Below are 72089 nucleotides of genomic sequence, written 5' to 3'. Positions count from 1 at the left end.
ATGTGACAAATACGTACAGATATGTGCATCCACTATGGAGTGAATCCGTCATTCAGCCTAAGATATGGGTCAGATTTTCTGACTCCACGTGCAACTCAACTAAAGACCACTCAAAAAAACAGAGAGACAAGGGGGTGGGGGTGTGGGGGGCTGTTCCACGTTTTTGCTTTCTATCCTTTCCAAGTATCACACATTTAACTCATCTTACTTTCAAAAAGTCCTTTCCCTGTTGCCCAGCCCCAAAAGACTGCACATTCAGGAAGGGAACTGAAAACCACTCTCCAAGGGCATGGATCTTTTGTCCCAGTTTCAGGTTTAAGTCCATTTGACATATTGACTTCTAATGTTAAAGCCATAGCTCCCTCCAAAAAATCAGGTTAGAAGAAACAACTTTTTTTAAACAACATTAAAACCTTACAACATACCGCAAGAAGAACCATCGTTCCAAGTGCCCTGCAGTATTTGGCTATTGCGAGGTATGATGGGGATGTGGGTACAACTTTAGCTTTGAATGTCTTACCACTATCAGTTCAAGGTAAAACGCAATGTTATTTTTATCCACTGTACAGACCAGGTGCTACAGAAGTACTTGGTGTAACCTGCCACACTGCAAAACAAGTGTCATATTGAATTAGTGATTCTCTGCTACACTTCTGTCCTGTTCCTCCACAAACAGGCGTGTAGTAGAAGTGTAATCCGAGAAAACATATCACTTTCTCACTCCTATTTTATAAGCCAACTACTACCTCTGCTTACATAGCATTATTGTCATGGACAGTCAAGAGAAGCACTAATTAGACTGGCACATTAGACACTTGTTAATTACATTCTCAGTTCTCAATGTCAGGAGAGTCTCTCATTTGTAACTTTAGAAGCTGCAAAAGGAGGAAGGCTCTGCCTTTGGGGGGAAAACAGAAACAACTCTTCTCTGATGTGTACTTCTTGAGCTGGCTAACCAGCTACTGCAGTGTAGCTGCCTTATTTTTGTCACAGACTAATGTATGCATCTGGATAAGCAGATGGACTGATTTTATCCACAAGAATATAAAAAATAAGCATCTCTCTGCTGAAGTCAATGAAATTATATCGGTATGTTAACCAGCAAAAATAAAACCAAAATACAACACATCACTCCTCGCATTTTGATCTTGGTCTGAGACCTGCATTCACAGATGACATTTCAAAGTATTCCTACATGTCCAGAACTGAGCATTCCGTTTGGTCCAGTTCAGCTGATAAGAACTCAGTTCAAGAGACAAAAACACTATCTAGGTTTGAGGGAATGAGAGCTAATATTTTTGATTCAGGCTCGACTCTGACTTGAACTGATTTTTCCCTTACCCATGGATATGGTACATCTTTTAATATCTTCCTCTCCAACAAAATTACTGCACTTGTCTCATGCCTCTCCATCTCATATGCTTAACACTGCATTTTCACAGCTCTTTCACAGGTGGCCTCTGAGCCAAATGTCCCTTCTGAAGCACAGAAAGGGGAAGGATGGCTGCCCAGGAAAGTGTAAAAGATGTGTTGAATGTACCAAAGGACTCAAGAACTGACCTGTAAGTTGCTCTCAAACAAGGGAGCACTGAAAGGAGAAAAAATCTACGACTAGAGTCAACATCCCTCTTGCACAAAACTGAACAAAGCAAAGGTTGTATCAGCAACGGCAGACAAGCTCAAGTGCTGAGCAGCACTGAAACCCACAGTTAAATTCCAGCTCAGGGCTCTGCTCACACAATTGACCTGTCCCTGGGGGTAGAGGGAGAACTCACAGGAAAACTAAAAGGTAGAACCCAGAAGTCCTAATTGCAAATATCACCAATTAACTACCAGCTCATAAAAGCTGGCAGCTAGCATGTACTGTCTTCAATCTGCTTTCGTATGCTTTGGTTTGCCAGGCAGAGAGCAACGCTGGCTCTGATGACACGTTCCTGCACTGCCTCCTCCATCAGCCAAGCTGCAGCAGACAGCAAAGAGCACAGGACCAACCTTTGGCACTGAAGTACTTTTGACTGGAGCCCTCTTGCAAGGTCCCACAGAATTAAACATAAATAGATTATTTGTTGTTTGTTTGTTAGTTTTAGAAATGTTCTTTTTAAAAGAACATTTACATTTAAAAAAGCAATCAAGGGAGTGCAGGCCTAATTGAAAGGGAGTATGTTTGGTCCCTTTGGAGCGAGGATCACACGCAGCTGCATGAGACAGCAAACCCCTACACACTGGGCTACAGCAGTCACCAGGGAGCAGCCGCACAGTGAAATGCCCTGAGCAGAAAGCAGCATGGGCTTTCTGTACCTTACTTTTTAACTGCTGTGTCTCTCCTGAGAGAAAAAGGCCACATACCTGTTGGCTTCTGCTAACACAGCAATCCGCTTAAGATGCTTTACAAAGGATTGGTGAACCTACCTTGAACAAAAGTGAGACACTTTTTCTTTATCCATTGATAACGTGGGGGAAAAGTTGCCCTTTCCCCAAGTTCAAGAGTTTGCATTAGCCTCAGCCAATCCATGCCAGTGAAGGGGGCTGGGGGATATTGCTCTATCTTACACAAGAGATCTGAGGCAAAAGAAACCACTTAACACCTCCCATCCTTCTTCCATGTTCTAGCACGCAATCAAAAGTTTGTGCAGAGTCATGGATTTCTAACCTCAGAAGCAACAATTGGATCACTTGTTCTGACTTCTCCCACACCCCTTAGCTCCTTTGGCTAATCATGAATTTCCCAGAAAGCTATCCACAGCACTGATGTGAAGGCTTCAGGACATGGGAAAATCCATCCATTTCCTCAGCATTTTGATCTAAACTGTCAGAGCAGGGAACTGGGTGTCTCCAGGTCTGCTACCACTGCTGCTTTTAATTATGGGACCTGGAGCACATTACTTAACTACACATTACAAACCTCAAAACCAGGGCAAAAAGGTTGCTACCAGTCCACCAAAGTGCAGTGAGATCATCACAAGAAACATGGTGCCAATTAAAAGCAGATTGTCTAGAGTTCAAGCACTGTCTGTAAAGTGAATCAAAACTTAAAGGTGTTACTACAGACAAACACATGTGCTTAAAATCAAAATTTCTCTGGCTGTGTCAACTGTCTCTCAGTTACAGCCTATATTTAACAAGGGAGGCAGCAAGACATGCTTACTTTCAAAGTGTATTTCATGAAAATTTGCTATGCCATCCCCACTATAGGTGCTCAGACAGTAGCAACACGATGAGTTGGTAGAAAAGTTTGGCTTATATTAGGCTCAATGAGATTAGACTGGAGAGTTATTGAAGCCTGGATTTTGACACGAGATGACAGGACAATGCTAGTCTCAATGCAGGCACATTTTGAACCCAGAGAGACACATTCTGCTACCAGGAACAGCAGGGGTATTTTTGGAGTCATTCAGAATCTGCCTTGTAGCATGTCTTGTCACACTCATCATCAGCCTCCCACATTTTCTCCAACCCTGCAGTGCAGGGAAAGTTTGGATTTTGGCATCATTTGCATCCCCGAGGGCAGAAGGCTTTCCACGGAGAAACCAGCACTGAAAAGCGTTTGCTGGTAGAGCAAAGCCCACTGCTAAACACCACAACCCCAGAGAAAGGGTTCCAGAGATGGACCAGTTGCTTGTCTTTTACAGTCCAAATGGATCTTAAAAAGCCCCTTGGGGCTTCTGTTGCCACATTTGATGTTGGGCCAGGTATGACTCTGCACCAATGGCACATAGGAAGACACGTCACCAATGTCACTTCCCCACTGGCTTTGACTTGCCCAGCTCAAGTGCGCAGAGCCAGTCCACAAAGGTCTGTGGCAGGGACATGACTTCTGTTTGCCAGCCTAGAGCCCTACCTGAAGGCTGCACCCTCCTTCCTCTAATAGGCACAGCTGGCATAACAGTTGCACAGGATGACAGTGCTGAAGTTGCGTCTGGACCTGGATTTTACAGATCCCCAGTCATTGCTTGTACCACTGAGTTGTGCACAAGCCAACTTGGTGCCAACAAAAAAGGAGAGTCCTAAATAAAGTTTTTTTTAGACCAGACCACCACTTTGCTCATTGCTTGGTCGACCAAGTGCAGGTGCTCTCTTAGCTGCACTACACAAATTCAGACACTGCTCCTTCCAGGCAACACAAAGCCCCAGTGGCATAGGCTCAGCTCAGTGCCATCTCTTTTGCAGAGTAGGTGGAGCCAGCATCAGATGAACTGGCTGGAGCTTTTGCTTGAGGATCAAGATCCTAAGCTGGCTTCAGCCTGCACTCGCTTTTGGTCTCAAAAGCTTACATGGGTGATGCTCTTTCCTTCCTCCTGCTGATCTACAGATCAATATGAACCTCGTCATTCATCTAATTATAGCTGCAGGGGGCTCTTCACTGCTCAAGTGCATCTGTCTCCCTGTGATGTTAATACAATCAGGCACAAAGATCACTTCATTAAAAGATCATCTATGCTTGATCTTATTTGAGCTATAAAAATCACTCCTTTGTCATACAAACTGTATGGCGAAAAGTGCAAAGCTGGATGACTCGCTTTAGCCCAGGGAGCAGAGTTCAGCTCCAAAGAGCAGCTGGAAGAGGAGCTGTCACCACGTAAATGCAGCACTTCCACCATGATTCAGATGGAGCTACAGGCACCATGCTCCAAGCCCCAGTTAGCTTTCTACTTAAGGCCCCAACTCAGCCAGTATCTGATGGCATTATTTAAGCACTAGTTTAAGACACTGCTTCTTGCCTTTTGCTTGAGTTGGTGGGACAGGAATGTAAGCATCCCTCTAAGCCAGCCAGCTTGGTTCAAGTCACCAGCAGAGGTGACTGAACCAGCCTGGCTGGCTTTGCAAAGCAACGAGCTATGAGCACCTCCCGTATCCTTTCTACGACAGAGCTGCTGGTGGGAACGAAAAAAATCCAGCAAAAAAATCAGTCCTGCAACAAAGCAGCAGCAGCAGTCTTCAGGCACCTCTGCTGTCTCCAGGAAGGACACCCATCTCTGCCCAACAGGGCTCATCCACTGCACAGATAAATGGGCACTCTGCAATCAGGTATGGGGGGAAAATGAGGAGTACATTGAATGTAAGGTGGAGAGTATCTGTGGCAGAACCCAGAACAGAGTCTAGCTCTCCTGTACTGTAAAATGATGTCCTCTTTTTTTCAGTCCACCTCCTCCACCTTCCTACTACATATCTCTCCTGAAACACAAAAGGCAGAATTTGTTTATTTATGGTGCGGTCAGACAGACACTGTCCTCAGAGCAAAGGGACTCTTTTCTAGGTAGCTGGTGACCTAGGGACTCTTTTCTAGGTAGCTGGTGGCCTAGAGGGGATGTTGTCTGCAAAGGAGGCTGAGAATGTCCCAGCAAATGCAGCTCTAGGTTGGTACTTAATAGGTTGGTACTTAATAGTCGCCTGACAGATGTAGCTGCCAGCTGGTCACCCAGTAGATATTACACTTGTACAAAAGAGCACATCTTCAGCAGTAAAGACTAAGATTCAAGATTAACAACAAAGAGGAATCAAGTAGAGGAAGGATTTGAATTTAAGAGTCCATTATTGCTAGAAAAAGCTTTAACCTCTTGACTAGGACAGACAACAAGGGGGTAAGGGAACAGCACAACCAGCCTGCCTCCACTAGATTTTTTTCAGATCTAACCTATTTTCGCAGACATCAACTAAGGACACCTACCCTCAGGCCTCTGGGTGAAGAACACTTTCTTTGTTAATTCTGCAAGGAAAGCAACACAGCCTTGGGACATTGGCACATGCACACAGAATATGCAGGCAGAGCACAGCCTTTGTTGCTGACTGTGTCCCAGTCCAAAAGGGACATCAAAATCCTCCACAGAAATGATCTTGCCCTGCCAACATCTATATTTCTACCAATACTGACCCATCTGTGTGTATATTGCCTCTTTACATTATAAATCACTCAGCTGAAAAATAGGAGCAACACTTAATGTTCTTTTGAAAACCTCAGGATGAAAGTAAGCTATTACAGCACTCTCTGTACCACTAAGTTACTAATAAACACACAAAGTCCTGAAACCTTTTGAGCAGATTCTCACTGGGAAAAAAAACCCAATGACCTGTACATGCTAGAAATTCAGCAGCACAGGAAAACCTGAATCCTTGGTTCATCATTCACAGAAATTTCTGGACATGAATTCAATACAAATTCTTAACACCAGAAGTGCTCATATAGCATCACCATAATGCAAGTTCTTCTCAGCCAGAAAGATTTTCAGGAACTAGTGATCACAAGAAAATTCACGGAGAGATAATTTTAGGTCACCAGGTTGACACTGGCCCCAGAAAGCAGAGATTAGTTGTACAGCAGGAACAAGATGAAAAACTGTAATGGAGCATCCTAGCACTAAATACGACAAATTGGCAAGAGGTCTACCATACAGCACTGGAGAAATAGGTATGGCCCCAAAGAATGGTGGTATGAAGCCTCCTTGGTACCTTTCTGGAGATGTGAATTTTGAAAAGCCATTAAGTCAGAAGGGTTCGAGGGGTCTCATTCCAGACCCCAGGACTCAGAATCAGATGGCAATTTCCTGAAGCCAGTGGTTTTGCCTTCCAAATCTGGAAGTGCAGCAGATAGTGCTGATTTCAGCTGAAGGCAAGAGCTGAGAATGAAGCACAGGAGCAAAACAGGCTGGAGGGAGCAGTCATATGGTTGGAGCTGAAAACTGCCAAAAAGGCAAAAGTAAAGGTAAGTGAGCAAAGCTGGATGGACACCCAAAAACCTGTAGCCAAGTTCAGAAGTGCTTTGTACGCAGTGTACATGGCACATGAAGGAGGCAGGGGAACGCACCGAGAAGGTGCAGTGCACGGAAGGAGGTAGAAAAATAAAAGTTACAGTACTTCCATGTGAGGTCATCTCCCCAGAAACCATTGTGTCTTTGCTTCCTGCTGACCAGCAAGGCAGTGATGGTTACAGCGTGAGTCCCCATGTACCCAACCTATGGCAGTTTGTAAACCACTCATTGCTTCTTATCCCAAATTACAGTTAATGAATGTCTGCGTTCTCACACATGTATGCAATAGTGTGACAGCAGTTGCACAAGGGGCCTAATGTGCTGACCATACAAGATACATGGCAAACCCATGGTAAGGGAGGAAAGAGAAGACATAGGAGAATCAGCAGACAGAGCCAGGGCAGCTCACTCCCTCCTCTGCTGGTTTGGAGTGATGGCATTTCCCTGTCTCTTCACATTAAAGCATTAAAGTCTGGATCTGTTCAAACACCAACTAGCAAAGCCACTGTCACTCAACACATTGCCTTTCCTTTAAAATGTCACAGAGAAGCATCACCCAGTTGAAGGGGTTGCTTTGTTGTCTGTTCTGTGCGCAAGAGGCAAAGTACGCGAGCACATTTTGTGCCCAAAGGCCTGCTGAGCTTGAGATAAGTGAGACTGTATCTCCAAGTTCTGTTAGTAAATATAAAATATGCATTTCCTCCCAGGGTGTTAACAGTCAGCTGGTCAGCAAATGAGCCTGTTAATGATCTCAGGGCACCAGTAAAAAAAAAAAATCATACACTCAGCCTATGGCACCTCATAAAGCACTCATTGCTTCTTATCCGTAAGTTACAGCAGCATGCAAAGACAGGGGAAGGGTATAACCCATCTATTTCACATTTTTAAAATTAATCTTGGGGATTTCAGTGTTTCTGTTCTGTGCTGCTATGGAGCTGTGTGCTTCTATGGGAACACCTGTCATGTGCATGTGCATTCACATGCCCACAGACACCATGACCATAGAGCCAGCCTTTCCCAAAGGAAATGAAGAAACCAAGAACCTAATCCTGGCTCGCCAAAAAGTTCCCACCCTATTGAACTCAGAAAAAACAACTGCACAGGGAGCAAAGGCTGTTTACATCATTATTTTGATAAACCTTCTTCTGTATGTTAGTCCTGTTTGCTGTAGGTGCAACTTCCCAGGGATGGCTGCGCAGGCAGGCAGGAAGGACAACCACGCTAGTGACACCAGGCCATCAGCACCGTGACACAAAGCTACAGGATTCCTCAGCGCTGATACCCCACCCTGGATCCCCATACCTGCACCCTTGATACAGACAGGCCACATGCACCTTTTAAGTCTTCTACAGCAACGCTAGCAGAAGTGACAAACTTGCCTTGAGTTAGCCAACTGAATAAATGCAAGAGAATGGAGCTGTCTGGTCCAGAAAGCACAACTGCTTTTGAAAAGTCTGAGGTATTAGAGAAATTGTGTAGCTCTGTGTTGTGACTTTTTTTTGCAAAATGCCCTCAGTAAGCAATGCAAGCCTGGGTAATTGTTAGAAGCATCCCACTAGAGGACTGCCGCTCTAGAACACATGGGTGTTATCTACAAACAGCTCATGTGCACTAATACAGGCTGGTTTATACATTAAAAATATTAACAAGCTCCACGTGTAGCAGCTACAAGAACTCTCTGTCACCAAGTAGCATTTTGAGTTGATGACACACAGCTAAATCCTGAAAGCCATGCAAAGTCCAAGAAAAAGCATACTGCTCCTCCTTGGGGCCTCTGTGTGTCCATTTAAATGAATCCTGAAGCAACGTGCTTGTTGATATGATTGCCCACTTCTCATAGTAAATATTATGCCTTAATCTACTCAATTTCCTCCCTCCTTGTCTTGAGGCACTATTTTCAGCTAATCTCTGATCCCAAACTGTGTATATGTGTTTTGAGTTACTTTTTCCTTCTCCTTCTCTCTCAGTTCTCTTGCTGCCTTGAATTCACGCAGGGAGCAATTTGTGCTCCACAGACATGGCTGTCTTGTTGGGCACCCAACAAATCCCCACATGAGTGCAGAGGAACAGCATTCACAGCAGTCTCACAAGCTTCCCTGCACCCTGCTGCCAGAGCATTTTGAACCTGAGCAACTGGGCTGCCAATTCTAGGCCTACCTGGTGATTTTCTCTTAGTATCCTCTGTGCAGACATTGCTATCCGGAGGAAAACTGATGATGCCCAAGATAACAGTGGTGCAATAAAGTCATCAACATCTGCTCCATTGGCTGGTTTCATGCCGGCTCTGAGGGCACACAGGTAATCTTCAGAGACTTCAGGAAATCTTTGTACAATGAAAACTACAGACATAGGTGAATTATCTTCAGATGCATTTGCTCTTCTAGGATTTGGAAAGTGGGGTTGATTGCTTCTTTAAAGCCAAACAAAACACAGAATTGCACCCCAACAATTTTTGTCATGCTGCAGCTACCAAGAGAATCACAACAGCTTATTTTCTTCTGTTCCACTCATCCCGTGGTTTTTGTACCAGTCTCGAGCCATTTGCTGTCTGGCCTAGTCATTTTCAAGAACAGATACTGGTAACCTACAGGCCAGATCCCATCACACGGAAACTCCCGCACAAAAACTTCAGCAGTTAAACTTAAGAGAAGGAAACAATCTGCTTTGCATACCTAACATATACTTCTCCATGCAGCTGGGATCTGCCTTTCAATTTTCTTTACCCCACAGTCAATCTCCGAAACTGCCTATAGCTCTTCCATGAAGAACTAGATTCTGCAGAATAATCTTCCCTTGAAGAATATACAGCTGTCCGGAAGGTGAAGCTGGTCCTCCCTTCCAGCACACACTCACTCAGTAACATATATGCAAAGATTTTGGGTCCCTTGATTTCCAGTGCCCCCCTTGGGTATGCATTGCTCTTGTTGGGTTTCAAGTTACAGTGACGCGTTGTACGAAAAGGTCATTCCTGCATGTTTTTGTCTCTTCATGTTTGTTCTTTTTCACATGTCCTCTGTCTCACTGCAGTTCTTACATCTGAGTCATTATCAGCTTTGGGTCAATGGGTATTATACACAATCTCATGTGTAAACCTTGAGCTGTGAGTCATTCAAATGCTAAAGCCTTTATTGCTCCCATCTCCTGAGGACTGCAGAGGAATCTCTGCCGGACAAGCTACAACCCAATTACATATTGTCTTGCTGGACTAACCCTACTCCTTCTACACCGATTTTGTCACTGCTGCCTGAAGGGAACTTTGTGACCATTTGCATTTTTAAATAGGTCAGTGTGCATGTGTCTGGGAGAACAGTAAGTAAATGTTCATTATGTAAAACAGCTCATTCTTTCTGATTGTGAAAGAGATATAGAAAGGCTGTTCTTTCCAATAATAAGTTTTGAAATCTCATCTGTTTCCTCTCCTTGCTTTTCAAAGTCATTAAGTGGAATAACTGATTGTCCATTTCTCCAGAATACCTAGGTCTTTGTCTGTTTAATGTCTGCCTCTTACATATTCCTACTGCCTGTGAGACACTTAATGGAATTCCCACTGCTCCACTTCTCCTCAAGACTAATGATCACGTTCTCTTCATGTCCCAAGGAGCATCACAGTAACTTGCTTTTTGTCTTCATTTACTCCCCCCCCCCCCCCAAATCTTTTGCCATAAAACTTTTGCACATAGCCTCTCTATATGAAGTCTCATCCAACCAAAGTCCCTCAAAAGTCTTCCAACTGCCTTCTCTGTGAGACACCATGAGTAAACAACTTTCCCAAATTGCAAAGGGAGGATAACCAAGAGGCAGAGCGGTTGAGTAAGTGGCCCCAAATGAGTCTTCATCAGAACTAGGAATAAAACCCTACTGTTGCTGTCCTAGCTGAACCAGCAAACCAGAAGATGAGCTCTCTTATGAAATAAGACAATGAAAAATTTTTAATGAAGTTACAGGGGGGACAGACTGTTTCTGACTCTTACAGCTTGATTTAGTATTAGTACATCACTGAAAGATTCCACCTGTTATAGAACATACCTCATCTAGAGTACCTTCTTTACCTCCCAAGAAGCCTGACCACCAGATCTCACAAAGTTTTCAATCATCCCTTTTGATAGAGCCACAGATTCCTTACAAACAATGCGCAACAAATCCAACCAGCCAGTGATATGTATGGTCCTTGTAAGCACAGATCTCAAATTTTGCTTGTTTGCTAGCAAATACTAAAGGCTTAAGACAGAAACCTTCCCAGCTCTGTCCCTTCAAGACCCTTCTCCAGTAAGTGTGTATCTCTAAAGGTAATGTCACTGTCTGCAAAGCACAACCCATACCAGAGAAACAATGGCTTAACAAGCTACAGAACACACTGGTAAGTTCTGGTACTTCAAATGGTAGAACGTAAGCCAGAAGTAAGTTCATTAATCATATGCGGTTTCTATCTCACCAGAAATGCTTTCCTTCCCAAAACCCATTGCCTCCTTTACTTCTTTTCCTCAGGGAGAATAATATACCTGCTGGCTGATGTTATCTTTGATAAATTCCCCCACAAGAAAATGAAGTGAATCAGCAAGTTTAGCTTCTAGAAGATGATCAGAATGTTAGCTGAAGGTGGGATTCAGATGATATATAAATTTGTACACTACCCAACATGGTTTTGTGAAAGGTGGATTAATATTGCTTATACTAAGTTCTTCCTGGAAAGCATACAGCCTTCTAAATCTTTGGGCCAAACTGAAACATGGAGATACTATAGTTGGTAACTGCTGAAAGTTCACAAGGAGTACTAGAAGACTCCAGTGTGAAAAACCTACATCCCAAGTCACTAAACAAAGGACGTCATGTTATTTCTCATCTCGCCTTTGCTGAACCATTTTTTATCCTTTGTAGACAGACAAGTGACACTCCTTGAACATTCAGGAAGGCTGAGGGCTAGAAGATGAAATTCACATGGGATTCATGCACAGTGTTAAGGGACCACAGGGAGAAGCTGATTACTAACTCTCTTACCCACTCAGATCAGGGTTTTCCATGCTGGCCTGCTTGGGACCAAATAAAAAAATTCTTTCCCCCCCCCTTGTTTTTAGTAAGTAAAGGGTCCCTAAGCATTCTGATATAGCTGCTACAACTCTTGTCAAAAGCCAACATGGCACAGGGGGCTATATACCATTTCTTCACATTGTGGATGTACCTCACTCCCTGGGGAGAGAATATTTGTCATCTGACTACTCGCATTAGCAGGCCAGAGAAGGAATTCTTATACATCCAAGCCATACAGAACTCCAACGATCAAGTATTACAGCTATTTTACCTTACTTTATCTAGCATTATGTCTGATCCACACGCTTCAGGCAAAAATATCTGCACCACAGTTGGTCTCCTCAGGGACTTGTGCTCCCTTTATGCATTGTCTCAGACAGCAGATAGAAAATGTTTCTAGTTATACCCCTACATTGGAAGTATTTCTGTTTTCTGTTAATATCTTAAAAGCTGCAAGATTCACTCCCTTGTGGAGGAAAAGGAAATAACAGTTATTACTGCCTATTATTGTGCATCAAAATAGGAAGAAAGGATGAGACAGGGTTGGAACTCAGTAAAAATAAGGAACAAAACCAATCCTTTGGTTTGCCGCATTGAAAGCAACGTCAAATACACTTCTACAGTCAACCTACCAATTCCATCATAGACTTCCCAAACTCTCATAGGAGTCCGTACAGCTGACTTTGTGCATACAGAAGGGTCCTAAGAATTACTACACCAGTAAATGTATGTATGACCAAATTTAAGTACTTTTTAGTGCTGTGAAATAATTCATGATTTTGTAACAGCAAAAAGTACTACGAGTACTTTAGGCTGCTGGCAAAAGAGGTGCTTTTGATGGTCAATAGCTGAGAACTGCACTGGTGAGGCATCAGAAAGAACAGGATTCATTTCACTGTGTCTTAGTCATGCTGGCTTCATAAAGTTACTGGGAAGAGGCAGCAGATTAATTTCTCTCCAACTTAAATTACTGGAGTAAGTATGTGTATAGAGAAAGCCAGATGAGTGAAGGGCCTATTTTAAGGCACTCAGCTCACAGATGCACTAAAATTACATCTGGTCTGTAAAAGCTAGAGGAAGGGACAGGTTTTCTAGTTCTTGTTCAGTTCTTTTATTTTCATAAATGCAAGTACTATTGCAAAACAGTAAAGGGGAGGGGCAGATAGAGGGGGACACTAATCTTTCCACTTATCAAAACTTGCTGCATGGAAAAATATGGTCAAACTTTAAGCTAAGATGTGTTCAAATATTTTCCAAGTAATTTTCCTGTAAAGAGTATCTCTGCCTCTATGCCAAATTTTTATGCAGAGTTCAATGTGGTTTTTCAAGGTAAGAGAGGATAAAAATCACAGCCTTAACTTTTTTAATATATCTATTTTAGTTCTTCGTATCAGCTTATGACAGTATTACAAAGGAAAACTTCACTTATTCTGGTTTCATTTATTTTCCTTAGTATGTGGTAATCTATTCCTCTCAAATTTTCAGGTTCAATAATTACAAGAAAAGAAGAGCCCAAACTGGTACAGAGCTTCTCCCAAAGCTGCCTTCAAAACAGTGCACAGAAATGCTATAAACATAAACTCCATAAACTCCACCACCTAGAAAGACAAGCAGCCTCTTGCAGAAGTCAATGCTGTCTTCGTTTACCAGCACTTTTCCAGTGGTGGTGCTTACAAAGAAAGCTATTCTTTTCTGTACAGTAGTTCTTCAAAGAATTTACAAACACGGGCCTGGGTGGGCCTCCAGTGCCCTGCTAGTGCTGGGAACATTTTTAAAATTTTTTTTTAAATTTTTTTAAAAATAATCTTTGTAACCTGCATCTCAAAAGAGGGATGAGAAAACTTGGGGCTTTTCTACATCTGACACTTATTCCTGTTAATGCTGCCACACACTGCGCTCCATTACACATCTAATGCTGTACTAGTACCAAGAGAAAAAGAATGAAGGCAGAAGGGAAGCAAAGCTAAAAGTCTGGTGGAAATGAGTTTTCCTCTGTCACAAACCAACAGCTAAAGTTAACTGCTTATTTCACGGGGGGGTGGGGGTGGGTTACACATGGACACTACATAACACAGACAAAACCAAAACAACCCTATTGCTTATAAGCACAACAGGGATATCTACCAGTGTATTTGCCAGCTTAACAAAATACAAGCCAAAACTCTTCCTCTTTCCAGATTACCCCCAACCCAACTGAGATCACAAGAGAACTCCTCCCTTAACCTTGTATCATCTGACTTGTGGTAGAGGCCAGTAACCTCATCCTAAGAGCAGGATCTGCTACGCTAACAATGTGCAAATGCAGAATATAAAGACAGGCCCTGTCTGCAGAATTCACAGCCTAAAAAACTTCTCCAGTCTTCCACAGATGACTGTGAATTTCCTTCTTCATTTTCCAATTCCAAAGACCCTGCCCCAACACCACAAAGACAATTCTGCCAAAACCAAAATATCAGGAAAGTTAGCAAGAAAAACTACCCTGACAACTAAGACACCACAGTGCAGCAGAATAGATCTCCTCACATTAGAAGTGTTTTGATGGTATGTGTCATGCTTTTATGCCACATTGCAAGGGCAGAGATGGAGCCTTGCTTCCAGAACTCTCCAGACATGTTGACAACGTACTGTTGACCTGACTTCATTTCAAGCCAATCTAGTATCATGCAAATCACAAGTCTTCAACCATGTAACATTTTGGAATTCATCTTCCACTACTTCTGTGACGTCTTCACAACTGCCTGAGAGCACAAATTGGGGTTTTGAGTACAAAAATGAATGAGACAAGACTTGAGAAGTGCATTACAGGGTCAGCAGACCCCACTACTCAGTGACAGAGCAATCCACTTCATTAGCAGAATTGATATGTCCTGGTTGCTACACAGAATCCTGGTACATTGTTACTGGAAGAGCCTCATTGTTCCTCTATGTCTCCCAAAAGCAGTATTTTGTCCTTTCTGTGGAGTATTCAGAGTTTCATGCTATGGCCCCAGCTCCCATAGTAATTATGTTTCCTGGTATAATACCTCAGGATACTTTCCACCTCCCAAAGCCATGCTGCAAAATATCTTTTCTAGTCCACATTCCTCTTCTGAGGAAAAGAAGAAGGAAGAGGATCTGCAGACTAGGCAACACATGATATTGTTGATGTGACATGATGATTAGCCTGCTGGCTGGTAGTCTCAGCTGATAGGCCAGCCAAAGAGGGAAAAAAGGCTGAACTCTTCATTCCTTTCCCTTTCACCTCTTTCCAGCATCAACTTTAATAAAAATCTTTTAAAACATAATGCTGAAATCACTGCCCCTCCCATCAAAGCTGACTGACACTGCCCAGTGAGTTAAAGAGATATCAGAGCAGGAGATTAATAGAAAGACACAGACAACAATCTTAAGATTTGACCTCTCAGCAAACAAGACTAACCAAGGTTACCGCCCCATATTATTAGCACCCAAAGAGCTTTCCAGAGAGGCATTCCTTCCAGGGAAAAAAAGAAAATAAATCAGTAACATATAACAAAATAACAGCCACTATCTTTTCTTTTTTCGGATAATTTGATAATTTCTCTGGCTATGAAGTACAGGACAGGGGATGTTCTGCTGCTTGCAAGACGACAAATTTTCACGGTGTTTCCTGCATGTCTGTTTTTGAAGTGGAAGACTAACTGCTCTATTGCTTCTGAAGAGTGGCCAGTGCTGCAATTCAGAACGAGTATCCTCAATGCAATTAGTAACTAGGTCAGACTTTATAACTGAAAATGTGAGCTTAGACTAAGTGAAAGATTTCTTCCAGTCATTTAATAAGAACCTGAAAGCTGGCCCTTTGCCAAAGAACAAGTGTAAAATCAGGCTGCTATCTGACAGACTCTCAGTAAGATGTATCACAAGCTTCTGATGACTGATACCCAGAAGGCTAGGCAGAATGAAAGATACTTTGCTTGCCTTCTAAGAATTTGCCTTCACTTGTTTTAACTATGAGTCATAAATTCTCATTCCCCTCTTCCGTACTAGCAACTCAGTTACCATACTGAGCCTAAATGTGCTGTACAGGAAACAAGAAGGTCTATGAAATAATACTCCATGAATTAAATGTTTATTGCTTGACAGAAACAATACTCCCTAAAAATGTGGTCAACTGGTTCAAAAGAAACAGAAAGCCCTAATCCTTATTTTGACTTGCAAAGTAATTCTATATCCTGTCTGGTCTTGACCAAGGCTTCTCATCATCTCTGCAAAATGGTAAAAATTATTTTATTGGGGCGTTGTGAAGTTTAGAGTTTGTAAAGAATAGAACAAGTAATTACACCCAGCTTCTGTAGAGAGCTTTTGATATTCAGTGTTTGCATTGTATGCCCAGAAAAGAGGCTTTTGATAGTCTCTCTTAGATAGTGCATAGGTACTTACTCATCTGATTTTAGCAAACATGGTTCTGAAGAAGACAAAAGCAAATTTTTAAATATTTTATTAATCAAATTAATAAAATGTAAAAAAACCCCCAGCCAGTGTTATACTCTATAAGTTGGCCTTAAAAGACATTCAAAACAAGGGAGTGACCAAATATTTCTTATTTACAGTTCAGAAAAATATCTTCTGGTGACACAAATGCTCTAAAGGTCTGGAAAGATCACTTACTCCCTGCCATCTGCGTTTGAGAAACCATTTCAAAGTCTGTATGAACTCAGTCACAATAGGATGTAAGAGAGGAGAGAGCAGGTCGCTGTGTAGGGAGGTAGGGGCAAAAAGCAGTTGCTGTTTGCCACACAGGAGCTCTTGTTCAGTATTAAGTGCAGATATTCCAAAACATTTTTTAACTGCAGCTCTTTCTTTTCTCCTTTTCTTTTTTCTTTTCTTTTTTCTTTTTTATGATCTTAATACTACTTTGCACAGTATGTTTATACATTTGCAATAATAAAAGAACATCTTTTAAAGGAATTAATCTGTTTGTAACAAACAAGCATTTGTGAAGGTGTCATTAGTGCCTCTCCAGATCTGTAATCAAATTTGAGCATCTCTTTCTAACAGTATTTGACTAGTTTGTATTGCTCTGTGTAGAGGGTACTCCATTTTGGTTACTGATGTTAACTATTATCAGTTATCTATCACAGGTGTCAGTGCACAGCTTTCATGGATTCTTCTGCTCTGTGTTAGCAGTCATCTGCAGTGTATGAAACTGGAATATAACTGATTCATTTCATCCTTTTAGCATCAGGAGTATCTACAGTAATCATACTAGTTAAAAGTCTGAAAAAATTAAACAGGAAAATCTGTAACAGAAAGAGACAGAGACTGTTGAGCTGCTGCTGAGCTGACAGGATAGAGAACCTGCAGTACAGAGATGACCATAATTACTGATTTGGGTACGGTGTGGCAAAATCAGCACACTTGGCTTTGCCGTGTGCTTTAGATTCTGTTGTGTATTTCAAACTATTACTTTGTGACTCCCTGGCCTAGAATTTTTTCCCATAAGCCTCTGTGGGGGGTTTTGCTGGTTTTTTAATAGGAAAAAAGCATGAAAATAGAGACTTTTTCCTTTCTGTAACAATAATGCTATGGAGTTACCTCCACTAAAGACTCAACATCACCCGATAACCTCACTGTGACATTTCTATCTTCCTTCCCAGGCAATGTAACAAGAATTTCAGGCGCCAGCGCAGATTCTCATTAAATTTAGTAGAGTTCAGCTGAAAGCAATACCAAGAATAAGCTAGATTCAGTGTGCTAAAGGAAAAAAAAAAAAGGCACCTTGAAGGTATCATTACTCCACAAATACTTCAGATTATTTTCAGATTATTTCAATCTTCTGTTCTGAAAATTCAGATTACATTTATACCAACTGCAAATGTCTCTAGGACTTCTGCTCTCATTCAAGAAAATAAAGATGGATATACTGTCTTCTCATTAGCATCCTGTTTTGTGCCCCATCTCACAGGGAGACCTCTTCCAAAACTTTGCTTGTGTAGTCACCATATATCACCCGGTCACATCATGTCCAGCTGCAAATAGAAGACAGAGATTTGGAAGAAGCAGCACTGAATTAAAGTTATTTATTACATGTGTTTAGCACTTAGAAAACAAAGCAAATTGGGAAATCCTTATCGTGTAACATAAATGGATTGCACAGAACTCAATAATAAGCTGCTATAAAGTACAAAAGCAAACCTAAAAATCTCATCTTCACCTAATCATATATGCAATTTATAGAATTAAAAAAGCACAGTCCAAAAGTAGAAATCTGCCTGTTATTGAAGCTTCTTTAAAACTGTCTACACTATCAGCTTAAGCCTTGGAGACAGATTTGTAATGACTTAGCCTGTAAAAAATGGATAAAATATTTATTAAAAAACCTCTTGAAATCCTTGAATTTCAGCAAGCCTGTATAGAGAAGGTTAATTGAGCAGATTAAAACATCTTTTTTAAAATTATTTTCAGTTTTCAACCCACATAAATAGCTGTTCTAGATCTACAAGCTTTGTTAAATGTTATTATAGTAAATTATAACAATCTGCTATCAAATGAGCAGCCTCACTGGCTCTTTTGAAACGCTACAGGACACATTTAACCTATGTAAATACCCATGCTACTACATAACATAGTATTTGCCATCATGAAATTACACACCTGGTTATGTTTTACAATAGCAAATAAGTAATTTCATGTGGCTCTCTTCTGACTCAGTTTCTTAGGTGTTTTCTAAGCCAAGCACTCTAATCTACTGCTTTAAGAAGCATTCACTCTCACTGCACCTTTTAGTTACAGTTTAATTCTAAAGCCACATCATCTCTTTATGGTACTCACCAAATCATCAACATCACCACCTTCATCTGTGGGAGGCAGAGTTTCATTTTTCTTTTCTCTCAGAGCCAAGAACTGAAAACACACATGTATTTATATGATACTGTCAGAACTCAGACCCTTAACATTAAATTAACAGAATGACTCCTTTGTCTATGAAAACAAATCCACCAGTAATTAAAAATTATAAATGAAGTTTGTTCTGGTTTCCACCCTCCAAAACCATTATAAAGTACAGGAAATTTCCTAAGACTTGCTTTTAAAAGATTTTATGGTGAAGCGTGTTGAATAACAGACAAAAGGATATGGTTCTTCAGACAACATACGGTTAAGCTGTAGAACACCCTGTAATAAGGATGCTGCAGATACTAGTTCCTAGTCTCATGAGGAAGTGGGGAAAGTTCTACTAAGTCCACAGAAACAACCTCAAGCACAGGAAGTACTTGAGACATCAGTGGCTGGAGCCTGGGACTGTACACTTTTCCCTACCCATCTGTTATTGTCCACTGTCAATCATGGGATTCTGGGCTAGATGGAAATTTTGTCCATTACAGTATGGCCATGTTTATGTTCTTAAAAAAGACAATTTTAAAAGTAATATTGTGCGTAGCTACAAAATGCTAGAGGACAGCAAACTGCCCCCCCATCAACATGAATACATACATAAGCTGACCAATGGCTTGTTTAACAAATTTAAGTACAACATTCTAGTTTTGTGTGGAACTTTGAAGTTTCCCATTTAATTCAATTAACATTTAACAAATGAACAAAGACATGAATTTTAAAAAAAACCTTGAACACACAAGATGGTTAGAATGCCAGTCTTTAAAAATAGAAAATTCATTATGTAAAATTCTATTGCCATATAGCTGCTGATACAACTCACCATATGCCCTTCAATTAAAGCATGGCATCCATAAACAGAAGATAAAGGTAAGTTGCTCAGATACTATAACAACTGAGATTAAACATACAGACAATATCTGGAGTACAACTGCTTCTGAATTATTTTTCTCTTAGCCTAACATAGTGAAAAAAATAATAATTTAGCTAGACTGGCAGAAAAAAATACAAATACTTGAAAAGTATCCAGTTGTCTACAAGTTTTAGTTATGGTCTCTTTACTATAAAATCATAAATTTTCATTTTCTTATTAAAATGCACCAGAACAAGTATACAGAGCTGGGAATAGCCCTGCCCCAGATAAAAAGATGTCTGCAAAAGCAGACATGGAAAGTCATTCCATGACTTTCAGTTCCATCATCCTTAATTCAGAAACAACTTTGCTATAACTCTAGATGATGAAAGAGAACAGCTAGTTAGAAAACAACCATATTAAACAGGCTATAATAAATACCTGTTTGGAGTTTAGGTAACTCTTTTGTGCACCCAGCTGGCTCCTGAAAGCAAGCTATTGTTTACCTGAGGACTTCAACTATAACAGCCATGGAGGTTGTGTAAAAAGGTCATGGGATCCCTACCAGAGCACTACCAGTCTCTGAGACAATATACTTGTACTGGAAAAAGCTTAAATATTATTTTACATAAATAAAATGTTCTGATCTTTCTCTAGAGCAATAGTGACAGCTTTAGACAAGGGGTAAAACACTGACAAGTTACCTGCTGCACCCCACTTGTGGGGAAGTAGCAGCTATCATATCCCCTAGGATGAAAAGCAAATACATTGCTTTTGGTTAACACCAAAGACAGAGGAAGTAGACAACCTCTGCCTAATTGTCTCACTACCCAAAGGTCAGACCTTTCCTACATCCTAAACAGCAACATTCAAGAGGAATGTAGAAAGCTTACTCCACAGACAACACTCATGTTTTAACATGCTGACTTCAACTTATCATATAGACTTTGTAGCTGTAAAAAAAAAAGAAGGTGACAGCGCCCGAAGGAATTGGAATTTCAAGATGCCATATGTCTGTGTATCTTTTTTGCTGGAAAAGTTCTCAATCTAGTAGTAATATAAAGCACATACTATGAAACTGAAAGCTAATGTCAGGTCTGAAAGGCTTTTTGTGCCAGATCAAATTTCATTTTACACAATTAAGAATGAAATGGTATTTCTGAAAGTAGCACATTTTTCAAAGTTTTCAAAATTAGCTTTCCCACACTAAATTAGGTAAAGAAAGCTAAAAGCTAAAGAAATGTATGATGAAGACTTGCAATAAATTGAAACCTGAAGTTTCCATCAAATGCTGAATATCCAAAGTTGGGTTTTTTTCCAAAACCTGTTTTACATTTATGCAAAAGCAAATTACATATAATAGTTGTGCTGAAATCCATTATCTTCCCCCAAAGCAACCAGAAAAAGCACTTGACATTTCTGCTCTTTTAACCTATCATCCTAACACTCTAAAAAGAGTACCTCCACTATTACAGAACCCCCTCCCTTACCTAAAATAATTTTTCTCAGTGATAGGGAAATACGCATGGATAAGCTAGCTCAACCAAAAAGAAAAAGAAATTTTTTACATGTTACCTCTCTAATAAGCGTCCTTGTAAGTCTTCGTTTCTCCTTCAAACAGTAACCCTATAAACCTGAAATCTTATATCCAAAACAGTCCTGAAACTGCTACCAGCTAGCGATCTGCACATAAGAGAAAAGGCTTCTGTGTCACACAGGATCACACTGACAGCCAGTGCCTTGACCCACATGCTTGCATGTGACCTATTACAGAGGTGAAGAACACTTGCGATCTTTCTCCATTGTGTGATATTTTAAAAGATCCAATATAACCCTTTAGTGAAGGGTATCACCTTCAGTATAGAAAACAAATCAACTATTTTTGCAATCTACTATAGACCTAGGAAAATGCTGGCTTTGTATCACACGGGAAACCTGTGGCCGGGTTTAACTGGACCAACAAGGACTAGATTTTATATCAGCCCCATAACCTCAAGATAAAATTTTCTATCCCTGCAGATCTTGCACCAAGAATACGCAGTCTTCCAGTTTCTTAATTAAAAAGTCATATAAACTCTTCACAGACGATGGCAAATCACGGTTCTGGTTTTGGATCTGGAGAGTGTGTGGGGAGGTGGTTATCTAGTGACTAACTGGGATTGCCAACTGCCTGGTTAGCAGAGAGATGCAACCCATTTATTCTTAAAGTCAAGATAACTGCCATGTTAGAGAACTCTGTTGCAGAGCTGATTTCATGCAATCTCTCTTATTCCCCTATTTTAAAGGGAAGTTTTGGCTGTTGTAGGATGTCCTGGTTTCGGCTGGGATAGAGTTAATTTTCTTCCTAGTAGCAGGCATAGTGCTGTGTTTTGGAGTTAGTAGGAGAAGAATGCTGATAACACACTGATGGTTTAGTTGTTGCTATGTACTGCTTATGCTAGTCAAGGACTTTTCAGCTTCCCATGCTCTGCCAGGTGCATAAGAAACTAGGAGGGGGCACAGCCAGAATAGTTGATCCAAACTGACCAAAGGGCTATTCCATACCATGTGACATCATGCTCAGTATAGAAACTGGGGGCTGGGGCTAAACCACTACATAGGACCTTCAATCAATCACAAAAGAATTTCCTGTATTGCAACACCTGGCTGACGGTAGGATGATGTTAAACAGAAAAGTAATTTTGAAGTCAGTCTACAAATGCTTTGCTCTAGCTTTGCCTGGCAGCTGTAAATCTAGTCCTTGCTACTCTATAATTTGTACTGCATTCCTATGCAGGCACAGTATTTTTTAGCCACCACAATCTCACAGTTAAGACAACAGTATGCTGTAAGGTCTTCATGGCTAGTAGAGATTTCCATAAGGAATAGCAGCTATTTCACACAGCATTAGCACATTTTGAGCATCAATGGTAATTTCAGACTAGAAAGTGAAGAAACATATTGTCTTAGGAAGTTTCCAAATAAATTCATAGCATTTGGAATATGTAACAAAAACTGATACTCTTTAAAACCACCACTGGGGAAAGAAGTTGCTCTATACAATTATGTGTGATAAGAAACAGCCAGTAGGTCCTTCACGTCTAGAAAAACATCATATTCTGTCATTTGTACTCTGCACATATGTTTAGTTTTCTGAACTCTTAGTTTGTTAGCTTTTCATTTTCATGACATTTCTGTGCCTCCTTCACCTTAAGGTAAATTGTTACAGATGAAAAAAGCAGTTTCTAAAATACAGCCTTTTACCCACTCATTAATTCACTCACAGAGAACCTACTTCCACCCCCTTCTGGTTATTGCTAATGTAAGGCCTGCAAGTTGAAAAAAATCAATATGGCATCTTTTAGAAAAGCTGCTTCTCTGCAAAGTACTTAGTGATTTTAGCCACAGGTTTACCTTCAGGGGGCTGTAATACAAGGACCTTCTTTCTTCTAAACTATTTAAAATCATGGCTAGCAGCCTGATACAAGAATGCCTGTCTTATCCTCTCCACACAAATACAATTTTTGACAGGAACTCTGAATTCTGCTTTCTTTCAAACAGAAGGCACCATTCTGCCTGTTAGAATTCACTTCTTTGTGACTTCCTTCATTCATCACTGCAGCTACTGACGTGGTGTATTTCTGTAGAAAGAATACCTGCAAATACTCCAAAACTTTTGTTTCCAAAAGGACCTAATATGATCACCAATAATAATACCAGCATCATCTACGATGGCCATCAATCCACAAGAGATGCATAAAGTGGAAAATACTGATATCGTTGCATATATGGTGAAAACTAGCCATAACAACTTTATATTGCTAGAGTTCACAATACCTTTAGACAAACAAGTATCCTGATTTTTGAACTCATGTGATAACAATGAAATCACAGTTCTTTCTATGAAGTTCAAACAGTGATCTTGCATATATAAATAGTCTACTGCTGTTCCAGTAAACTGAGTTCCTGAATCTCCTGTTTTTTGTAGAGGATATTTTCAGATAATGATGTCAATATATGCTACATTCTAAAGACCAATTAAAGCAAATGCTGTGGTACATGCTAGAGAATTACTTTACTCTGACCTGGGGTAATTTCAATTGTGTGGCAAAAGGACATTCTTCTTCCTTCATATGAATCCTATTTCATTCATCTAAAGATTTATCCATATAAGAAAGAATCTTCTGTTCCACAGCATGGGCTCTATACAAATAGATGCTCATTAAAAAAAGATACCTTTTCAGCCTCTTCACGTGTCACCGAACTTCCCTCTGCTTCATCTTTAGTGATCAAAGAAATTCTGTCTAAAAAAAATAAGAGATATAAAAATACCATTAGAAGGCTTCCCAAAAATGCACTTAACGTTAGAAATCAAAAAAGTCTTCCAACTTCTGAATGTGTCATCATCACCATCAAAAATAAAAAAATATTGCTCAAAGGAAAGTGTGACTTGCACAAATGAGTCACAGAATCATAGAATTGTTTAGGTTGGAAGAGACCTTTAAGATCATCAAGTCCAACCATTAACCTAGCACTGCCAAGTCCACCACTAAGCCATATCACTAAGCAGCACATCTATATAGCTTTTAAATACCTTCAGGGATGGTGACTCAACCACTTCCCTGGGCAGCCTGTTCCAATGCTTGACAACCCTTTCTGTGAAGAAATTTTTCCTAATATCCAATCTAAACCTCCCCTGGCACAACTTGCAGCCATTTCCTCTCATCTTATTGCTTGTTACTTGGCAGAAGAGACCAACACCCACATCGCTACAACCTCCTTTCAGGTAGTTGTAGAGAGCGATAAGGTCTCCCCTCAGCCTCCTCTTCTCCAGACTAAACAACCCCAGTTCCCTCAGCCGCTCCTCATAAGGCCTGTGCTCCAGACCCTTCACCAGCTTCATTGCCCTTCTCTGGACACGCTCCAGCACCTCAATGTATTTCTTGCAGTGAGGGGCCCAAAACTGGACATAGTATTCCAGGTGCGGCCTCACCAGCGCCGAGTACAGGGAGACAATCACTTCCCTAGTTCTGCTGGCCACACTATTCCTGATACAAGCCAGGATGCTGTTGGCCTTCTTGGCCACCTGGGCACACTGCTGGCTCATATGCATCTAGCTATCGACCAACATCCCCAGGTCCTTTTCCGCTGGGCAGCTTTCCAGCTGCTCTTCCCCAAGTCTGTAGCATTGCATGAGGTTGTTGTGAGTCAACTATGATATAAAAATAAATTAATGAGCATATTCATAAGCTTGTGGAAGTACCCATTTAGGAAACTGCTAATATTGTGACAATCAAACTAATGAGACACTGAAATCACAGATCACAGATGAAATGCTGAAAATCTATCAGAAATTACACTTTTAGTCATTCACAGCATGCTCTTCAGTCCTTAATAGCCTTAGAAAAATTAACTCCTAACATACAAACACTTATGCTGTGATTACCTACAGTCTGACTGCTAAAGTGCTGGTCCTGCCCCTACTTTGCTCCTTTGGTGCGCCAGCACCACCATCCTGTGCAGTGACCCCCGGGGGGGAAAAAAAAAAATCTCAATTATTTTTTTCCCACTGGGAAAACTATTTCCCAGTCTAGCTCATCACTTGGCTATATGAATGCTTGTGCCTGAATAAAGAAGCTGTGGGTGTAAGAGCAAAGAACAGTAGATTCATAAAGGTTTCAGCAGCAGCACAATTGTAATGCCACCTTAATGTGCCCATAGAACTACATGGCAGGGTTTCACGAGACAAGTGAACTTGTCAAACAGATCTGCCTTGCTCCTGAGCCACTAACTCATTAACTCATATCCATCCTCTTTTGGTGATTGCAGTCGCTCATGACAAGGCCCAATGCATGCCACATTTGGTAGAAAAGAGGGGATGGATCACGTGGCAAGCAGCAGGCAAAACAGGACTTCTGCTTTTGGTAGCAGCAAACGAAAAGCAGGTTCAGCTACCTAGTGTGAGCAGCTAGATTATGCATAAAGCACCTTGATTTCATCATCTTCTCACAAGAAGATAATCTGTTTTGTTTGAAAATATCATCTCTGTAATTTTTTTTTCCTCAAAAACATACTCTAGTTTATTAAAAACTCTGGTTTGTACCAGCTAAGAAGTATTAAAACAGCATTCTAGCATGGTTCTGGAAGATCCAAGTTTCCCACCTTTTGAAGTCTGTTGGGTTTTTGGTTTGGTTTTTTGTTGGTTTTCTTCTTGTTTTTTTAAATTTCTTCAGAGAAGGTCCCCTACAATACTACTGAATATAATATTCTTTCAGTGTTGTCTTGTGCTATTGTTTTGAGTTGCTAAACAAATTTCCATCTTATGTTTTGAACAAACTGGATGAACCAGGCATTACATAGCGTCTGGAGTTCATCACTTTGAAAGGCACTATACAAAAGCGTATCATTGCATTTTATACCATGCACCCTTAAGAGATACAGCTGAGCATTTAACAGATTTTCTTAGCACTGGTTCCAATTAAAAACAAGAGTATGACGTAAAAGATTTTTTTAGTCCACCATGTTTCGTATTTGTGAAAATGTTCCTTTATTTATCACTTGCGTAGTCTCTGAATGTCTTTTAGAATTGCACTGCCGTGTATCTTGCAGTTTAATCATAGGTAGGTGTCATATTACCACATATTCTGTCCTTCAGGTTGCTTAAACACAAATGATCAGTGACATATTTCAATGCTATCTATGCCTTTTTGAAGCTTAATTTGGAAGAATCTTTTTATATCTCTGCTGCATGAGTTTTTTCCATTTATTTTGAAATTCAGCTGAAATTGTATCTTCTTCTCCTTATCCTGTAACATTTAATTTGTCTCTCTTCTTCCACAGTTAATTTATCATTTCAACAAGACTTGGCAAGGCATTATGGATATTGCTGATATGAAACTATTAGTGCAAAAAAGGAAGTTGTAATGTGAAAGATTTTTTTAATTTTTTTTTTAAACAGGCTGCAGGAATGAACCATATCAAAATGCTGCTCTGGAGTTAAAGTGTCCCATTGCTAACAAAGTTTTCTCTTACATAATAATTAATACAACTAGAAATACTTTTTTAATTTTTTTTAATGCCATCCTACCTTGTATCATGATCTCCCAGAAATCAGTGAGGGCTTTATCTTCCACCTTTGATTTAAGGGCCTGCAGAAAATCATTAAAGCACGGCACCTTGGACAGCTGAAAAAAATAACAGCAATGATAACAGAGAAATATTAAATTAGCTTATTAAAGAGCACTGCAAACTTAGTTCCTCATTAATTCATCTAACATGGCGAACACAAAAGTCAGTACAGATTTGGGGTTTTATCTCTACTAAAACCAAGAGTTCTAAGGAAAGGTGAGCCATAAAAACTGCCTTTCAGAAAGCTAGTAAGACTGTCTTATAACCAGCTTTATTTAAGAAATTTGTAGGATTCCTTATTTTTCTTTTACAAGCATCAGGTCACAGGCCTTGTGTTTTTATGTTTAAAAGAAAACAAACAACAGCAAATAATACCAGAGAAGCTAGTCCCCATTCCAGTAAGAATAAAGAAACATAAAATGCAAATATATTTTTAAACTTTCAAACAGCATAACAGATTTTAATCTACAAATCAATTCTTTTTGCTGTAGCAATAAATTATCCAGTTTCTAATACAGTAAATAGGCCCATCATGTCTTTAATTTGAAAGAGATGAGTTTTCTCGCATTAACATTACCTTCATGGCCTCCTCTCTGAAAACTCTGATGCAATTGATCCCTTTCATGTAGTACTGTGAACCTTTATTTTCCAGGAACTGCTCTATGCGGTTTATCAACTGCTGACTCACTGAAAGAAAAGGAGAAATAAATAAATCAAAGGATGCACAATTTCAAGGCCAAAAAAATTTTTTTCCTTTACGTCCCTTTTTCTGTTCCACAGGCCTCGAAAGAGTTAATCATACCCATACCACCTTAAACTACTCAAGTTGATAATTGTTATCTAAGCTACTGTCAATTACTTCAGCCTCTGTGGAAAAGCTAGATAAACTAGGAAGAAACCCAAGCATGGCCAAGGCAAAAGTTTTTCCCTGAAAGCCAAGGAAAAAAGCACTGGCCTAGCTTGTTTGATACAAAGTAAAACCAGAACATTTGGGATCCTAAAGCTGAGGGAAGTTACGTTCTACAACACAAAACACATCCCCTAAACATCCTTTGGAATACATGCATATTTCAATAAAAGTGTTAAATTTACAATGAACGTGTAATAACGTCAAAACAACAGCTGTAAGGTGATTAGAGTTAAAAGACTACCTTGTTGTTACTGACATTACAGTATATCTTGTCTCTGTGCAGATAGGTTGATGAATTTTCGTAGGGGCAATGCTGTTTATGATTATGGAGATACATATTATAAACTGTGCATGCCTGACAGAGAGAAGCAGAGGCAAACAACGAGACTTGTACCAACAAGGAGAACAGCAGTTTCATCCTCACTGTTGAGCTCCTAAAAAGTATGCAGCTGTAAACCACTGCAAACACGACAAGTGAAAACGTCACCAAGCCAAACTAAATTCTGCTAGATTTTAGTACTTAATTTTCTTCATGTTTAATTACAGGTGAGGAACTGTCCAATCTTTACCCTCTGCAGACACCTCAGCCTGGGAGAAGTGTGAAGAGCATACAACAGTGATCTATAAACTCAGAAGCACTGTAAAAAGGATGAATAGGCAGTGATAGTCCACTGCCTCTCTCAAAACAAGAGCAGAGTTAGGTTAAGAACAAATGAAAAAGACGTACCTCTTCAAACAAAACCAGTTAACCTCTTTACCACAGGCTGCTGTGGGATGCTAGAAGTTTTAATAGCTTAAAAAAAAAAAATGCTTGAACAAATTCCTAGAATTCTTAAAAGAGGAAATCTATCAAGGGAGATTAAAGATGATGTTGCCATTGAGGAAGGAAATGCAGGAAAGCATTCTGGACAAGTCACAGCATCTGCCTGTCCTGTTCTTGTACTGTTAAAGACAGGTTACCCAACTAGCAGAGCCTTTAGTCTGAGCTATGAACCTTCTTATGTTCAGATGTTATGGGCATAGGTGTCACTGCAACTACTTCAGCCATGGAAACATCAACATAGAAAATCATCTGCCAGAGTGATGGAAGAGACAAGGATAAATAAACATACCAAGAAGCAGACATTGCTTAAATCCTGTATTCCACTCTGCTCACTGTAAGCATACACAGTACTTGCTGTTAATATTTATGTTCTATAAAATGCTTAACTGAACTGAATCTGAAGGACAGCATCTCTGAAAAGAGTGAAACAAGACATGTTTGATACTTTCCCACTAGCTTTTGACTCTATGGAGTTTCTAGAAAAGGGGGCGGATAATGGTTCTGTCCAACAACAGCTATCACACAAGAGAGTGTGCTGAAGTCCCGACTGCTCCAGAGGTGATCAGCTCACTCTATTTATTTATTTTACCAGTAGCTGACAACTAAATTGAAGTCTCACTACTTAAGCTCCCCAAGTTAAGCCAGTCCATTTTTTTCATGGTTAACGATTTTCTCATTAAGTGTTCTAATTTCTTACGAATTGCACTAATAAAAGCAAGTCCTGCTGGTGTTTTCAGTGGTGGTGGTGGGTTTTTTTAAATGCTGCCTTTTCATTGATGTGTTAAATTAAAACCCCAGGCACTATGAGGGTGCAATAAAAGTCTTTATTGTCAGTACGATTCCATCATACTGTTTGAAATTATCAGACACTCTACTTCTTTTTCATTTAATTTTTTCAAAATCCCTTTCCATTTGATTGCCTGGCAGACATCAGAAGAAAAGACTTTTTCTTGCTACTGACTGTGAGCTGCCTCCTTTTGAAATCTGTTGCAAGGAACCAAAAAACCCCTGCAATGTTTTACTAGGCACTGAAAGACCATAATATATGCAAGAAGCAGCTTACATGGCAACAATATTTTAAGTCAGATTCTTCTAATATCTTGAAACAGCTTGGCTAAAATTGGGTCTGTCCATTGGGTTTCCCTTAAATGACAGGCCAATGACTGATGAATCTAAAATAGATAAAATTCCTGCGTTCTGATTAGACTATCAAATTACTTCAGGGGGCCAAAGACAATACCAGAGATGGCAGATAAGGATTATAACTGGAAGTTCTCCAAAGTGGATTCTGTTCCTTTACACTTCTAGGTCTGAGAATTCCTTCTTCCCTTCCCATCATCTGCTCTTCCATTAGTGTGAAGCTTTGGTTTTTGGGTGCTGCAAAAAGTAGATTCCTCTACTTCTGCAAACAGGCATGTTGTGCATAAAGATCCAGTTCTATCTAACTCATCTGTGAACATTAGCGTTAACTCTGATGTGTCCCAGACAAATCCCAGGCACTGGGGTTTTGTAGTGCAGATCCTAGAGTTACAAACTGACAGCCTATTTAAGTGACTACTGTGTAATAACAATCTTTCTCTTCTGTCCCAACCCCCTTCATTCCCTTACAGATTTAAATAAAATGAACTAATGAGCTTCTACATTTTGCATAAACTAGAATTCCAGCACTGCTAATAACCAACATGTTCTGCGGATCATCCCAAGAAATTTTAATCTCCTGCTTCCTCCTTCTCCTGTACCTGATTGGTTAGATAACAAATACAGTTACTAAAGGCTGGAGAACTAAAGGTTTAAAAAAAAAAAAAAAAAATCTTTGAATAGAAGATCTTTCAGTTCTAACAGAATTTAATCCCTTCCCCACTGGCATTCAGACCCATTCTCTACTCTAAAATACATTCACCAGTGCTGTTATTTCTTGTGAAGTATGTCATGAACAATTATATTCACTTGCTATCTCTGAATATTTCCAGTACAAAAGCATAGTTATATTTTCATGTTTGTTCAGCTCAGTCCTTGGTCTTGATTACTATGCCAACCAGATTACAGAATAATAATAGATAAAACAGTCCAAGTTCAATTCCTTGGGGATTTTTTTCCCCCCCTAAAAAAAATTAATCAGGTTAAAAAATAGTTATTTCTGTAGACGAAAGACTCCTGTTGTTACCAATCTTTTGATTTCTCCACTGGTGCTGGTAATGATTTGTGTTAGTGAACAGTGCTTAAAGTAAGAGTCACTGACAAATCACTTAAGCCACCTGATAATTAATTTTAAACTGCTGCTCTGTAAGTATCATCTTTTTGTAACTGAAAAGAAGAAAGATATTCTAAACTGGAAACTGTCCTAATTTTTAAGGACTTCCTTCATCTTTAAGGGAAGAAATAAGAATTTTAAGATCAAGAGCTGTTGAATTACTCCATTGTCCTGTGAGGTCCTGTTCAGTTTTCAAATGGTCTCTTTAAATGGCCTGTGGGTATGGATCAGAATGATTTAGGCTGGATGTCTGAAGGAAATATGGTCCAAACCCCTGCTTCAAAGCAGGGTCGCTGTGGATCAGGAGGCTCAGTGCTCCACAGACTTGAGTTCCAAGTAGCTCCAAAGATGGAGAGTCTCCAAGTTCTCTGGGCCCCTCTTTCCATGTTTGACTACCATCATTGTGATTTTTATATTTTTTTCCCCCTTAACATCTAATCCAAATTCTGTTTGTTGCAACTCAGAGCTTTGCGTCTCACCCAATCACTATGCCCTTCAAAGACGAATCTGGCTTCATCTTCTCTGTGAAGCAGATGTACAGAAAACTTCAAAGTGATTTTATATACTCAAGTATTTGGTTTGCAAATACTCTTCTAATGACTGAATCATTTTCATCAAACCAGTCATTGCATTTGGCCTACCTAGCAGTAGAGCATGAATAGTCTCTGAAATACACAAAAATATCCAGTAAGATAAAAATGCAGATGAACTGCAAAGACATATGCCAACAAAAAGTGAAAGTAAATATCTTTGTTTTTTTAAAATTATCTTAGGTCTAGAAAGGTAGTTAACTACACATTTCTACAGAAAATCTTGCAATAAAATATCACCCTTGTTGCAACTGTCTAATAAATTCCCATTGCAAATCTCTTGTACACAATTCTTTTATGCATATGAAGCATCCAGTACAAAAACAGTGTTTTACATTTTACTTAAGCTGTCTACATGCCACGGCAAAAGTGTGACACCTCAGGCACAACAGAATATTTGCTGAAACCTACATGTGCAACTACTCTTTTAACTTTATTTTTCTAGAAATGCCTAGGAATAAACATATTATCAAAAACTTGCTATAAATACAAAAATGAGTATTTGGTACAATTTGTCTCTGGACTTTTTTTTATGTCCATAAACTGTACAGTTGTCATTGCAGATTTCTCTTTCCACTGACAATCAGTAAAATAAAAAAAGCTCTCAACTACAGAACCTCAGACATCATGTTCAGATAGGAGTCCTGTAACATGCAATGGAATCTGGCCTACAAACTTGCACAGAAAATTTACAAACCAAAGAAAATACTATACATGTGTCAGTATCTTTTTTACCCCCCATTAAGCCATCCTGTCTTCTACAGAAGCCTATGAAAATACAACACCCCATATCAGACACCTTCTGCTTTCAAGAAATACAGCATGAATGGAAACCTGTAAATAGTTGAACAGGATGAACTGGTAGTCATGTGGCTACTCCTTTGGCGTTATAAAGATGGCAAGCACTCACTGCATTTGAGAATCTTCTCTGCAGCCACAGCAATGAAGAAACTCATTGTACACCCTTGGGAGTAACGATTACATTCCACTCAGTCAAATTAATCTATTTTATTTGCATTCATTGACAAAAATGTCAGAAGCTGTTATCAGAAGACTGCTCTTTGTGAGACTGTGCACTTGTAACCTGCTCAAAATGAGACCTGCATAAAATGACATCTTTCTGGCCATGAATGCAGACAAGAAAGTAAAGATATCTGGAGGGGAAACACAATACTTGTTACGTGAGCAATCAGCATTAACCAGTAAATTGGCAACATCACACACAACTCATCATGTAAGCCATAAACTACACAGATGTCCATAAAAAAGAAGTTGGTTACTGTTTCAGGAATTGAGCTGCCAGTCTCCAAAAACCTATCCCTAACACCCTTGTCAATTTGAAACTCTTAGATTATCTAAAAAAATGTATTTACACGTTAGTGACGTAGCTCCCAGTAACAGCGAATGCATTGTTTCTCCTGCTCTGGTCTGCCATGGGTCACAGCACTAGCCACAGGCTGCCTAACTTACACTTAGGCTTCTCCTATGAATGGCACAAACCCTCAGCACCAAAATCCCAGTGAGGCCACTGCAGGAGACACATTGGTACTCATTTTTCATGATAAATATACCATCAGCACTTCCTACAAGCTGTTAAAAAAAAAAAAAAAATCCCCTTGCCATACTTTGGTCTTGGTAACTATAATTTTGGTGAGAGACTTGCTGTTGACAGAAGAGGATGTGTACCATTAACCTGCAGCTTAATTAAAAAGCCACTGTACTGTCAGTATTTAAACTACCACACTTGCTATTTCTACAACTTCTCCATCTACCAAAAAAACCCACCCCCAATCAAACAGTTGAAAGGCCTTTCTCCTCCCTATGGAGGGACTCTTGCTATTTTGTTTTAAAATGCGAATGTAGGCTCTGTTCAGTTTGAAAGACTACACTGGATGCTCTTTCTATACAAGAAAGAAGCAAAACAGGATGTAACCTAGTAGTTCTCCTGTCTGCATCCTGACACATAAAATGTAAATTTTTTTTCCAATAAACTATTTGAATGCCACAGATTATCCTGTCCTGCAAGGACATTTTTTACATCATATGTGCTAGCAGAGGAAAAAAAAAGTTTCATCATTAAATAGGATATAAAATTATACTAAAAAAACCCTTAGAACCACTGAATAGTTTTAAGGCAGAATTTACTATTTACATAACCAGAATGCAATACAGCAAGCCATTAAAAACATGCCTGTAATGTTTTATGTATTAAGCTACCTAAAAGGCTCTAAAGCAGAAAAAGGGTTATGCAGAAGAAAAAAAAATATGCAAAGCATGTTTTTATTTATAGTGGCTTCTATCTCTCCTTTAAATGGGTGACTGCACTACATTCTGTCTAACTACACCTTATAATTACAGAGCAGATCACACATAAAATAAAAGCAGATTGCTCAAAATTTCAGAAGCCATCCAAACATGTACTGCAGTTATCTCCAGCACAGCTACCAAGTGCACGTATTTAAGCACTCTTTAGTTAAACCATCTTCAAGGGTAATCACTGTACTTTCTTCTGCCTTAAAGCCTTCCTACATGATAAAATTAATTACCGTAACAAAGTAGTCAACTGTTTCACAGTTTCTGCATTCTAATATATTGTACAATGCTTTTCTATTGCATCTTAATATATCTGAGAGTTGAGAACACAATTCCAAATATTTTTTCAATAAACAAATTCTTCTCGATCTAATGCAAAATCCATGTAAAAAGCTAGCTAGCTGGCTTATAGGTCTGGAAATTCTGGAGATAAATCGCTATGTAGGCTTTAACAGACTGTATCACAAATTAATATACTACCTAACACACTCCGCAAAGTATGCCCAAAAGGACCAAAGGCCTTATTGAAATACCCAGCACCTCACTTCAGCACCGCCGCAAATTTTTTTTCTTTAAAAAGAAATGCCACATTAGTAAGTGGCTATTGGGCAGGTGAGGTTTATCTTGCCACAACATTCAAATCATCTTTTAAAAGGAAAAAGAACCCCATCTATCTTCTGCATTTTTTTTAAGAGACCTTTGGATTATATATATATATCTGTATAGCTATTCCAGCAGGTAAGTGCCATACAAACAAATGGTCATTTCTTTGCATTTTCAGACTTAGAGCATGCAAGACAGTGGCTGACCTGTGCTTTGTATTCTTCCTTGCCTCTGCATCAAAAAGCTGTCTTGCTGTGTGCTGGGAACAGATTTGGTGCACACAAAGCCTGCTCTCATCTTTAAGAGTCACAGACTACCTGCTTATTACACCCTAAATTCACCCGTGCTTTCTTTTGCTCACAACAAGCAGTAAGAAACGACCTTTGCACGTAAAGATTTAAATCCCAGGCATCAGATTCTTATTTCTTCATAGAACAGAGTAAGTAGGCAGCAGAAATAGAGAGAAAGTAGACAGAGAGAAACAGAGGCAGGTTTCTCACACCATGCACAGCCAACAGCCCCCCACTTCCCAGCCAGAAAGATCCCGGGAAGCCAGATGAGAAGCTGATACCCAGTTTGAATGAGGCAGTCAGTCAGTACCAAGGGATCCTCTGTTAGGAACACCTGAGGAGTTGCTCAGATGCCTCAATGTAGCTGTCCAGTGCCGTCTTACACAAACACAGTTATCCGAGACTTTCAAATGGGGTAGGCAAATTTTGACATGGGAGTTATGAGTGACACCTTTCTTTCCTGACTGGCACTGGAAGCTAGGCAGTAAACTCCAGAGCATCTCACATAGCACTAGAAACTTATGTTTAGACAAATGGATTGCATCTACTGAACCCTGAAGATGCTACTAATATAATTAAGACAAATAAAAGCCATTTACCCTCTTTGAAGTCAGCATTTTTCTGCCTCACCAGAATTCGGAAATCTTCTGCTGGGTTAACACTGCCAACCTACAAAAGGTCCAAAAATGATACAAATGTCTGCCAATATCCATCTCTTTCTTCTTGCGAGGCAACAAGAATCTTTAAATTTCTGTTTATTTTGTCAACAGAAGCTCTACAATTCTCTGCATACGGACTCACAAAATCTAAGTCTTACAATGTGTGCTAATGTGCAGTGCTCCTAGCAAAGGTTAGTTATGACATGAGCAAGATGAACTTACACTGACTATGCTGCACTCTCATAAGCCAACCATATTCTCTGGGGTTTAGAGGTCAGAAGCACAGTAATTCAGGCTATCTGCTAGTTCAGCTTTGAGACTTTCTGTAGCACAGACCTCTCACTAATCTTGACAGATGCTTAATGAGGAATGGGAGCTCCCAGGCATGTGGGTACAGAATCATTGGTTTGCCTCTCCAACATGAAGCTCAAAATGAAAAGCTTGCACTCAATTCATCTACCCTTTCTGGCCCAGTCTGACATCTTAAAGCTGAAGCTCTACATGGGCATACAAGTGCAAAAACCTCACAAAGGAACTAAAACCAGGTCAAATATAAATAAACTTACTGAAAAACGGATACAATAACTTTAGAAAAAAAATTATGTTGCTTAACATTTCCTTTCAGGAATCAAAGTTCTCCTAAGTTTATTTGAAAATTTTATGCTTTGCTGCCAAAATAATTCTTCGATCTTTCAATAAGCTTGCTTGGCCTCTTCATGTTTCATTTAAATCTGGCAAGGCCACTTTTCAGGAAAAATGAGAAGTGTATACTAGGAGTAAAAAATATTTAAATCTTTTTAGATTTTAAATCTTTTTAAAGATGTCAATCATGCATTTTAAAACCCAACCTTAAAGGAGAGTTTGAAAACAAATGAAGTTATCTCAATTAAATCACCTTTTTTCCCCGTAATTTGAAAAATCAAATAAAGGAAGGTGCACAGTTATGATAGAGGCGTCATCTACCCATGTACACAATATCTAGAATTAAGTTAGATGTTTAACCTATCAGGAAGATGAAGCCAAATTTGTGATTTAGAACCCCAGCCAATACAGAGAACAGTCTCTAAAATCACAGCAATACCTTTGATTAAATATACAGAGGCAACTTCTACAGTGCAGATGATAGGAAAGAGAACAAGAACAAAATTCAGCCACTGAACCCCAAATTTGAGATTCTGTTTTCTTCAGATCCTAAGGCTTGCCCATTAGAGTTCTAGACACCGGGGGAGAATTTTCTCCTAAAATATCCAAGACCGATGGAAACTTGTGCTAACATACACCTAAGGACAGAGAAAGTTATCTTTACAGTCTCTAGCAGAGAGTCTCAAATCTACAAGCAGACAATATTTCAGTCATGTTTCAGCTAGAAACCATCCTTTTATCAGGAATTCTGTATATTTACTGTAATAGAGAAATTAATCTTCCTCTTTAATAAACAGATTTGTAAAAATATGCTTACAGAGGTGATGTTGCCTTCAGCAAGTTTTATGATGCTAAAACTACCTTCCTCATCTTCAGTTTTCAGTTTCTTAGGGTTGGGTCCATCTTCACTGCTGCAAATGAGAAGGACAAAAATGAATACACTTAAAGTAAACTGTCCTGCCTAAGTAGGGAGTCAGTAAATTAATGAAATATACACTGAACACTGGACCAAACTTCATTATACAACTCTTCCCAAATTAACACTGAACCATGCCTCATTTTTCCCCACAGGCTGCACAAAGCAGACAGCAGAAACAGAGATCAGACTTTACCTTAGCATAAAGCAAAGGCATCGCTTATTGAAGGTGCGAGATTATTCATGCTCATTTCAGGAGCAAATTTACTCATACACATCTTCTCCACCTTTCTAAATACATAACATCTCCAGTCACTTTATTTGGAACCTGTATATTCAGTTAACCTTGATAATTTACAGTATATTATTTACAGTATATTACATGACATTTGGTATTCTCACCAGATCATCTTAACATGATCTGGTGAAACTTAACATTGAAGTAAGAAATTCATTTAGTCTTCAAAAATTACCTGCTAGTTCCTGTATTGGAATTGATAGCTACAACAAATCTGTTTACACACACAGTGGCTTTTGAGTCCAATGACCCATATTCTCCATCAGCACACGAGAGCTTTATAAACTTCCACCTACAGCACTCAAAGCCTGCTGGACAAATCCCAATTAAGTATGTAAGAACTCTTTTAGGACATTTTAAGCTAGATCTTAAAATGCTTTCAAAAGACTATTTGTTATTTTTAAAAAGCTAATTGTGATTTTAGGCTACTTTCTAGCTTTGCCCTCACAGGTAACATATACCAAGGTGTACATTCAAACCAGGAACTTAATTGTAACATGCCAAACTTTAGAGCACATCTTGGCAATACAGAATAAAATCCAGCTAATCAGAAAAGGGGAAGAAAATCAGACACTGTGTTTTGTATCACTTAATGTGACAAGCTACTGACACAGAATTGATTTCAGTCTAAGAATGCCTGAAAGCTACTCAGCGATCTGAATGGCAGTATTTGTGTTCAAGGAATCCCAAAACAAAGAAAGAAGTTTTTCTTAAAAATTCTACTGCTGCAGTGAAAAGAAGAAACTGCTTGACAACACAGGGACAAAGCCAGACATCCTGGACTACATGACACTTTGCATTCTACAAGGTTGGAACTGATTTTAAAAATCGCATTGCACATTACAGAAGCAATCAACTATTAATAGAAAGAACTTGTAGAGTCTTTCTTTTTACTTTCTATAGCACACTCTTCCCCTACTTTACAATCAGTGTCTATCCCACTTTGTTCCAGTAGTCATCTCTGTCCTTTACTTAATTTTGTCACTACTGAAATGAAATCCCTTCTCCTGAGCAACTCCCGTCATCCAACATAACCTTACTTATCACTCTAAGAGAAATGATGACTTTGGTTATGCCTCAGGAGAAGGATAGGATACCTTACTTCATTCTCAACTCTGCTGACTTTCTGGCTGACCTTGAACAAGTTGCTTGATTGTTTTGGACAACCGACATGCCTGTCTGTAAAACAAATGATACTTGTCTAATACCAGTGAGTTTAGAACTTCTACTTGAACCAAAATTCTTGTATATTGACGTGGTTTGGTGAAAGGTGCAAAGAACAACAAAAATTCTCCCTTAGAATATTTCTCTCCAAAGCTGTTTTCCACTCAATTGCAATGTCCTGAAGTATTTTTCCTCCTGCATTATTTTTACTGATTCAAAATGCTTTGGGATTGGAGGGCAGAGGAGAACATAAATGATGATGCTGCATTTAACTGCCTAGAACCAAATCTATAGCTGTCATTAATCAGTGCAGTACAGCAGAAACTAATGAATCCATACCCATTTATACCAGCCAAAGATCTGACATTTAGAATCTGTTACTGGTAATGCACTGATTAGCAGTATTTTTAAACTGTAAAACGTGCAACTACTATTTGAGAAAAATTAACAAAATACAACAGTAATTTAAAACACCCACTTTTACATTTATACAGAAGCCCCTCACATATTGCAAAGCTGGGTGAGGTAACAGCCTCTCCAAAGCCAACCTAAGAAGGAAAAAGTAAAATGCTTTCTATTTTACTGTTTTTTTCAAACTACACAGAGCTTAGCAAAAGTGAAACAAACGAATCCTGAATATTAAGATCTGTATTAAGACATCATGCCTACATGTATGCTGCCTTAATCCCATTAGACCTTAAGCAGAGATGAATCAGGTCAATATAAGAATAGGGGACACAAACCAGTTTTAGAAAACAAAAATAATGGTCAAGAGAGGTTCTAGCCAACTTTTTCAAAACACTTTAGTACAAATCATCTAGATCCGATAGTTTTAATAAGTTGAAGGTTATCTGGTGTTTAACATTTTCCTTAGTCATTGTTGCAGAGTGATGTACTTTTCTTTATCAAGTGATTTAATTGTATCACTCAGCTTTTCCCCAAACACAGAACAAAACCAAAGTCAACACTTCTGTTGTACTGACAATACTACTGTTCCCATTAATTACTACAGCAATACCAGGGGTTTTTTCATATTTTTTAATCCTACTACCATTCACCTTCTTTGCATAGTTGAGTCTGTATACTTTTGCCACCCTTAGAGATTTTTTTAATCATTTTAATGCCCTACACCAATTTCTATCTCAATTATTTTTATAGCTGCTTTCATCACTCCTCTAAACGAAACCAGTTTTTGAACAAAATAGCTTTCCTTCTTGCTTGTCAAATTGATGCCTTTGGGGCAATATGTTTTTAAGCAACTACCAGCAATGGGTCACTGTTTTTTGTTTAGATTCTCTCCCTAGCTTGTTTGAACCCAAATTTTGCCTTTTTTTTTTTTTTAAACTGGTTCTATCACTTTTTAATGTACATATAAATGTATTTATATATATACACACACACAGAGAAACTGGGGCACAGAGCAAGGACAAAAGAATTTAATCAGTATGAATTCACAGACACACCAAGGCAAGACAGGCACACACAGCAATGAACAAAATAAAAAGCAAGGTGTTTCCCAGTCTGTATACAGAAATGTGGTCATTATTCCAGAGCAGTAACATGAAAAGTCCTGTGTCATGTCTTCCCAAAGATAACATGCTGAGGACGCTCTAGCCAACCCAGGTAAAGGATATATAACAGCTCAGCTGGGCAAGGTCTCAAAATGGCTCAAAGATGTTGTTCCTAGCGCTGAAAGGACTGACTTAAAAAAAAAAAAAAATCACAAAAGGGAGGGAGAAGGAGCTAACTGAGAACTCTCCACATCCCAGGGAACCCACTAGTTATATTATAGGCATTCAATAAATTAAGCTCAAAGAAGCAGATTTTGTTTGAGCTAATCGATTTGTGGCTGGGGTGACAGTACCAATGCAGCAGCAACTAAGGATTTATCCTTCATATTTGGAGCACAAAAAAAGTAAACACAGTATATGTAGTAAAACCAAAAAAGTTATCTTAAAAACTGTTCAGCCAATAGATGTTCCAGGACGAGTCCATAACAGTTTGATTTTTCAAGACATCCATGTTTATTGCACACTAGATAATAATGAAGCTGCTTTTCTTTTGATGTGGAATTCAAAATGGAAGCTACAGAACAACCTAAATTAAGCATGCTGAGAAGGAATACTCATCTTTACAGCTTATTTAAAGCTCCGCAGCATTTATTCTAAACTAAATTAGACCCTATGTTATTCTTATTTGAACTATTTTATAACTATCAGTAGGTCAAACTGTTTGACCAGGAGACAGTAAGCAATGTAACAGGTTGCCCAGAGAGGATGTGCCGTCTCCATCCCTGGATGCTTTCAAGGCCAGACTGGATGAAGCCCTGAGTTACCTGTTTAGATCTCATAGGTGACCCTGCTTTGAGCAGCTGGTCAAGAAACAAGAAACCTCCTGAGGTCCCTTCCAACCTGATGGATTCTGTGACTCTGTGACAACAAATACAGACAAGAGGAAGCTACAGACTGGTTCCTGGTGTGTCTTGCCCCATAACACTAAGACCACCACTATTCAGAAAATACTCCAGACATACTGTGGTACAATATTCTCCACCCATCAGTATTTTTTCAGTGTGTAACTCATTGATCTTATGTTCAAAAGACTCTGAGCCTGCTTCACCCAGCAAAAACAATTTGAAGTGTAAAAAAAAGTTTCAAAAAAAATCCATAATACCTCTCCAACTTACTTGTCTTTGAAGATGTCTTGAGCAGTCTTCTCTTCTTTTTTCTTGCCAACTTCCTTTAGGGGGAAAAGTGCTTTTATTTTTTCAAGAGGAGCCTGACACCTTTCTTTCACCGCACGGGGCATCTCCAGCACCTCTAAAATGTGCTGTTCAATTGGCGGCAACGGCGCATTGGGATGAAAAGCCTTATGCTGCAAACACTGCAAGAAACAAATTGAGCAAAAAACGCTTTTAGTTTATGTGTTTTTAATATAATGCCTGTGTGCCTGACATCATATGGCACATGCAAAATATCCTCCACACTAAAGAAACTACCTGCATATTGCTTACAAATATTCCAGCTCACAGGTGGATTGAAAGTCATATGATCAGCTGTTTAAGGAGATTAATAATGATATTAAACAAGAATACTGATGCAGATGAGTGTTCCCACATTCACTGGAATGAGTTCTATGAAAATTATTAGGAAAATCCCAGGAATGAAGCAGTCATCTGTACCTGCTCAGCTTTTTAACTTCACTTTACCTTTAAAATGCAATTCTATTACAAAACAGTCACACGGGAGAGATTTCTATACATTCCAAAACTAGACAACGAGATATATACCCCAACCACGTATTCCAGCTATTGCCACAGTTTATTGTCCCTCAAAGAAAATATTTCTTCTTGGTCAATAAAACTCAGTATGCATACAAAAGAAATTTCACCAATTTAAGAGCAAATGGAAAGAAAGAAGTTAAATGTGCACAGGTGAGGCACATAATACAGGTATGTTTGCAAATTAGCTTTCAAAAGAGTGAGCGAATGAAGGGGCCTGACATATGTACATCAAAGTTGGAACAGATGGTAGGAGCTACAGTGAAGAAGGTTTTTTCACCAAAGTTTAAAGACAGTGCACACAGTCAGGGAGCCATGCAGAGGGAGAGAGATGAGTTTAATGAGGCAGGCTACAGAAATTCCATTGAGAATTTTAAAAGCAAAGTAGGTCTTTCAAATGTTGTGGAGTGTGGGATAGCAGAAGAGATATATGTGTATTTTCATATATACACACAGATACCAGTGCATGCACACACATACATAAAAACACACGATGTACATGGGAGAATACTTTTTCCAAGCCCACTACTGGGTGAATTAAACACAAGTGTGAAGGTAACTTTCTTCGTAAACTAGGAATACAGCAGAGATTGGCTCCCCTGTTGCCTGTCAGACATGACATTAATTTAAAAAACAAAACCAAAGCAAACAAAAACCACTCTATTCATGCTGAAGAGCTGCCAATAAAGAAAATCCAGACCATATGCTACACATCAATACTGATGTGCTTTCATGCTGCCATTAAGATTCCAATCCCCATATTAGAGCATACTTTCAAAAGGAGGCAGTCATACAAGGCTACTGATTTGGAAACACTTGTAATGATTTAAGGCATAATTATTTTGAAAGAGAGTAAAAATGTTGCTGGAAGCTGCAGTAATGGTTCTTGTGATACAAAAAAAATAATATTAAAACAACATTAGGGGATTGAATTAAACTCACAAAGCAAAAAAACTAAGTCCCCTGTTGTGAATGTGTTTTTCAGGATTTTGCATCTTAAATCTCTATGTGCGCAGCTGCAAGAGCTGAGCAGACCGAGTAGCCACAGTCTCCATTGTTCCTGTTTTTCAGAGTAGATGATGACCTCTGAAACCTGAGATGGCAGGTGCCATCAAAACTCAGGTGCTAAATGGTGATGAAGTTGAACAGACTTAACCTGGAGCTTCTAATCCCAAACAGTCCCTTTTAATCTTGCTTCCTCTTCCTTCTGTGCTCAGCAAGAACCACTCCTGCCTTCACTGGCTAGAAGGCAACCCATGCTGCCACCGGTTTCCAGACTCACCATTCTATTCACACACGTTGTCAGCAACGAGCTCCTCCTTGCTCTTCCTAATTTCCTTACATTTCCAGCCTAGAGATGTAGCCAGCTTTCAGGATCAGGGGTGACACTAAGATACTGGTCAACAGATGTAATGAAGTGGGCTTTTCACATAATTAATTACATGGTAAGCAATTGCATAAATGCACAAATAGACATGAATTTAGTGCAAGAAAGCATCCTGCAGGATCTAGGAACACATTTTTGTAAGAACATTTATTAGCAAATCTATAAATCCTACAGGAACCTAACTATTTAAAGCCTTAGAACATGGGAAACAGATTCAGCTATCTAAAAGATGAGCATCTAGTCTATACTAGTCACCTACTCACTCTACACAACCACAACTATCGTGTGCTTATGATCTCCAAAACAAGAAGGACCAGTTACTTTCTCAAGGTTCATTTTTCATGGATTACGGAATAGGCTTGGACAACTCAGCTTACACTAGTTAGCTAGCTTTTAGGTGGTTAAACATGTGCAAAGTGAATCCCAACACAAGTGCCTTAGAGTTCAGTTTACACCTATTTTGTGACAATTTCAAAATGACCTTCCAACAGATCCATTACATTCAACCAAAGGCAAGATTACTTGTTGCTGAAAGCCCTACAGACTTCTGTGAGCTACCTACTGTCCCCCTGCTGCTCTGCTTTTTTAAAGAACATCACTGTACAGTCCAACCACTTACAAATAAGCTCAGTCCTCTATGGTCACTTACATGTGGTCTAACAAGAGCCCTTACAGCACATTTAGACGTAGACTCTGCAGCTGGATCGCATAGACTATGCAATGCTGCAGGCCACCACCCCCACAAACCTTCCCCCCAGGTCCATCTCAGTACAGAACAATCCTTGTTGAGCAATTTGTTTATTTGGCTATCAAATAAAATACACAGCATTCCCCAAATGTCTTATGTGCTTCAAATCCCTGTATTTAAGAGGAACAACTTAAACAACGATGTTGGAAGTCTACTACCACAAAAGCTATGGAAGTTCACTTGGGCTTTTCTGGAAGCAAGGAATAAAAGTTGAAACTGGATATAGGGTAGTCCTCATCTTCCACCCCAACAAGAATTAGCAACTCCTTTCCACCCACTCTGTCATTTCCTGATACCTACCACTATTTCCAGAGATATAATTTAGCTGGATGTTTCTGTTTAAATTCTGGCTCTTGTCACTTATCATTGTACATACCTTCATGGGACAACAGAGCAAGGAAATGAAGGAGTTGTTCATCTTTTCTTCAGAGTTATTTTTCCAAACCATCTACAGGCCTTGTTCAGCCCAATCAATTTACTGGCTACATTCAAAAGACAATGTTATGATTTTTATTTTAGTTCTTAAGGAACCAGCAGTGCCACTTGGTCTAAGAGCAAAATATTAAGAATTTGGAACATGTTTGCAGGAGAAAGCACTAAAAAGACTGGTAATTTAGGGCTTTATAAACAGCAAACACTGTGGACAGGAACTGTATACTACCTAGGACATTGAAACAGTCAACAAATACTTTTTCCACCAGTAGCATTCACGCTTACAAAATCCTATTATCCTCTAAGGAAATTGGGAAGTTACGCAGCCACTCTCTTCTAGCAACACTTGACTCAACTACTGGGACAACATCATCATACTGTTTCAGAAGACAAATGGCACACCTAAAGAAACATCTTTTGTTGATGGGCAACATCCACTGAACCAAAATAATGTAAAATTGTATCTAGCAATATGTTGTGGTTTAATGTGAGAGGCAGCTAAACACCACACAGCCATTTGCTCACACCTGCCTCCCCAGTGGGAGGGGTGGAGGGAATCAGAAAAAAAAACCAAAAAGGTTAAAAAAAAAAAAGTAAAGTTTGTGGGTTGAGATAAAAACAGTTTAATAGGACAGAAAAGGAAGGGAAAATAAAATAATAATAATAATAAAAAAAGAATATACAAAATAAGTGATGCACAATGCAATTGCTCACCGCCTGCTGCTGAGGCCCAGCGATTCTCATAGAATGCTTTGGGTTGGAAGGGACCTCCCCCCGCCCTGGCCAAGTCCCCCCAGTTTATATACTGAGCATGACGTCATATGGTATGGAATAGCCCTTTGGTCAGTTTGGTTCAACTATTCTGGCTGTGCCCCCTCCCAGCTTCTTGTGCACCTGGCAGAGCAGGGGAAGCTGAAAAGTCCTTGACTAGCATAAGCGGTACTCAGCAACAACAAAAACATCAGTGTGTTATCAACATTATTCTCACACTAAATCCAAAACACAGCATTATGCCCACTACTAGGAAGAAAATTAACTCTATCCCAGCTGAAACCAGGACACAATATAGTAGAGGAAATTTTATCCCATATGTGTTTCTTTTACAAGCAAAACTGTATTTGTTTTATAATACCCAAGCTTTACAGTCCTTCCTAAAATACAAGTCATGCAGAGGTCAATTCATTTTAAGCTCTTGCCCAGCAATAACCTTCTACTGATCAAATCTTGTATTCAGTTACACACTGTTTTGTCAATATGACTGGCAGAATTTTGAAGGGAACGCTGAGTTCTTCAGGTGTGAATCAGAGTAGGATTTGAAGACAGTGGGCTTAAATGTGTCCCTGAAACATAAATACGACCTTCAGATCCTTTGCTTCTTTTGACAGTACAGAGGCAGCATGGCTTTTGGAAGCTACGGTAAGTTTTCTTAATTTAAAAAAGCATCTTCTTCCTACCTGTAAACTGAAAAAAATTCATTTGGAATTGTTGAGATAGGATGAACATGGATGTTGTAATACCATTTTTGGTCAATCTTCAGAGTGGAGTCACGCACTCAATATATCTCCACGGCTCTGTATATAACACAATTCTGCAGCTGCATAAATTGCATTGTAATTTTCCTTATTTTTGAATTTTCTGTGTCATTTTTTTTGATCACTTGAATTCCAATGTATAAGTAAGTCTCTCATCCTCACAGTTGCAATGAAAATCTTCGTGATAAGAAAGGAATGTAAATCAAAATGTAGACAGCTTGATACAATAACTGCATGAAGTGTGAACTGTTCTGCTTGCCCATAAAATGCGTCAGCTCAGACACCCAAATGGAGTATTTTAAATGTCAACAATATTAACCATTTACTACTGACCAAGTACACCTCAGACTGATCTGCTTTGGAGCAACTGCTGGATACAACAACACACAGAAAAGTGATTCTGCTCAAGATTTGATGGGACACAGAATGAGGAGTTAAAAGAGATCCCCAGTTTTCAGTCAGTTTCTCTCTTTGCCCAAAAACTGATGAGTGAGTCTATGTCCGCACCATGATCCTGGCAACACAGTGTTGAGGTACCCAAAGCAAGTTTTAACGTGTCTAGTCTATTTACTAGCCTGTGAACATCACTGATGCTGTTGCAGACTCCTCAGCACAGGTGTACTTTCCCTTGCTTCCTGGAAACTGGAAATTTTAAGACTAAAATCTATGTCAGGGACAACAAAGAAAGCACTGGCTACCCCATACTTAAACGCAAAAGAATTTGTATTCCCATCTTCACAATGCAGATCTCTCCAATCTGAATCAGAGAAAAACAGGAAGGTGAAAAGTCTTAACGAAAGAAGTTTTTAAAAAATGCCATATAGTTCATCTCACCTGATATAACCTCTGAAAATGAGGGTTTGGGATTTTGCTGGGCTTAAACAGGTCCTCAAAAGTTTCTCCATCATCATTTTCATAAACCAAATTCATAGAATCAATCAAAGAGTCAACAGCAGATAACTGATCCGCTAAGGCAGCAATTACATACAAAGAAAAATTAAATACACTTGCAGATGGATGCATTTCTTGAAACAATTTATAAATGAAGATTCACTTCACAATGTGAGATTTTGACCAAGTTGTTACATGCCACAGAATACACTGCAGATATAGACGTCCCAATAAAGAATATGGATAAAGGACACAGTAATAAAAGCCCTGCTTTATTTAAGGACTACAATGTAAAGTCATAAAGCCTTTTTTTTTTCCCCCTCAAGACCTCAATTATTGTTGCTTTTCTGCTTCCACTTTTCTTCTTTTTCAAGATGCTTTTATTTGCAACAGAAGGTTTATAGGCTACTTAGAATAGAAGGAGAACAGCTGGTTTGCAAAACTAAATCGCGTAACATAAATTTTAAAAGTTATAATTGCAAATTAACACAGTTCACAATAATCAACTATTGCTTTGGTAAGACAGGTTTTAGATTTGTTCTCAAACTGCTGGTTACAGGCAAGAAAATAGAAACTGTTGCAGAAACAACCCAGCATGGTTTATATATCCTGATGTGCAGATGCCCATTCAATGGATCTTATAACAAATTAAAGAAGTGGGAGTGGATTTTAAACTACATCCATTTATGCTCATTGCTGTGCAAAACACTGAGAACAGTGAACCAAGCTTGGTATAGCTGCATGTTCTATGGCTCTCCAAAGACTCCCTCTGTCTGAATCTGGACACCAGTAAGCACGTGCTTTAAAAAACAACACACCACAGAAAAACACAGTCTTTGCCTTTATGCATTATATTAAGAGGCCATACTGCAACTGGCTACAGGACCAGCTTTGTACAAACAGAGCTGATGCCTCTATTCTAGGTCTAGTTAGCTGATCACATATTGAAGCTCCCACAAGGTTGGCCATTTAGTCTCACAAATTACTTCAAAAATCAAAGGATACGGAGGACTAAATCTCAGATGTCTATCACAGAGATCCTGTGAGACTAATAATCCCATAACCCAAACCAGAAGTCATTTAACAGGACAGTTTTAAAAGACTGCCTACAAACCTCAAGTCTGCTCAGCCTGCAACTAAGCTGGCAAAGTTTTGATACAGGCTTTCCACTTCAAGATGATATCCCCATAATGTATTCCCAAAGGGCTAGGTTTTTTTTTCCTAAGCTAAAATAATGACAAGGCTTATGTTTTCATTGGAAAGCCAAATATTCTAGCTTTTTCAGAGTGTCTTAAAAGAAGAACAAGTAGGTTACTTTGTCCAGTTGCCCAGTGAAGGACTATCTTACCTGTAGGAATGCATTTTTTGTTGCTTTTCAAGGATGAAAATACGTACTGTCTTAAGTCTTCCATGTAGGGTAGTTGCACATAGATGAGACACTGAGCAAGACAAAAGAAGAAAGAAACAACTGAGCCTGAAGTAAAAAAATCTGAAGTATCCCAAAGTGCCCTATCAGGGCAATATAAACATAAAACCCAAAGATCTAATACCTGTGTGTATCAAAATACTTAAATATTTACAGAGCAACACAGTTTTAAGCAGAATAAAACACAGCATTATTTTATAATATAGTGATGACTACACTCCTCATTTTTCTACTGGTGGAGTAAAGACCTCCCAGGTCATCTGATCGCTTTTTCTTGTGCAGAGTTCCAACGAGCCAAGCTTTAAATACCCCATACATTGGTGCTTTGGAAGGTTTTATCATAACTTACTGCGTTTCAAAGTCAAAAGTTGGCTTTGTTTTTTAACATTCTCAGCCTAATTTTTTCTTTATTCAAATACCTCCTCCAGTTCATACCACCCTAAATAATTCCTGTCCATCCTTTATGTTTATACCCTTCAAAAGTCTGAAGATTGTTATATCCACCCCCACCTTTGTCATTGCTTAGCCATGCTATACATATTTAGCTCTTTTAATAGTCTCTTGTAAGTAAGATCAGTGGAAACATATGCCGCAAAAATTCTGACATACTGTGTTGCTTTGGACGAGCAGAATGGCCTCAAGTTGTGTCAGGGGAGGTTTAGATTGGATATTAGGCAAAATACCTTTACTGAAAGAGTGGTCAAGCATTAGAACAGGCTGCCCAGAGAGGTGGTGGAGTCACCGTCCCTGGAAGTGTTCAAAAAACATGGAGGTGTGGCACTTCGGGACATGTACTAAAGTTGGCACGGTGGTGTTGAATTGACGGTTGGACTGATGATCTTAGAGGTCTTTTCCAACCTTAATGATTCTATTCTATTCTGGGTCTCTCAGAATTAAAAAAAAAAAATATATATTTCAAATACGATTCTGCTGTGTACAGAACTTAATTCCCCTCCCCAAGAAACAGACTTCATTTTTCTCTCCTGTTTTTTAAAATAACCTTTTCAAGTAAATAAATACACTACTGTCTTCCTAACTCTCCATATGAGTCTAAACAGCTTTAAATGCTGTGAGCTCCTCCCCTCAGTTCCAGTTGACTTGGAAACCTAATGACAACAGCGTAGTTGGACATGCTTGAAATGCCACGCCAACTATCAAATTCAAATTTTCCACTACCAAGCAAACTAGACATAAATCCACCATTTAAGACAATGAAAGTATCTAGTGCAACTTTGGATTGTACGCAGAGAGGTAGGTAGTAACAAAGCAGGAAAGCAGTGGTAACTTACTGCATAAGTATGTGATTACACTGTTTTTAGATAACAAAAACATTGAGATTTCCAGGACAACAAAATGAATTTATTACTATGTTATTGAAATAAAAATCAGTTTTATTTAAATCTGTGATATAGAGGATACTAATAGAAACACACAGTATTATTTTTCCATGTATTTTTTCAATGGAATTTTCTTAATACTATTTATTACCTCCTTGTCCTAAGACTTGGTACTGTTTCCTAAAATTACTCTGAAAAATCACATTGGTTATTTCTGGTACTATATAACACTGCAAATTCGTATGGTTCAAATATGATCATTTATTAATTGGTATTTGTAAAGTATCAATATGGAAGCTCTCTACAGAAAGGAAAGGGTGAAAAATTACCTCGTATGCATCCTTAATATATGGAAAAGCTACCCCAATTTGCGGATTGCATCTTCTATCGTAAGCATAACGCACTATAGCTACCATTTTCAGCTCATCCAATGCATGAACAAGGGCAGAAAAAGCAACTGCTGCATTCTGTGTGTGCGGGGGGGGAAAAAAAAAAGTCGAGTCACACAAGTTCTCATTAGTCTGCTGAAATACATACTTCACAGTGAATTCAACAGCATTGCTTTAGTCAAGACTAGCTCCCATTTCAGCTATAACTTCAACACAAGCATTTTTCATGTTCAAAAAATGAAGACGCAAAAAGGTCAAATCTCATTGTGAGAGTGGATCCATTCAAAGCTGAGCAAACTTTAGATCCAGCACATTCCACCTTTTCTACTAGGTGTGAAGAGCTCTCAGAAGTATTACAAGAGAGAGAAAGGGAGAGAAGTCAGACCCTTAAAGGAACACATCAGAGCACTACAGTGAGGTTTTTACCTTTAATATTTAAAATAATTTGGAGGCCTGTTCTAAATAACACAGTGAGAAGGCATACTGTTGCTCTGCATGAGACTGGACTTAAGCACCAATTCCAGGCTCCCCATGGCCTTGCACAAACATAATTTACCAGTTTCTCAGTTTTCATAAGATATGGTATTCACTTGGGGTCTAATCCAACTACTTCTCATCCTAATGGGTAATGGAACAAGACTTCTGCAAGCTGCATTAAGAATATTTGTTTCATTAACACGGAAAGAAGGGACAATTTCAAGCGCCGCTACTATTCTTTTCTGTTCCATGGCAAAACACCTTTAGCATTAAACTTCAGTTCACCTTACCTCATCATCTTTCGCTGCAAAGACCTTCAGAACCTGGCTGCCCATATAGTAATGCCTCTGGATCTACAGATTCAAATGGTCAAGAGTTAGCCTGATCTAAAACAAATGTCACTAATGTAACTGGACCAATTAAATTATGAAACAACTAACGCATTACTTAAGTGAGAAGCCACAAAACTTAATTACTGTGCATAGAAGTTAAAGCCCTGTATATGTTTCATATCTCCATTTATCCCTCAATATGGATATTCAGTCATATTTAGCAGAACATTCTCATACCTTCCTATTGATGGGCAGGAATTAAAAAGCTATGATACTTGCAGCTGTTACCAGTCTGAATAATACTGCAGTAATTCAAAAGTCAGTGTGGAAAACCACAGTAGCTAAAAAAAGACCTAAACCTAACTGACACCACAGCTATGCTATTAAATTTTCCTAGCAAAGTCATGTCAAAAAAAGAGCTGAAAAAAGTCACATCCCTAATTAATAAAGCTACTTCAACATCAACCTGGAGTATATACACCTGTGCTGGCAAAGAAGCACTTCTCTTAGCAGAGTTTATGCTGTCCACGAACATGGCTGACACCCCCTGCCCCCAACCCCCCCCAAAAAAACCCAAAACCCAACCAACAGTTTCATTAAGGGGCATTGCTGGAATAGCTGGAGCTACAGAGGCTGTGAGACATACCCAGAGAAATACTGCAATAATGGAAAACTTGTCACTGCACACTACTATGAACACTGGTTAAAATGACCTTTCTTTGTTAAAGAAAAAACTCTTCAAATTACACTGTATCCAAACTAACCCGGAGTTTCCTTATTTAGCAAATTACTATAATGCTGTTGAAGTCAGTGACAACTTGCACCAGAGCAGATCTGTTTAATGTATGACAGCATGATTCTTCAACTCAAATTACTCTACCAGCAATTATTCTTTGCTGTTCTGTCTTTAAAAACTCAGGAAATTTTATGTTCAGTATAGGACAAATATCTACACATGTGTATCACTATACCTTTTTTGTTTAAAAAAAAAAGTCCCTTTGTAATATTTTCAAGCATTATTTCTTGATTTGCATGGCATTGCTTATAAATTAAAAATCAAAGTTTAAGCAGCCTCTGATCTTCTTTCCTGAGGGATGTGAATAACTTAGAAAAATAATATGAGGCGGTTCTATTCCTTCTTTAATTATGTATCTGGAGCTGTTCCAGTTTCTCTAGTTAATAATAAATTATTTTTTCTCCAGAGTTTTTAAAAGAAACAATTTAATGTAAAACATACATTTGAATAGTGTCAGTATTATGATTCCAAACAATAAAATTCAGGAGCCAAAAAGATAAGGAAGGCATGGGTCTTGAAAATTCCAGCTGTAGTTGAAAACTTCCTGATATCATTATCTATACAGTGTAATTTTAATCCTGCACTCACACCTGAATAATTTTATTCCACTGAGGTCTGTGCAACTACTGTTGGGCATAACAACTCACACTCCTAGTTACAGGACCAGAGCACACTTTATTTCAGATGTAACTCCTATTCATTATGAAATCCACAGACAAGAGAAGCACATAATAAAAATTATCAAAAGCAATAAATATTTTGTGCATTGAAAAAAATATAGAACCAATTTGTTAATTCTTTGAGGCAAATTTATGTGAATCAAAATTATTCCTACAAGTAATTATATTCCTACAATTAATTATTAACTATGTATTTGAAGGTATTACCACACCACCAGTGGTGGCAAAAAAAATCCATGTGAAATAACACCTCACCTACAGGAGCATGATGCTTCTCATCTGTTTTCCTCTTTAGTTTCTGTTTTCAATAAAAGTTAGACTTCAAGTCGAAATGGGAGGCCAGCCTCCAGCATAAGAAAACGCTGCACGTGGTGAAATACATCTTACAGAATTAAATGAAGACAGTAAGACTCAGCTATAGGCTAATAACACGTGAAAAGATGCAAGAAATTGTCTCATTGAAACACTGGGTTCAGACACAACATTTCACTTGTTAGACCCAGCTTCTGGTACAGGATTTAGCAGTCCGTAACATCTCTCTGCCCTGGCCAATTTAGGGCATAGAAGCTCAAGCATGATATGTTTCCTTGATCAATCACTTTCAGTACACAAACTTCCGTGTTGCTTAACAACTTGAAGTTCTGAATGTCCTCAAGGAGCAACCAGGTTACAGTTCCCATTTAGGCTGGCTTCTCATTTCAATAAATCAACATAACTTCCTGGCTCCTCAGTTAATAATACGCTTTGGACCACTGCACTGCAGTAGCCTAAGGGCATATCTAGCAACGTGCAGGGGTCTCTGTGCCACCTGTATTGTAAAGTAAAAATATGTTCAGTTACATCCATTTGGGACTAAGCTCCCACAGATACTTCCTATTTCATTAGCATCTTTCCTTCCTGGTATAGGTAACGATTCCTCAGCCTTTGTCAAGGGTTCTATTTTGTTCAAGCAGTGAGACTTTTCAAAGAGCAGGAGAGCTGGAAGCTTTCAGAACAGAAGGCGCAGAGCTGCCCTACGATTTCCTTTCAGTTCTGAGTGATGAATGGGACTGGGTGCAGTGAACTCCAAAAGTAAAGTTTCAGACACCCTGTGCAATAACCTGGAGAAGAAAGAGTGGGAGCAGCTTAACGTTTCTAGCAATTACTGGCACTCACATCTATGTACTTTCTCTTCAAGTGTCCTGCTTCAAGAATGGTTTGTTAAGCCTTTGCCTAAAGCTTTCCTAATGCTTAAGTCCTAGATTTTCTGTAGGAAATCACCTTGTGCTGGATAACTTTTAAGGTACTTGCTCAATGTAAGTTTCCTACAAATTCCAGGTAAAAATAATGGCAAAGTTAACACCACAAGTACAGGTAAGTGCATATAAACACCAAGCATTTCATTGAAATATGAAGAGTTCTTGAATGACGTGATCTTCATCCAAGTTCTATGAAGTCTTCGCTACATTTAGTTCTTTTTATAGTAGAAACAAGAAGCAAGTCACAGTTCACAAACTAATCCTTATGAGAATGAATGCAGTTAGTTCTCAGGCTTTCTTTAGCATTTCCTTAATGTTGAGAGAGACACTTCTTCTGTTAAAAGAACACACTCGTGGCTGGACAAAGCCCAAAAAGGCTTCTGCATGACCTGAACAGAAGAGAGATGATCTTCTGTTGCAGATCTGGCATCAGCATTTAAGTTCATGAGATAAAATGAGACTACAATACCACTGTCCCTACCTTGCAGAGATCTGCATTTCAGTGGCTCTTGCTTCATTTGAGGGCCCAACGGCCACGTTTATGAGCTTCTCTCCTTTACAAGACTACATACTGTTTACATGTACTAGAATCAGCAAATAAGTCACCCCTGTATACCTGACTGCAGATTCAGCCCCATTCCTGATACCAGAACCCAATACAACACCACAACTTTAGTGACTTCAAACTGAAATCAATTGTCTTGAACAACCCAGGAAGTTGAATGGGAAGAAGTTTAGTACTGTACCAGAGAGGATCTGCTGAATCCCAAAACAGAAAAACATTTTGCTTCTGTTTTGTATTTCATTTGCTCTTCATCTTCCTTGGAAAAAGGAACTATATCACTCCCATAGCGAAACCCTGGAGAACAAGAGAAGAGCATCTGGTAAGCATATGGGCCTACAATTCTAACACTGAAATTAGCTCCCTGAATATTTTAACAATGCGTGCATGCCCCACAGCTATACTCCACACACGCTCGTCAAATTACTTTCCCTGTTAACAAAAAAACCACACGCCCCATAGACACATTTTGTACTTCACGAACAGCAGTTGCACTCCTTGTATGTAGTTTTATGTAACGTTGCTACCCTTGTAGAGAGTAGGAAAGAAAATAAGGGAACTGAACATCTTTCCCAACAAAGTTATGCTCACAGAATAGATTTAAGCAAATAAGAACAGATTTCAGCAAATAGACTGCAATACTCCCTGCAAATGTAATACAAAAACCCGCAAACATACCGCAAATCATGGACAGGAAATGACAGTAGAATGGATTCAGAGAACAAAATGTGTTAACAGTGGAAGTGAGATACACCCTCACATGCAATGGAAAACCAAAACACTCTTGTACGCAAAAGTGGTCTTTCTGTACATTTCTGTGGTTTACTTCTGTGCCTTACATTACAGAGATATCTCCACAAAATAGGAAGCTGTTAGTTTCTCAGAGGTATCATCTGTTCCAACTGCTTATTCCCCCACCTCAAGCTACAATATCCTCCCTGTAACATCATGATTTTACTGTCACAGACTAAGGATTATATCCTTGGGTGTGAAGAAAGCAGAAGGAACAGAGGTAAATCCCTGGATGAAAAACCTCTATGTAGATCCATTTTCCTAGAAACTGAAAAGCAATCACACAGGCAGAATGAAAGAAATTTCAGTATGGGTGCTTCAAATGCAAAATATAATCTAATTATGACATTTCTCAAAATGTCCACAAAAGTCCATGAGGCATCAGCAGTTCTTTAAGAAATACCACACCATTGACAGAGAAATTTTTGGACTCTTTTGTTTACATTGAACTGTTCATCACTTCTTTTTACTAGTATCTCGCAACTTAGGCAGTCAGAACATCAGCAGAGAATGGTCACAAATGCTTCAAAATACATTCACTATAAAAAGTGGATTTTTTTTTTATTTTACTAAAAGTTTTGAAATTATAAAACATAAACAGACTACTAGCTTTTAACTATTATTTCTGCTTAAAGAAACAAAGAAAATCACACTGTCGTTGGGACATTTTTATCTGCTACTGCTACAAAACACCTGTGATTACTACAATTGAAAGAGGTTAAATTAAAAAAAAAAATACAGTATTTATCTTCATTTTTCAATTTATTTTATTCATTTGACAGCACTTTCTATACTGTTATCTGAATAGTTCTGCCATTTATAGTTAATACACTTGCCCTACTTGTGTGGGATTGAAACAGCAAAGGAAAGAAAAAATTAGTAGTGAAATCGCAAAAAGTTAAACATATTTGCTTAACTCCATTTTTAAAAAGTAGACTATTTCATACAGTTTCTGAGGCCTTTAGTCCTCTAAAGAATTTAATCCACTCAGAAAGAAGTGGAAGGTTATAAAGAAGTATTCTGCATACCACTACTCAGATTGAACCTGTTATAGAATTTAAACAGCAAAGCTAATAGACTCTTGAACGCTAAACCTTCCTTTAATGGTTTCATCTTCGCAACTGCAGAATATCTAAAGCAGTTGCTTACCTAGAAAAAAGCAGTGTTATGAAAGTATTCATGTTATCACTACAACTGAAGATTTGAAAACAGAATAAAGGTAGCAGCACTACTCACTACAGAACTGAGGTACGGTCCTCCATAGAACACAGTTTAGGAAGCTGTAGTGCCTTCCAAGTTCCACCTGGTGGTATTATCATTATTCCTATTACTGGCAAAAGTAAGAATTTGTAATATGTGAAGACAAAGAGTCTCACGTAACAGTCTCTGTGTTCCATCAGCTCACAGAGCTTACATTCTAAGATCACAGCTAGGCTTCAAAGTATGAAACTAAAAGGCACTTAGGTGATTTAAGAGTACAAGCCATTATCTTCGGTTTGTCTTCAGCATGTACATAAAGAATACCTTGAATAGTATCATCTCTCTGAACCTCTGTCTCGTCATCATCATTCAAACAGTAAACAGTTTCTTTTTGCACATCATCTTTTCTGAGGGTTTTAGCATCCACAACTGTCCAAACTTTTTTCACCTTCTCTTCTGTGACCTTTATATCAGAATTCAAAGAAAAGGAACATTTAGCATTTCAACAGCAACCAGAGTGCTTACCAGAACATGCAAAAAATTCTTAGACCGAGTGCTGCATTATTTTGCCAATAAGGGACTAATAATGACAGCCCCAAATATGCATCTCTGACTGCTACCACAGTGCTTTCAGCACACTGTTTCAACTGTATGAGACCTAACACCTGAACTAAATTATATTGACTGCGTACTTGTCTTGGTTATTCATTGAAGCCATGGGCTAAGTCATTTGTAGAAGTCTTTTAGTGACAGGATAACATGTTAACTTGCTTGATATGGATTTTATTTCCTCCACCCACATAAACACTTTTGACAAAGCATTAAGATATATGTTAAAGATACAAGAAGATTCAATGTTCATTCAGCTTGTTTACTCAAGTATGGCATCAGGCTTACTACACTACAGGATGAAAATACCCTATGTTACTGCAACTTCCCCAAAAGGCAGAAAAAGATCCCAGCTGCATTACAGGACGGGGAAGGGAAAGAAGGAATAAATATCTGCAATGAGTGAATGCTTCCCAACTACAGGGAAATAAAAATGCTTTCTTTTCTCTCTAGTTCAGTGAAATTCATGGTATACTTAGTGAATGAGAAGAAAAATGGAGAACTGGGCAGAAAATAGAAAAGACAGAATAGATTATGTCAGTAGATATCACAAGTCTATTCCTAGTTCTGATCCAACTGCTGTATGACCTCAGGCTAGTCACTCAGTTCGTGTTGTTTACTCTCCAAAGCTTCATTTATTTTGTGTAAACACCTCTGGAAGGGGACTCTTACTGCACATTTGTACAGATCTGGCACAATATCCTAATAAAAAAAATATGAATAAGTATAAATAGAAAGCTGGCAGCAGAGATCTCTTTCAAGCCTAGTATGCCTATGTCCTGGTTTCGGCTGGGATAGAGTTAATTTTCTTCCTAGTAGCAGGCATAGTGCTGTGGTTTGGACTTAGGATGGGAAGAATGTTGATAACACACTGGTGGTTTAGTTGTTGCTAAGTAGTGCTTACACTAGTCAGGGACTTTTCAGCTGCCCATGCTCTGCCAGGTGCACAAGAAACTGGGAGGGGGCACAGCCAGAAGAGTTGATCCAAACTGACCGAAGGGCTATTCCATACCATATGACATCATGCTCAGTATATAAGCTGTGGGGGGTTGGCTTGGCTGGGGGGCAGCAATCACTGCTTGGGAACTGGCTGGGTATCGGTCAGCAGGTGGTGAGCAATTGCAATGTGTATCACTTGCTTTGTTTATTATTATTACTATTATTATTATTATTACTCTTTTACTTTATTTCAATTATTAAACTATTCTTATCTCAAGCCAAGAGTTTTCTCACTCTTACTCCTCTGATTCTCTCCCCCATCCCATTGGGGTAGGGGGAATGAGCGAGCAGCTGCGTGGTGCTTAGTTGCTGGCAGGGGTTAAACCACAACAGCCTATCTCTCAGAAATCAGATATATTTCAACTTCATCATACATCTTCCTGAACCTTGCAATATTGGCCAGACTCTTAGGCCTGGGTTGAAAAAACAAACCAATTAATCTCCATCTCACCAGATCCATCAATGCTGCCACACCATATAGTTACCTATTAATTATTTAATAACTGGAATTTTGCATGTTTTCTGTGTTTAAATACACTTCTTCCTAGTACTGTGTGAAGGACCCAAATAAACTGTAAGGGAAACAGACTGTGCACAAGCTCTGCCAAACAGTATAAAGCAAACAAGCTGAAAAAATACACCTCTTTCTGAACAATAGCTGGTAAAACATTTACACCCACCATTTTACATACACATGTGCATAATTCCTCTCATGCCTAGGGCTTAAGAAATATATATTAAGTCTCAATGAGCTGCAGACATATCACTGATGCCGAATGGAAAGCTTCACACAATTGCAGCATTCTTAATCAGGTTTGTCGACTTCAATACCATTAAGCGTCACAGCGTAGATGGCAATTACTTCTATTTCTGTACATCGTGAATTTTAGTTCTTTAACATATGTGTACAATATGGTGAAGTTAAGAGTTGCTGTGGGAACCACAGTTTTAGATGTACTGGCTTCTACGCACATAAAATCTCTACCATAATTATTTTGGATCTTGTGTTACCTTTTTTTTTTCCTTGGCTTTAAGGAAAAAACATGCAGCTGCACCTAACTTGCTGCCAAAATACACCGAAACACACAATTTTATGAACTTACTGATTTGTAGGCCACAATCCTTATAGACAAATTAGGACCAATAGTGAGCTGGCAGGGCCAAGCCGTAGGTCGTCTTTGTATTTTCTTAAACACTGAAAGACGCTCCAGGCTCTCTCTAAATGAAGGAATCAGGAAAACAGAAATGAACTCTGCTGAACTGTAATAAAATATTACAGACAATACACTCTCTTCAAGGAGATGCAGGAGTCCAATTCTTTCAGCTTAGACTGCATAAAGCATTAGAAAATAAACTGTATTAATAATCTTGTCATTAACTACTGTCAGAAAAGAAAATGAAAAAAAGAGGTGGTACAGTAGATTATTCCCGTCTTGAGCCTTTGTGATGGTGTGACATTAGGGCTTAAAGACAGTATGTTAGGTCTCACGATGAAACTACACAATTGCTTGTTAAGCATTTTACATTTATCTGTGCTCATCCAATTAGGGCATGTAGTTAGCTGAACAACCCAAATTAGAAAAAGCTTCTCTAAGTGGTAAAATGTTTCTGCAGTGGAGGTGAAGAAATAAAGAATCCAGTTTCAATTAACAGGATTTTGTTTGTGTGGTAATTAACTTTTGACACTGGGTTTTTTTTTTTTTATACGGTACTAATGAACTCATTATTTTCAGGGCATTCGCTTAGAGTGACACAAGTTACTTTGAATATTTGTAGCCTAAAGAGCATATATGCAAGTTCATAAAACACAAAAAAAAAGGAACTGTAATGATTTTATACTAAAGACTGTTAACTCTATTGCACAACTTTAAGCAACAGAGTCCAAAAATTAAAAACTGACAGTAAAAGTAATTTATAATATATTATTGTGAAATCAAATAGGCTTGCACCCCAGCTAATACTAACTGTATCAGCTATTTTGCTATAAAATTCCAGTGGAGAGAAAGCACTCAAAATTTTTTTATCGCATGATGAAGCAAAGATAAAACAGTGTTGACCTCACCTTTTTCACACGATGATAAAACCCAAAATCTACCTCTCTCTTGATTAAGGCACTTGTCTGGCAGAAATTAAGATCAAGTCCTAAAAACATTAGTACAATATTCAACTTGGTATTCTACTTTTCACCTTTCTTAGAATTAAAAAAAAAAAAACAAAACCCTGCTCACCCTAAGAGAAGCGCAATGAAAGGAGAAAATGCACTGGGATTTTTATAATGAGATGAACATTGTCTTTCCTTTTTTATTTTATTATTTTTTTTTTTTAGGAAGGAAGGGAGGAAAAATTATTTTTTCTGGCAATAGTGACATCAATATAGGATTTTTAAAAAGAACCTGTTACTACATCATTAAAACTACTGCAACACATACATTCAAGGATGAATGTGAAAATCAAATACCTAAGTGTCAAATGCCTAAAAAGGTCATTTAAGCTCAATTTATTAACTCTATCCTTTCATTTCTTATATTTATAGAAGAAAAATGCTCCCTGTTGTCAAAGAAGACTCAGCCAATAAAACCCTAGTAAATGCATATTTCAAGTTGTATTTCAAAATCTTTGCTCTGCTCTGCTCTCCAATCCCTTTCCCCAAAACCCAAAGGCAGCAGGAGTACATCCTGTCTGACAGTCAGGATATCAAACCTTAAAACAATACAACAAGATTTTCTCACTTACTTTCCTGGCATGACTAATTTATTTTCACAAGAGTTGAAATATTTTTACCAGCAGGAATAATGAATATAGGAAAACAGAGTGTACCTGAGTTGGTAAATTATCATGACAGATTTACAAGGCTGACTTCTTAAAGCTTGATAAGCAACTTAACTGCATCTAAAACCTCACATATTCTTAAACAACTTAAACAACTAAAGTTTTATTGTATTAGCCAAATGCTTATTTATCCAAAGATTTTGGATTTCCCCTGAGAGCATGGCACAACGTAGCAAGAGCCTGCAATAAAAAAAAACGTGAAGAAGGGGCCAAGCCACATAGTAGCTTCATGCATATGGATTATCCTAAAGGATAAACAGGCCCAGAAAGATACTGCTTTTCTGTGCAGTCTTTTGATGCAATGACCAAGCCTGCTCTTTTCTAGAGACTCAGAGTGCTCTGTTGACTAGTATGGAATACATACATAGTGATACATGTTTCTTCACTAATCCATACTAATGCTCAAATAACAGTTTAACTGGCTGCTGAGGTGCAAAGCAAATCAGTTGGACATGGTGAGGGAAGGAAATCCCACAAATAAAATAATGAATAACAGCATGCAAACTTACAGGTACCTTATCTAAAAATTACACTTGATAATCACATTACAGCTATGGTCTACTAAGTTTCCTGAAAAACACAGTCTAAAAGATAATTCTTCATAATTGCAGAATGGAACTACTAAGACAATAAAATCAGACTTTTGTAAGGCACATAGATGCATTTTGCTTGTTTCCCAACTGAGACAACACTTGTGTGGAAAAGTCTTGGATATATCATCAGCCACAGTTTTTCAGAGACACACACATATTTTTATTCTTTCACTGGGGAAACATTAAGTGAAAAACCATCTTTCAATTCTTGCATCAGGAATGCTGCTAAAAAAGTGTACTGCTTGGCACAATGGCATGGTAGTCTGTAATAAAAGAGCAGGATTCAACAAACAACATTACTCAAAACATTTGTGGGGATTGATAAACTTGTGAGCTAAAAAAAGTGTGAGACCAAGGAACAAAGGCTACCATTAAACACAAAAGTTCTACCTGCACTATGTCACAAATTCCAACTCTTTCCAAAACATGCTTTTGAAATCTCATTTATAGAAACATTCCCTCCAAAATCTACCAGCACTAAAAATGGAAGAAAACTGAATTTTTTCTTTAAATACAGATACAGAAAATCCATTTTCCAGTGAAATCTGTAAGCTTTTCTACTTATTCTAAAGCCACTGAAAAAGCTGTTTGAAAGGGAATGAGTGTACAATAAGTTATAAAATTCACTGACTTCAGTGAAACTGGAAGCCAAGTGACTGATTACTTAATTAATTTCATCTTCTGGGGAAGAAATCAGAAAGTAAATTTACAGTGTGATAAAGAGGATTACCCAACTTTACCTGAAAGTATAAATTTCTTCTAGCCCTCCTCCTTCATCCAAAGTATGCATCAGTTTCCTCACCACATCAATGCCTTCCTTCTGTTGCTCAGTTAAACCCTTTCTTGGAAAAGAGCTTTTGTGCATTTCAGAATGTACACTGGCACTTGTATCTCCACCTCCATCATCAATATCCACTGGAAATGGCAGACTAAGAACACAAGCAGAAGCAGTTAGTTTGACTTTCTTCTTAATTAAAATAACCTACCAAAAATAAAGCAAAAATTTTATCAGGATCAACAATTTCTATCTAGCTGCAGTCAGATGTATAAAGAGCCGCATGGCTTGCAAAACACATGAAGTACTATTTGGCATTGGTAACATCTTGACCAGAATGCTGTACCAGTTCTGGGCATCATACATCAATGAAGATGTCCACACACAGGAAGGGGTTAGGGAGTAAAGACAATGATGATTAGAAAACAAGATCTATGAAAAGACATTGAACAAAATAAAGCCTGTAGAGAAGGATGGCAAGACAGTCTTAAATATGAAAGACTCTTGCAGAGAGGAGGGGAACAATTGGTTCTTCATATTCAGCCTGCACTCAAATTACATCATGGAGTCAGGTCAGATATTCAAAAATCTGATAAAGGCATTTCAAACCACAATCTCTAAAACCAACTGCCTGAGGAGACAGAAGAGTCTCCATCACTGGAAATCTTTGTAAGAACTTTAGACAAACACCACTCAGCAATGACATACATACGACTGACCCAGTCTGAATTAGAGGATTGCTCTGGATGACTTGTTAAAGGTCATTGCAGGCCTGTGACTCTGTATTGGCTCTAAACACCTGCAAACAGGACTGTCTCGGCAGTGAGGCTATTAGGTATTTCTGAAATAAATGTTACTTTTTGAGATTTTAATAGCTTATAACACTAGGTGGATTTCTGACTGAAGATGACATAGTTTCCTGCACTTCAAGAATCAGATTTAAAAATTTAGCCAGGGGTTATAGATAAAATGATTTTGCTGCTTTTCAAAACAAACAGAGTTTACTAAGTATAATAACCACAGAAAGAGAGATGTGTAAGATCCTCTACTCTGTGTCCCCGACAATGACTGCAGATTTTTCAAATCTTTCATCTGATCCAATTTTGAATGAACCACATGATACCTTTTACCACATTTTCACAAAGTAGCATCGTATTATGTTTTCAAAAAAGCAGCCTACAGATCTCTACCTTACTTTCCCCTCATTAGTCCTCACTCAACTTATCTGTGGAGCAACATACAATAAGCAGAGTTAACAATATGCACAACAGTGTCACATACAGCAGAATTAAAGATGAAACTTTAGCAAAGCGTTTGTTACCTTTTTAGGAAGCAGCAGCCACTGACAAAGAGAAACTGTATTTTAAAGCTGTTATGAGAGCAAAAAGCTTCAAACCTCTGATACATAAAAATTAGATTACTTTCATTATACAGTGCTTAGAGACTCCTGCGATGAGAACTGTGTAATACCCAAAGCTACACAGTGCTCAGCATGTGCTTGGCGCTTGATAACAGGGAGGAAAACCAACTATCTGCCACAAGTTACAACCTAAGCAGTAAACAGGGCGTAAGAGATGGAAGTATGGGTTATAACAAAAGGACAAGGACAAGTAAGAAATTATTTTTAAACTAGCATCCTGAGTATTTTACATTTGCACATATATTTCTCAAAGCATCATTTGCTCGTGTGACTGTGAGACAGGGTGTAAATCTGCAGATGATGCTATAACAGCAACACTTCCCTAGTGCTTCTATTAGCCACGGGGCTTTTCCTTTGCTACATTACAGACAAAGAAAATGTAAAGATGTATCAGAAATCTCACTGAATAAAACGTTAACTTGTGGTGGTAGCATCTGTGCTAGTCTGCATAGCAAACTACAGATACAGAGACAAGGTACCAGGGGCTAAATACCTGGTGTCTGAGAGATACAACCCTGTCTGGCAGCATGTACCAGGTTCATGGTATTGTGTCTCCACTGCCTCCAGTGCCAACAATAGCTCAAGTGAGCTAGAAGGGGCATGTCAAGGCATGTTGCAAGCATACCTTCTTTTGCTCTGTAGACAGACTCTGAAAGCAGTCTGACATTTTTACATTCAGTCTCTCCCAAGCCCAGGTAGAGGATCAGCCCACGACTTTCAGTCATGCTTTCCTACCTAACCCCTTTGTTAGCTTGCAGGTGGGTCCACAAATGGCTTTAATGAATTTATCAAGTTCACAACATTGTTCCTTACAGAATGCTGGGTCTAGGTGAAAGTAAATATTAAAAGGGTCAGAAGTAAAACTGCGGCTTTAACTTTCTCCTGTGAAACTATTTGTTATAAACAGCAAACATTAACATCCACACAAAGTTTTGCTTTTAAATAAACTCCTACTAGAATGCCTATCGCTTCCTATGTTACCATCATGCGCAACAATACAGATCTCAGCACCACTGATTCTTCAGATCAATGCCTATACCTATACCAAGACAGCCAAGGGATTCCTGTCATAACATGTAAGACATTGCTTCCATTTTCTGCTTCCATTTTCCAAGCCCATCACTGTGAATATAACCCTTCTCTTCAGGCTTGCTTTTCTACTGAGACCAGAATCAGGCTATAAACATCCGCAACACTACCTCTTTATTTCTGCCCAGTAACTTCCTTACCTAAAAGGATCTAGGCTGTGACAAAACCACTGCTTCTGAGGCTATTTCTAGCTCATTGTTTCCCACTTCTCTGCTTACATAGATCTTTTGTCTCCCGTTTTAGACTTTGGCTCTAAGCTGTAAGCTTAAGTGGAGAAGAAGCTATGACCTTAACATGTATTTACACATCACTTAATCAAGAGGACATGGTTCATAACTGGAATTCATAGCATGTGTAATTGATATATGTACTTATAACAATCCTATAACATACTGGTACACCTCTATAAAAACAATACACCAACAGTTCACCAGCTCCTTCAAGATCGTTATTAAGAAATAATAATTTCCTTTTAAAAAATGGCGTAGTGTATAACAGCCACTTCCATACTTACAAAAACTGAAGTGAAATTCCCGTTTTCTTCAAGTTAGCAATGATAATTTCCAGCTGATCCTCACTGACAGGACTACTAAGGTCTGTAAACAGTTCAATGTGTGTCTTCTCGTATTTCTTCCCTCTTAAAATACAAAAAGAACATTTATGTATATCAGAAATATCTAGAAGGCCTTTTTCTAATTCCTTGCTTACAAAATTGAAGCTCTACCAAAGTAACTTACTTGTAAAAAAAAAAAAAAAAAAAAAAAAAAAAAACCCAAACCAACCTACTTGATAGAAGTTGTTCTATCATTGCTTATATTATTTATGGTATGTTTTTATCTTTATATGATTCCCCCCCTCACTCCTACCCCTTAAAATTGAGGATTCTAGCCCTGTGATTTTATAAATCACTAACTACACCTAAATGAATGGAATTCTGCCAATTTTCACCAATGTACATAAAATGCTAATAAAATATGTTAGGTTGTTTGTAGGTTATACGTTATACTGGATATTTCCTTTGCAGCTGTAAGTATGTCCTTGTGAAACTGGAAAATGTATTTTAAATTACTGTTGCTGGCGGGGGTTCCATTTTAGCAAGCTAATTCAGTAGATTCATTGGGTAAGACTGACTTTAAAGCCGACTTAATACGCTAAGTAGTAGTAACAAGAAACATCAGAAAGTTCTGCCAGCTACAGAATAAAATTCAGTTAAACTGATATAGTATTTATCTGGATATTCAAGCATAGGGGTGATTTTCTTGAATTTTTACCTAATAGTACTTTCTCAACTGACAGTCAACTCCGTATCAAAGGGTTTGGTGCATACAATAAACTTACCCACAAGATAACAAACGCAGTTGCTCCATAGGTATTCAAGGTTATACTGCCCTAAATACAGTGATTTTAATTCATAACTCAATTTTAACCACTAAATTGATACTGCTCTCCATGCTGATTAGACTTTAATCATAAAAATACAAATTGCATCACTAAGTCTAGTCTTCTGCATTCACAATTAGATCATATAACCTTTTTAACATGTTCAATCTCTGTTTTGAGAGGAAGTAAGGCTATCTTCCTTTCCCTGGACCATCAGTCACTGAGTGTTAGAAACAGTCACATTTCCAGTTGTCCATTCATTGACAACTTTGTAACACTTGTGCCAACATTTTTTCAGCTTAAACAGTGTTTTCTCCTACTGCACGTTTATCCTCCACACCCTGCGTATTTACAAACAGCCACCTCACTGCCAACAGCCTTTAAGTTGCTAGTCTGAACAAACTCACCTTTCTACTTTTGTTTTCTTTTTCCCTTTGTAAGATATGCCATCACCCTTACAAGTTTGGTAGCCCTTTTCTATGCATTTTAGCATCCGAATTAATGTTTTTTGAAAACAGATGACAAGAAATGTGACACTAAGTGAAGTCTGTGTGCCTTGTATAATGGCATTAATATTCTCATGAATCTACTGCAAAGTTCCCAGTTGCACCAGAAAGCTCTTAGATTGTCTGGAGAAGCTAGATGTCTCCTGGGGATTCTTCAGGGACAGACTCCTGCAGCATGTTGTCCCGTTTTAATTTTTTTTTTTTTTAAAAAAAAAGCATTTTCCATATTTACACAATACTGGAAATGTAATACTGACAAGAAATCAGATCAGCTCCGAAGTGCAAGGTCAGAATTCTGTAAAAAGGCTTTGGGTTACATACTCACATTGTTTCCTTCTGAAGCAAGTCCATACACACAATAATTGCATCCAGAACTAAGTGAATTTAAGAAAAACTTCATCTAGAACATGAATCATGTCGCAAAAGTGTTTTTCCTATGAAACAATCTTCTGTTTTCACACCCTCCCAAACACTGACAAACATGCATTTTAGTTAACAAGCAAACAATTTTTTGAGACAAGTACTCTTCAAATATCTACTGTGCAAGAGGTTCCTATATAACTTGTCTGTTTTGTGATCTTGTCTCTTCCCCATTTATCTGATGAAACAGTAAAAAGACTGCTTCAGGTCGCAATCTTTTAACTGTCAATGAGGAGGCTCAAGTCCAATGAAAGACCAATCTAATCTTTACAATGTTACTTTGAATCCACAAACAAAATTTACTTGTACTTTCAATACATGATACCATTTTCTCATGCAAGTTTTCCTTCAAAACATCTGGATCTGGCAATCTCTTGATAGTTTCTTCCTCACCACAGTTTTCACTGCGAACATATTTTTATCACTGCACACAAACCTGCCTACCCATCAAAGAAGGAACATGACTCTGCTTCCGCTAAGATACAGCTGAATGGCTGCACACTTCTCTGAAACAGCTCTGACAGTCTGAATAGGGCTCAGAACAATCATTTTATGGCCAGAAAAAGGGAAGACAACATGGGAAGTTGAACAGTATGTAAATGAAACACATAAAGGGACACTATGTAGATTGCAGCCTTTTAAAACTCTTCACCTTACGCAATTAACAACAGAATACATTCAAACATGAACAACATTCAAACGAGCAAGTAACATTTGGCAGTGTTAGAAATACTTTATACAGAAAAAATACTTTATACAGAAATCAATCTGATAAACCTCTATTCTGCTTTGTCTGGTTTCTGGTACTTCTGATGACATATTTTGTAAATAATATTTTTATTTGATGAAAAAGCATAAACCAAGTTCTGCAACACTATGTTTAAAAACACATGCCTTATCTGAGGCCTAAAATTATACTAGTGCTCTTTGCTCTCTTTAATTAACAGAACACTTCATAAAAGCAACAATGCCTTAAGGCCAAGACTCCATCTGCTAGCCTAAAAGAATGTCAAAAAGCAGCTAATCTGCTTTTGAACAAACTTGCGACTACAAATGAGCTGAACTCTGACAGTAGTTACAACTTCGGAGGCAAATCTGAGCCCATTTCACAACACTAACTTCCTGTCTCCTATGTAGCTGAATCTGTTCAAGAAGTGCTCTACCACGAAAGGATACAGTCTGCTTGTTCAGAGCCTGGTTTAATCACATCTTGAATGTCTTCCAGCAGATCAAAATCTGGTAGCATTAGTGACCTATGTACAGTAATGTTTTGGTATTGATCCCCACTGGCAAGGTCATTCCTAGTACCATCTGTGCCAAACAAAACTACAGCGACTTCATCTTTACTCTCAGCAAAAACCTGGAAACAGAGAAAATACAGAACAGGTATAAAAAACACAGATAGATTCATACACAACTATGTTAGGCAGACTTGAGCAAGCTGAACTAATTTTGAAACAATGTCAAGTACAGTGGATTTACTTTTTCTTACTTTTTCAGTAAAACTACCAAAATGTAATCTTACAGAGAGTTCACTAATTTAGATATAATTAAACTAACAGACTGACATGAGGACATCTGGGATAAAACAAGTACTCATTTCTCATTTATTTCAATTATTAGTAAATGAGGAAAATATTTCACAGATGTCATTGCTTCATCTCCCTTTTTAACAGTTTTTAATCACATGTAAAGTCACACATACCTGTCGCTGCACAAACTTTGTCATAACCTTCTTGGCTTGTTCAAGTGGAGACTCCTCACCAGATGCAGAATTGCTCATTGTAAAGCCTACATCCAGGCAGAGCACTGTGGCCACCTAGAAAGGAAATAGAATACTGAATAAGAATGTATAAGGACCAATATAACCATAATTACTTAAACGGGTTAGTTCAGATCCTTGAACATACAAAACCTAAAAATCAAACTACATCACTATTGGTTTCTTTTACAGTAACTGTTAATATGAGACAATGGGGGAGGACAGAACAAGTACAACTGCACTGAACTGAGAATCATTTAATCCTATACCATGTTCCAGGCATCTCAGCGGAAAATACAAAAAATCCTATGTTACACAATGATCTGTCAAGAGGGGCAACTTCTATTCAACCCCGTGAACATATTAGGGATCTAAGGGCTCTTCTACACTAGGAAATAAAACAGAGATATTTCAGCTGACAACTACCAGCACAACACAATACAATATACCTGCACAATACAAGGTGGAGATACAAGCTTGTTCCCTGAACTCTACAGCTACATCCACCCCTCACAGCAGCCCGTAATAGCTGCAGACCATTGTTTGGTCTAACCCAAGAACATAAGAATGACTGCACTCCTATGGCTTCCAGGGAGAGCCAGAACATTTGTTGCTACTGGAGGTGTCTCTGCAGTGAGCACTGGTGCCTGCAGCGCGCAGCTATGCTCCTAAGGCCTTAGAAGGACGAATTCTAGTTTCAACTTAGGGGCTTAAATCCTACAAGCTAGCATACGTGTTTGCATTTCTGATCATTGCTTTAACTGATCTATATATAACAGTGCCCAAGTCTTCCCCTTAATTGATTTATAAACTAGCATACGAATAAAATAAACTTGCTTCTTGTGATTTCTCTTGTTCAACTTCTATTAACAATGACTATTACCTGCAGCATGTTGCCCATTCAACTGGTTTTGCTAAGTTCCTCTAAAGTTCTTCCAAAGACTCTACTTACCTTGATTAACCTAAGTAATTTTACTATCTAGCTGAATGAAGCTACCAGAGGAATTCAGGAAAATTATGCCCTGCATTCCCCAGGACACTGACAAAAGGCCAGCTCAAATTTACAGTCACTGATTAAACCAAGGTTCTTTAAATATACATCAAAATCTTGCCTGGTGAACAGCCAGGAGCTTAAATTACACCGTCTACAAAAAATTATTGTTTGCCAGAACACAGAAAAGGTAGGTATTAGGTAGTTTGGAGCCAGTCACCTTGTTTTAAAATAAAAAATATATCCAATTCTCTAAGAAGCGAAGCTGCCAGAAGGACATGGGCAATAAATCAGAAGACTAAGAATCAAGTGACACTAGATGCATAGTCTGCTTTGGCAAAACAAAAGGGATGAACAGAAAGAAAAGGTGTTGGTCTAAGCTCTTTCGCATACGACCATGCAAATAACTCCAAGTATCTTTTTAAGCATCAACCAAAAGAACCAGATTCTTTCTGTCACCCAAATAGATATATCTCAATATCAAGTTTATAGGAATAATTTGCTACATTAGCTGTCTAATGCTCCATATTAGCAGCTCTCAAACTATTTTCTTATCCTCCTCCTTTTTCCAACATATATTTTGCACCTCCCCTGTCATTTTAACAAGCACTGGTTTAACTCCCTGCTCCTCCCAGAACAGAGAAAGGAGAATGTCGTGGTTTAGCCCCAGCCAGCAACTAAGCTCCACGCAGCCGCTCACTCACTCCCCCTACCCCGATGGGATGGGGGAGAGAATTGGAGGAGTAAGAGCGAGAAACACTCCTGGGTTGAGATAAGAACAGTTTAATAATTGAAATAAAGTAAACCAGTAATGATAATAATAACGATAATAATAATAATAATACACAAAGCAAGTGATGCACAATGCAATTGCTCACCACCCGCCGACTGATACCCATTCAGTTCCCGAGCAGCAATCACTGCTCCCCGGCCAGCCCCCCCCCAGTTTATATACTGAGCATGATGTCATATGGTATGGAATAACCCTTTGGCCAGTTCAGATCAGCTATTCTGGCTGTGCCCCCTCCCAGTTTCTTGTGCACCTGGCAGAGCATGGGAAGCTGAAAAGTCCTGGACTAGTGTAAGCAGTACTTAGCAACAACTAAACCATCAGTGTGTTATCAACATTCTTCTCCTACTAAATCCAAAACACAGCACTATGCCTGCTACTAGGAAGAAAATTACCTCTATTCCAGCCAAAACCAGGACAGGGAAAAAAGAAAGAAGAATTAGCAACAGGACTCCACAAGATGTCCAGCAGGTTACACTCTGTCTCAGCACTCTGTTCCGCACTCTGCTTTCACTGGTGGCTTGCCTGGGAGCCTTAATGACTTCGAGGCAGCTACATCTGCAGAAGCTTAGAGTGGAATACAGGCAGTAACTGGGGCTCCACCAGGTTCTCACAAGAGCCTTGTTACTGCTCACCTGCCAGCCTGAGGAATTACTCTACCAGCTTCAGTAACTGCAGACCCTCTGCTTGTTGCTGTCCTGCCTCAAGACACACCATGACTGTCAGCTGAATTAATCCTGTTGTCCAAAACAGGCAAAATGCTCTTCACAGCTGGCAAGACAACAGCAAAGACACTAAGCAGCTACAGGAGCGAAGAGCTACTGTTTTGCTTGAGAAAAAATGATCAAGTGCTAACATGCTCTTCTGGAAGGCAGCAAAGTGCAGGCCTGGTGCCTATTCAGGTACGTGGAATCCTTCTTCAGGAAGAGGGCAAGTCTCTCTTTTGGTAATGCTCCTCTATATGTCTCTGCATCTGTTATTAACCTCTGTACATCTAGTACTGCCATTTTCAGGTGCAGTTACTCAGCTATGCTTTTAAGATGCTCAGCATGCGTGACTGTAGGACAACATTGTCGCACCTGAGCTAACATCAATCTGCTTTGCTCAAGTACTGATAAGGGTGAAAATGGAAGAAGCTCGCCTTTATCTCTAACCTCTCAATGATGAAGTTAGTTACAATAATAAAGCTAGGAGAGATATGGCTACAGCAGCACTTTAGCCTGCAGCACAGACAAAGCCTGTGTTTAACAGATATTAAATTGCCCTGTATCAGAAAAAGCCTTAACACAGCTTTCACCAACAGGATTCCTTAAACGTACCAGATAAACAAACTGCATTTTTCACAGGGCAAAAACATTTCCACTATTATTTTAGCAAGAACAATGGCAATTACTACTGTGGCAACTGCACTGCACTCAAAACCGCAGCTGCCCCCAAGACAGGAATACTGAAGCCGTTTTGAATTAGACAGCTTTGTACCAGCAGCAACTCGGGGGTCGGCACAGGGAGGAGTTACTCGGTTTCAGAGATGGGTTTTGCAGCCCTGGCTGTTGTGCCGTTTGCTAATAACACCGAAGTCAGCTCAGCGAAGGCAAGCCGGGCCGGCTCCGCCCCACGCTGACCGCGGTACGGACAAGCCGCCTACCGGCAGTGAAGCCCGTTCCCCCAAGGGGAGCGTGAGCGGACCGGCCACGTTCAGCTCAACAGAAAGGCACTACCCGCACAACGCCAGGGCGCCGTCGGGAGCCGCGCACAGCGAGCACGGGGTCGTGCCAACACCCACCGCCACAAGCGGCCGCCCAGGGTCAAAGCTTAAACAGCGGCCGCGTTACAGGCGGGCAACGGCGGCTCCAGCCGCGGCCGGGCCCAAGCGGGCAGCACCCCCTCCGCGACCCCCCACCCCAGGCCTGAGGCAGGTCCCCGCCACACCGGGCCGGGCGGGGGAGGAGTGGCGGACGAACCGGGGGTGCCTAAAGGCTGTCGGGATTCTGGAAGACCCGCTCCCCTCCCTTCACCTTGCCGCTGCGCGCCATCTCGCTCGTTCCGGGACGCGGTGCGCCGCGCTCAGCGCTCCGGCCGGCGACGCGCCCTGTCCGCTCCGCGGCCCCCCGGGAACACGGCGGCGGCGCCTCGCGTTCCGCGGGAGGGGCGGCGCCACCCAGCGGCGAGCGGCGGCGCGGGCGGGAGCGGGGCAAGGGGGGTCGAGGGGAGAGGCGCGGAGGGGAACGGGGGTGGCGAGAGGGGCCCCCCGGGCCCTGCCCCGCCCCGCCCCAGGCTCCGGCAGCAGGGAGGGGACACGTCCCCTCAGCGCCTCGGCGGTGGAGGGGTGAGGCGGCACTGTGAGGGGACGCGGCTTCCTCGGCCGTGGCCCGAGTTGAGCTGCGGCGGGTA

At 39.2% G+C, this 72089-nt stretch overlaps 1 protein-coding gene across 2 annotated transcripts; it reads right to left on the bottom strand.

The window, feature by feature from the left end:
• Nucleotides 1-17564: 17564 nt before the first annotated feature.
• XRCC5 (X-ray repair cross complementing 5) lies at nt 17565-71756 on the bottom strand. 2 transcript variants are annotated; one of them, XM_075710221.1, is made up of 21 exons: nt 71714-71756; nt 67861-67974; nt 67332-67515; nt 66061-66109; nt 64364-64486; nt 61306-61494; nt 58247-58361; nt 55860-55998; nt 53728-53840; nt 50226-50288; nt 49399-49536; nt 47655-47745; nt 46250-46383; nt 40723-40919; nt 36476-36569; nt 34957-35026; nt 27155-27264; nt 26537-26633; nt 23686-23753; nt 18558-18629; nt 17565-17755 (listed from the first exon to the last, which is right to left on the bottom strand). In XM_075710221.1, the coding sequence occupies exons 1-21, from the start codon at nt 71729-71731 to the stop codon at nt 17741-17743; spliced, it is 2193 nt and encodes a 730-aa protein (XP_075566336.1). In that variant the 5' UTR covers nt 71732-71756; the 3' UTR covers nt 17565-17740. The 2 variants fall into 2 exon arrangements, with proteins under 2 accessions (XP_075566336.1, XP_075566335.1); XM_075710220.1 differs by lacking the exon at nt 49399-49536 and having other exon boundaries at nt 71714-71735.
• Between the last annotated feature and the right edge of the window lie 333 nt (nt 71757-72089).

Source organism: Pelecanus crispus, chromosome 5, assembly GCF_030463565.1.
Source record: "Pelecanus crispus isolate bPelCri1 chromosome 5, bPelCri1.pri, whole genome shotgun sequence".
Taxonomy (NCBI): domain Eukaryota; kingdom Metazoa; phylum Chordata; class Aves; order Pelecaniformes; family Pelecanidae; genus Pelecanus; species Pelecanus crispus.
The sequence above is the reverse complement of the archived record's forward strand: the minus strand, read 5'-3'. Positions and strand labels throughout refer to the sequence as shown.

Bases quoted from the DNA above. Each gene is read 5' to 3' on its own strand.
- XRCC5 (XM_075710221.1), bottom strand. The intron at 58,362-61,305 runs GTAAAGTTGGGT...TCCTTCATTTAG, and splicing joins GAAGAAATTTATACTTTCAG to AGAGAGCCTGGAGCGTCTTT. The intron at 53,841-55,859 runs GTATTCTTTATG...CTTGTTCTCCAG, and splicing joins GAGAGATGATACTATTCAAG to GGTTTCGCTATGGGAGTGAT.